Genomic DNA, 69,458 nt, shown 5'->3' on the forward strand with positions numbered 1-69,458 from the left:
GGCCATCAAAATAAGTGCAACGGCAACAAAGCAAAGTTCTCCTGCTTCGAATTTGCTCCTGCAAGAATACATGACCCCTATGATGAAAAATACTCTATTCATTAGTTGTCACTGAGAACTCATGGAACATTTATTTTAGATGTCAAATTCCAACATAATAGGTATTCTTTTCATGTACCTATCACTAATCAAGAGAATCAGAATTTTGCTAAAATATTTCAAGCATTCTCGATTTCATATAATATATATTATATCTTTATTTGAATATATGTATATTATATGATATATTCGCTTTCTTCTAATTACTTGTTATTATTATTCTGCGATAAAAAACAGTAATACTTGATCAGAGGTCTCTCATATTCAGTGATATTCATCTCTATTCATAGTACCTATTCATACATGTCATGGTATTTGCAAACGATTTATCACGACGCGACGTTGGAAAATTTTAATAACTGCTTGCTGAGATAAAGCACTACTAGTTTTTGATACATGATAAGTTATAGCAAACTTATCATATTATTACTTTCTTGGCTTATATACACTGACTCTTCAGTGCGAATATTTTCAGTAGTCGTTTTGATTGAAAAGCAACAATCTATCGTGAAAACTCTGCGAAGCTATCCAGAAAAATCATTGCATGTGAGAAAGTTGAAATATAATGTTTAAATTTTCAGAGTATTCTGATACGGAGAAACCAATGTGAGTTTGATTTTCAAAATGACAAATGTTTTGATATTGCTTCAACGTTCCTTCTATGATTAACCCTGTCAAAATAGTTGCAAAACTTGAGAGAATTTTTCTTTTTATTCCTAAAAGTTATATTAGGTTTTTTTTTTGTAACAAACTAAAAAATGTCAGCAATTAAAGTACCACTTCCATCCCGGTGGAGAGTTATTAAAAGATCGAGATATCATATTTGACACTATATCACAAGACTGGTAGTTCGATAACTTCAAGAAATGAAAATTGTGGTCACTATCGATTATATCAAATGCTATCTTGAACAGTTTTCACAAATACTCTATCTCTTCATTAAATGAATTATTTCTGATGTATTCAAAAAATTTATATAACTTCTTCTCGTTGTTAAAATTCCGGAATCATAAGAAAAACTGAAAAGTACCACAAAAGCTTCAATGATTATTTACTCTGCTGACGGCTACCTAGTTGATTCCTCGTTTGATTCATTGTTGTTGCCATCAGATTGTGTCGCCAATGTATGTCAAAAAAAAAACCGATGGCAATGGATAGTTAGATCACGTTGCATTCTTCGGAATCGTTTCAATGCGTACTTATCTCTAGGAAATCCGTCTGGGTCAATCCAACTATTGACCGACTGACTGATCGACCGTTATACAGTGAGAAACATAAATATATCGAAGAATAATGCATTGCTTCGAATGACTTTTACGATACAAATAATCTTAATGAGATGATTCCAATTATATAAAGAATATACTTGGAAATATGTGTTGTTGAAGAACACAGTGGCGTACTCAAGAGGGGAATAAGGGTGATATATCTCCCCCAGAAAGAATATCCATTATGTACAACGCTCAATGATTTAATTGTGTAAAAATTATATCAAAGTTATATCAACGGGCTCCATCTGATCTGTTTGTTATCGGCATAATCATTATGGCTATAAATGCCAAATTGATGATAAAAATTAAACAATCAGAAAATTAATTAGTTTCTGAAGTAAAAGCTCCGAACCCTTGAATTGAAAATAAATTCCACGGAGCATCTGTCAATTCAAATTCATCGGAAACGAATAATTATTATTTTTTTCTTTATCCCTCCCCCAAGGCTTATGTCTGGGTAAGGCACTGAAAGAAGATTCGCTTTAGAAGGAATAGTAGCAGTTCATTTCATAGTTGACTAGTTTGCAGCTATTCGAGGAATCTCAACATTCACGAGCCGAGTTGTGTTATATTAAGCTGAAATATTTTCAATACTTATTGAATTTTTTTTTTTTTATTGTTCCATGAACACATACAATTCTATAGATAAGTGATCAATAGATGAAGGCATTATAAGTCTTTTAAATATAGGGTTTTTTCGAAAAAGTAAAGAATTTTATGGTACACAAAATTCGATAATGACCATCTTTTCATGGAATAAGCATACTGAATTTTAAATTGAAAAGCCAATTGTTTATCTAGTTAATGAAATAATAAACGAGAAAAGCAATGACGTGAAGTCAGGAGTATTTATCATATGAAAATAATGAAGACATACTTGGAATAGAATAAGAATATTTTGCATTCAAACTCTTTGAAAATTTGGGAGACTTGGGTTCAGTGGTTACAGAAACCTTTTGGCTGTTGCTGGTTGGTATTAGGGGGCCTGCACCTGGTTAGACTCCTTTGTCTCATCGTTGCAGAATCATGAAACAAGAACATAAAAATTTTAACAATCTATCAGCAATCATAAACAACCCTTTATCAAAATGAAGCAGTAAATATCAAGACTTTAGAATTGGGGAACGACTTTCATTTAAATTTTGAAATAGAGTGTCCGATCAAACTCCAGTTTATCCAGAGTAGTGATTCAATTAACAATAATATAGGAAAAAGATCTTTTGAATATTTCTCTTGTATGTTTAAGAATAGTCAATCGATTTAAATAAGTAATATTCCTCAAAATTCCAATTAATACAATTTTGTTTTTCTTGATAATATACGGAACGTAGGATACATTTCACATCATTGATTATAACAGTTAGTAACGTGATTCAATTCAATTATTGAAATAATCCAGTAATACCATATATGAATCATTTCCGTTTATCACAGTCAATGATGAACCTTCTCTGGTTAAGATACTCATACGCTCAATAACGAAGGTACAGGGCAATCAGTATTTAAGAAAAAGTGAAGTCCTAGTTATAACTTGGAAGATCAAGCTGTGCATATTACTTTTAACTCTACGAAGTTATTATCAACTCCTTCTTTACTGAAATCTCTTAAAAAGATTGGATTACGGGCTGAATCAGCTGCTCTGAGATGATTTGTGGCTTTTTGTATTCTTGAAACCAATTCTTCTTTATAGTTTGTGTTAAAATTGAGTACATTCACACTATGTTGAGAAGTGGATTGGGATCTGTAAATCAGTAATAATCTGTAGATCAACCACTTATCCTCAAATCTAGATGAATATATATTCAAGATGGTTTCAGAAAATTAATAAAAACAAATTTATTTTCTACTGAATAATTTATGTTTGAATTTTTTTTATTTTCAAATAGTATCAAAGCTATCGAAAAACCCTATGTTGATAGTTTAATCGATCAAAATCATAGGCCTTGTGATATAACGTATGATATTATGGTGCATGAAATAATTCAGTCGAAACTGAACCCCAGCGTTATAGACCTTGTTTTTTGTACCATGGCTGGATATGATGTGCATTACTTCCAATTATGGTGTGAATTCGGCTGCTCACCTTGCCATTTACTTTCGCTGAAACCCGTATAATTGAACGAGTAACTTTCGGATTAAAAACAATCAAACGAAAGTAAAATGAATGGACCAGCAAAGAATACTCCCATGATAATAAGTTTTTGTTTATATTTGATGCTACTATAAACGAAAGTGAATCTGGGGGAAAATGATGCTGTCCAGTACCTCAGGCTAAATCAATTCACTTTCGCCTGGCTCACCTATCATATTGATATTTACTTTCAGCGTGCAGAACCGGATCTAATGCCAATGGGTTTCATGAAATATTTGTTAAGTTATTATCGCTTCATTAAAAAATGGATGAAAATTACATACATTATTCGAAAGTATTATCATGGGGCATCTAATTTTTCCAAAAAAAAAAATATTATGAGGAAAATCATGTGTGCTAATGGCATCCGAGTCGAAGACGAGGATTTTTGCTCATGCAGGAATGCTTTTTGTTGAAAAAAAATATTTATTTGCATTGTGTGCATTTTTAATAAAATGCCCAAATGGTATTTGACAACACTATTTCGTGAGGCCATAATTACTTCTTTTGAAAAATATTGTAATCTTTCATCACAATAGCTGTCAAGTTTTGCCCCGGGTAAAGTTGAAAAAACTGCCGACAGCTGCTGTTATACAGTTTTTCTATTTTTGATTCAAAATTGAGCGTTTGTGTTTGGTGGAAATTAAGACGAGAGAAATAGTCCTCTCAGAATCACTAAACCCAAAAAAAGTATATTATGAAGCAGAATGAAATTATGAAATATATTTATATGAAATATATTTATATATTTATAATTACGCATTGAATTTGTGAATTAGGTCTGACGCAATCGATTCAACATCACCAGAACTAAGACAAATTGCGAATAATGTTGCAAATCATTCCACTATATCTAAATTATATCATATTGACAATTGACGTGTGTTGAAATTTGATAGGATCGTAAGTCAGAGTGGACAACCACAAGACGAAAAATTTAACTGAAAACAATACTGTAATGAGTTCATTACAGGACTGTTTTTAGTACTGTAATGAGCTTAATACTAAACTGAAATAGAGAAATCGTCATACATAATACCATTATTGAGTTTATTCTTTCCTTTTTTTTTAATTGAAATATCGGCAACGACTGCTTGGTCATTAGCCGTTTAGTTTACAGCTTATATACATAGTTAACAAAATGAAAATATAGGTATATATCACATGTTAAAGTTAAAATAATCGTAAAGATAAAAATATTATAAAATTATTACTTGGTTATCATCCATTGTTATTTAATAAATAAGAAAATATTGGGAATATTGGACACAATTTTATTCTATTGTTTAATTTGTAACAACGCCGACGTTTCGAAACAGTTCGTTTCTTTTTCAAGGCTAAAAAATATAAATAAATATATAAGGCATACAATATGACATAACATGATAACACATTACCTAGTTACGACAAACAATATTGTACGTTTATTAAAATCATTAAGATAATCTTCAAGGAATCGAAATTCTTTTACACCGCAGATAATCAACATCAACATCCATTAAGTTATTTCCAATACGACAATGACATAAACATATGATTACGATAAAAATATTAAATGGACTTAACACTATTGACGTGGCCAGCACTCATCTTCTAATTATATTGTTATATATCGTGCTTAGGTGTTGTACATCTTCTCTATGATTAACTGTGTTATTTACTTTTATATTAATCATTTCGCTTATATTTCTTTTATAACCAACCTCTTCCCTATCAAGAATATGTACATTATCAAAATCAAATTTATGGCCCGTAGTCATTTGATGTAAAGTTAAAGCTGTTTTATTAAAATTTATAACACTCTTACTATCATATTTATGTTGTTTAATTCTATCTCGTAAATATTGTTTAGTTTGGCCAATATAACACTTGTTACAGTCAGCGCAAGGTATCTTATATACTAATCCCGATTCTAAGCTATGAGGAGTTTTATATTTTAAATAGGTGAAAAATTTTTTTGTAGTGAGTAAATTATAGAAAGCACACTTGACATTTAATTCCCTCAACAACAAATTTACTTTATGAGAAAGGCCAGGTAAGTATGGAAACTTGAAGTACGAAGTAACAACTGCGTTAGAAGGAACATCAACCATATATCCAACATTAGAAGTGTGTTTACTTATTGTTCTATTTATCAAGTATAAGGGATAGTTATTCTGCTTCAAAATGTCTCTAACCCTATCTAAGTTCTTCGTATGAAATTTTTTGTTACTTAACTCTAATGATCTTTTTATCAAATTACCCATTATATTAATTTTTTGTTGCATGCTGTGATTGCTGAAGAAATTTATGCATCTATTAGTACTTATCGGTTTGGTGTACCAATCTGTGATAATATCAGAGTTTTTTCTAATTATTAACAAATCCAAAAAAGGTAAACTATTATTTTTCTCTACTTCAAGTGTAAACTGTATTTTATGATGGTAAGAGTTGAAAACATCCAAAATGTGTTGTACTCTATCATATGGTACCAACAATAATGTATCATCTACATAGAACTTAATGAGTGGAATGCAAAAATCAAGTGTTTCGACAACATAATAAAATATTTCATTCATAACTAAATTAGCGAAAGTAGGGCTTGTTGGTGCACCCATTGCAGTACCATAAAGTTGTTTATAAAATTCCCCTTCATACACAAAGTAACCACCTTCGAAACAAAGATCAACTAATTCTAAGAACTTTTCTCTACTGAGATTTGTATGGCAGCCAATAAAGCTCCATCTTTTCTTGATGATACTAACAACAAGTTCTTTTGGGATGCTTGTAAAAAGAGAAATAACATCCAATGAGATAAGTATATACCCTGGTGGCACTTTTATATGTGTTAAAATTGTGGTCAACGAAAAAGAATCCTTTAGATTAAAAATGGAAGTAGACAAGGTAGAATTTAAAATATTATGTAAATATTTACCAATATTGTACGTGGGAGATTTGACACAACTAACTATTGGCCTCAAATTAAGTACACTCTTATGGACTAAACGTAAACAGTATAGTTTGGGTATATTGGGTATATTGGGTATATTGGTATATTGGCCAAACTAAACAATATTTACGAGATAGAATTAAACAACATAAATATGATAGTAAGAGTGTTATAAATTTTAATAAAACAGCTTTAACTTTACATCAAATGACTACGGGCCATAAATTTGATTTTGATAATGTACAGATTCTTGATAGGGAAGAGGTTGGTTATAAAAGAAATATAAGCGAAATGATTAATATAAAAGTAAATAACACAGTTAATCATAGAGAAGATGTACAACACCTAAGCACGATATATAACAATATAATTAGAAGATGAGTGCTGGCCACGTCAATAGTGTTAAGTCCATTTAATATTTTTATCGTAATCATATGTTTATGTCATTGTCGTATTGGAAATAACTTAATGGATGTTGATGTTGATTATCTGCGGTGTAAAAGAATTTCGATTCCTTGAAGATTATCTTAATGATTTTAATAAACGTACAATATTGTTTGTCGTAACTAGGTAATGTGTTATCATGTTATGTCATATTGTATGCCTTATATATTTATTTATATTTTTTAGCCTTGAAAAAGAAACGAACTGTTTCGAAACGTCGGCGTTGTTACAAATTAAACAATAGAATAAAATTGTGTCCAATATTCCCAATATTTTCTTATTTAATATTATAAAAGTAAAATAATTGTGAAGATAAAACAATTATAAAATAAAATGATTACAAAGTAGAACGCGAGGTCAAAAAACCCGAATGAAAACAAGCAGAAAATTTATTTTATTGATTGAACGATTAAAATATTTTTCCTTGTTTTGGATTGAAAAAGTTCAGTATTTTCTATGAAATTATTTCATTCGTGTGAATTTATTGACTAGATTATTGGCTGAATAACTCGTATTACTGCCAGAAAAATTATTCGTTGTCGTTTTATCGTACTGAAAATCGTCATTCTCATGATGTTGAATTCAATGAGTGATGTTTTCGAATAATATGACGCTTCGTTAGATATGTTTGTGTTTATTTTTGTCGTGTGTATTTCAAAATCGGTCTAAACAATAATTGAACAATATTAGTACCGAAATAACTTCGATCGAATAGTTAATTTGCATGGTTAAATATAAATTGGGGTCATCCAAACGATCAAGAAATTAATATTTTCCATAACATTTTGGTAGAAATGATGAAAATAACTCAACGACGAATTAAAAACCAATATCGGAAAAACAAATAAATAAACGCAATAGAAATGGTTCAATTATTTGAATATAAAATATTAGGAGAACGTGGTTTTTGATCGACTATTTCTCTCGTCTCAATTTCCACCAATTACAAACGCAAATTTTGAATTACAAATGGTTTCTCGATAGAAAAACTGCATGACAGCACCTGTTAGCAGTTTTTTCTAGTTTACCTGTGACCATGCCATAGAGTTATAAACATTGATAGAGGGAGTACACGCAAATTTTACTAATGTCCCCAACTTGGTTAGACTACGTTGTCGAATTGTGATGTATTTTCAAATTCACAATTTTACTATATCGTTATGGATGTATATTATATTGAATGAAATATATTTATTTGAGTCATTTCCGATTAAATATGCAAATTTGAATATTTGAAATCCGATATTTTTCCTAATTATCGAATTTATAATATTATTATTTTCTGTATCTACTGCTGCAATCCAAGGTTTGGCAACTTTTGTTCTTCTAATGTCATCGGTTGTTTCACGTTGTTTGGCGTGCTTGAAGTTTGCTTTCTGAATTTCTGATATATTTAGATATTTAGTTCAATATATTTTGAATTAATATGAAACATTGATTCACTATGGGACATAAGAAGTACGTTCTTTGTGGAGAAATTCGCTTATTGAGTGAAATATCGCATCACTGATATGTTTTCATTTCCGCGCGCTTCATGTCAATTTGATAGTTCATGTTGGGGACAAAATTTGCTAACTGAAAATGACATTATGCTCCCTCTATATCTATGTTTATTACTCTGAGCCTGTGACTTATATGAATAGATTCTATGCATCTTACTTATCTTCGAAAACAAGTAACTATGGTCTCGTGAAATAGCCTTGACAAAAACCATTCGGTCAATTAATTTTTCTTGTGGAAAAATGGAAAAAAACATAGTGCAAAAGTAATATTTTTTTAACGAAAATTATTGGTGCAGGGAAAAAATCCTCGTGTTCCACTCGAATTTTTGTTTTCACCAGCACTCATGCTTCTTATCCGAAATGATCCTTAGCAACGTGATTTTTTGATTTTTTTCAGGAAAATTAGATGCCCTCATAATATTACTTACGATTACTAAGGAAATGGTCTGATGAAACTAGAAATGAATTTAATTCAAAAATAACCTGGCCAATTAATTACAAATATAATTGATTATTATTTATGCGTATCTAAGTATGGCTATAGGCACCTCGATATGTATACCTGTATCTTTTTTTAATTTTCTGCCTAACAGGTAATGTGCGTTATGTTGATATACTAACTCACAAGGTAGATTTGCTGGCGTAATAGTTCTTTCTAATACAACAAGCCCAAAAAAAAACAAGAGCAGTTTGGTCACAAACTCAAAAAAACCTAACCTAAATGTTGAAATGTGACGTGAGAGAAAATGGATATGTTTTTGTTACTCCGTGACGAGGGTCCTAGGAGAAACTTCTTCAGTTTTCATGAATTTTGTTTAATTACAATGAAGTAACTGTAAAAAGTCGATACGACCCTGGAGATGAAAGGTACGATAATTTCTTTCCTTCTGTTTTCTTCCAGTTCCAATCGTACTTCCATCCTTAAGTGAATGATCTCTCCAATCGTCGACCTAGTTACCCACATCTCAGATTCATATCGATTAAATTACGGTTGACAAGGAAAATTATTGTGTTATTAACAATAATATCTCCATTCCTAGACTACAAGAAGTCGATGATTTACTGAAAAATTGCGCGTGGTAGAACTGTTGTTTTGAGTTTTACCGCAACATTCTAGTGGGGACACAACGAGATGAAGCTCGGAGAAAAGTAATTGGATGCCCATAAATTTTACGATGAATCCATTAAAATCATAGTAACCAAGATTCATGAGGATCGTGTGAAAGTTTTCGAAACCTCATAATTAATGTAACTGATGCTGTTCCGAAGAGTTTTCCAATTGATGATTCCAAACAGTGTACCTAAAATTTGTTCAAATATGGAATATATAATATTATTTTAGAAGAATTTGATAGAATCAGTTTGATAAATTTTTTCTTGAAAACTGAGAATTGAACAATACTAGAAAATTAAAAGCTATCGATTTATAATGTTATGATCTGAAATATTTAAAAGAATTCTTAAAGAAAGCGTTTCATTCTCATATACAGATTGAATCACCGCAATGGCCTATTAGAAGTTTATGAAAAACTGATGACAATTTTATACTGAAAATTTGCATGTTGGGGTTTGAATATTTCTGCAGAAAACATTTTTTTCGAAAAAGCCTTCATCATTTTCGATTCTGAAAAAACGTAATATTATAATCTATTCGCTGTTTGGACGAAAAATGTACAGGGTGTTTATCAGAAAGTAACGCAGAATGTAGAAGATAATGAACTTGGACAACTCATATTCATCGAAACTCCAGATTTTCAAATTAGAACCTATATATTTTATTATTTCAATCGATTCTACTTATAAAATGAGTTGGGGTTACTTGAGCAAAATTTATACCGAAAATGAATACTTTAAGAGTTATCGAGGAAGAATTTTAAATGAGGAGAACCCGTAATTTCGAACTGTGTGAAGTAAATTAGTTATAATTCAAAAAATGTAAAATTTAGTAAACCAATTTCACTCCTCATCCCCAGCATTTTCTTCATAAGAATCCCATTAACTCAAAAACCATTGAGCTTTTAGCCAAGGTACGGCACATTGCTGAAATTTTCATCAAAAAAGCTATGTAATGATGCAATAATATACCGGGTGTGTCATTTGAAATGAGAAAGTAGTAGAATGTTTCCGGTATAACCGGAAGTTGTATGATCTGAAAAAATTTTAGAGAGAAAGATCATTGTCTCAAACCACAACATGCAAATTTCTATCACAAAATTATGATCAGTTTTCCATGAACATCTAATAGGCCATCGTGGTGAATCACCCTGTATAAGAAATCTTTTTTTGGTTCTCCGTTCATTTTGTCGTTCAGTCAGTTTATAGTTTATAACCATGAAAAACTATATTTATCAAACAAAAAATAATTTACCTACCAGATTATTCCTATTATTAATCTATTGACCAATCATGCTATTACTCCTTTCATTGATCGTCTAAATGCTAACCTGAATCCTTTATTATCATTGTTAATAGAACCACATCAATTATGATAATTATTATAAATACCTATATTCAATAAGAAAAAATCTGACGAAATTACTGAAAGCGAATTAAATTTCAACTCAGTCTGATCTATTGGGTAATTTAGTTTTATATTCTGCTTGAATTTTTTATGCCTTTGATGATGCTATCTTAACGAAAATATTGTATTGATTCATCTACAGAAAAAAAAAAATTTTATTAAATTTTATGGGTTTATTCGATTCATACAACTATACAAGCCTTCCAAACATTTTATGTAATTTTACTATTTCCAGGGCAGTACTTATGTTATTGAGTTTTTTTCTTAAGACTTTAAAAACTATATTTTTACACATTTAAGAGGAATGTCGTATTTGGAATGCTCAGAAAAAGTATTTTGACAGGCCAATTCTGGCAATGAATGACCAATGATGAAAAAAATAAATTTTTGATACAGTTAGTCTAATTCAAGGAACATAAACTAAGTAATACTAAGTATACATATTATTAAGCTTAGGCTCGTCATTATGAAGGTGATAGCTCCACTAGAGTGATTTTTAAGGTAACTTAAGGTAACCATGAGACATGACACTTAATTTATTTATTTACTCCTTCCTTGAATATAACTGTATTAAGTTCTCTACTTGATCTTATATTTTTGCTGATATTCATTTTCTTATATCGAGAGAAAAATCTGAGGGAATATGATGGCACTCAAATTATATTCGATGATATTCGAGAAGGCAGCTTTCGATCTGAAGAAAATTTTTTGATTACAAATGTTGGTAACGACAGAACAGGAAGGTTATCTTCATTTTTAATAAGCTATACCTATGCGTTCAATTATTTTGTTCTGTTCGATTTTTCTTTACTAAATTATACTTTTCTTTGCAGTGATGGTGAACTTATTGAAGATTCATGGCTGCATTAGTTAGCCATGCGATGCGACGATATCCTTTGTCACCACCAGATGGCGTGTTCTCTTATAATTTAAGAGTGAGTATTTCTGATGTTATTAAGGCATGAAATCGTTATTTTTCCTTGCGTCATTATGTGAATTAGAATTTAAGACGTAATTATCGATGATATGCGTTGCATTGAGTGCATTCACCATATAATGTTAATGCCGGTTAAACTCTGAATATGATGCGAGAATAATATGGTTTCAACGTTCATTTATTATTGCTTACCTATATACCAGGTGTTCCATAATCGGGTTTAGATATTTCTTGGATTATATTATATTACATCATAACTAAAGTTCCTCCAAGGAAATTATTTCTGAAAATTTTTGCATCACCACTCAGTTAATGACTGTAAAAGATATATCTCTAACTTTCATGATTAAATCATGAGTTGATAAAGAATCCCAAAGATGGACTCATTTCACGTGAACAATTATTTATATTTGAAAGTTATTTCAAAGGTAACCACTCGCGAGCTATTTTCATTTAAGTTTTGAAATTAATCAAGCTTTTGAAAGTACTGGGTTTTTCACCATAATTTGACCCCCCCTTCAACTTTGTTTCTAAACAAGGTACAAAAAAATGTTCTTTACAAGAGTTTCACGAAATCGACTAGTGTTTTTTAAAATGATTTCACAAAACGAAATATATACAGAGTGGGCAACATATTGATTGCAACTTCATTTTTTCGAATGGGACACCCTATATATTTTTCTATATTTGACTAGCTCTTTCTCCCCTGATTTCGAATATATGACATATGTTTCGTCTATCTCTCTCATTCTGAATACCTCAGAGTTTCAAATTTCAAGAATCACCTGGCATACTCAGTAATCAGTTTTCAAGTGGTAGGCTGCGATAACACAATATGCCCTTTTATACTTTATGTATGACATACATTTTTCACTTTAAATTGGAATTGGATGATTTGGATGCAACTCCATATATTCCTTGTAGCTTTCCTCTTTTCATTGTTCTTCACATAGAGTGAAAATATTTAAAATTTTTCCACTTCTGTATAATGCATATTCGATCAATAGTTTCATTCAATAAGTCATATATCGTTGCCTACGAGATAACTCGAAAAAGGACATTTTTAATTATCATAGCCTTCCACTAGTTCCACTTGAACTCTGATTAGGTACTTAGCTTGCCAGGTGGTTCTTAAAATTTGAAACTCTGTGGTACTCAGTATAAGAGAGATAGGCCAAGCTTATGTTATATATTCAAAATCAGGGGAAAAAGAGCTAGTCAAATATAGAAAAATATACAGGGTGTTCCATTTGAAAAAATGAAGTTGCAATCAATATATTGCCCATTCTGTATATATTTCGTTTTGTGGAATCATTTTAAAAAACACTAGTCGATTTCGTGAAATTTTTGTAGAAAACATTTTTTTGTACCTCTTTTAGTAAAAAAGTTAAAGTGGGGGTCAAATTATGGTGGAAAACCCGGTACACACTTGTTTGAAATGCCCACGGAAAAATTAGTAGATTTTGATATGACTTGAACTGTTGAAAAATAAAGCTGTATCATGAAATGAGGTTCATCAATCAACAGAAAATGGAAATCCAACATACAGGGTGATTCACCGCGATGGTCTATTAGACGTTCATGATAAGCATAATTTTGTACTGCAAATTTTCATATTGAAGTTTGAGACACTGACCTTTCTCCCTAAAATATTTTCACTCATCTACAACTTCCGGTTATATCGGAAATAGACTACTACTTCCTCATTTCAAATGGCACACCTTGTTTATTATTGCTCCACTAGATAGCTTTTTTGACTCACATTTTTTCAATATCCCTGCAGAAATATTTTTTTTTCGATGAAACCTTTTCCATTTTCGATTCTGCAAATACGTAGTATTATAAAACTCTTTGCGGTTCGGAGCAAAAATGTACAGGGTGTTTATCAGAAGATGATGAACTTGGACAATTCAAATTCATCAAAACTCAAGATTTTCAAATAACAACCTATATGCTTCATTATTTCAGTCAATTCAACGTATCAAAAGTTGCGGTTTACTTAGCATTTACCTAAAATGAAAATTTTAAGGGTTATCGAGGAAGATCTTCAAATGAGGAAAAACCACAATTTCTGTGTGGAGTAGTCTGTGACTTCCGCAAAACACAGAAAGAAACTGAAATTTGATGTTTCTATAACTAAATTTGATATTTCATGAATTGTAATCAATCCCAACAAACAATTAAGTTATCAGTTGCGCTTTTTCCTCATTTATAGTTCTTCCTCGATAACTCTTGAAATTATTCATTTTAGCTATAGGGTGTGCTTGAATGACTCCCCTCTTTCCATACGTAGAATTAACTGAAATAATAAAAAATATAGGTTCTTATTTGAAAATCTTGGGTTTGATGAATTTGAGTTCTCTTATAATAGTACGTATTAGGACAATCGAGCCGGTTCTGGATACCAGAGAGGTAACGGCCAAGGTCCCTAGGAGGTTGTCAATTTTATTATTTTTTTATTAAGGACAATCGAAAATGAAAAAGGGTTTTTGCGAAAAAACTTTTTCTGCAAAGATAATCAAAAAAATGTGAGTCCTCGTCGCCCCATTTTATCATAAGAATCCTATCAATTCATGAACCGTTGAGTTTATATTCAAGGTATAGCACATTGCTTAAATTGTGAACAAAAAATCTATCCAATGATGCAATAATATAATGGGTGTCCTTTTTGAAATAAAGAAGAAGTAGTATGTTTTCAGTATAACAGGAAGTTGTAGAGTCTGAAAAAATATTTAAGGAGGAAAGATCATTGCCTCAAACCCCAATATGCAAATTTTCAGCACAAAATTATGATAAGTTTTCCATGAACATTTGCGGTGAATCACCCTGTATATAATAGAGCACAGTCATGTGCTTTTTCAATAAAACTAGCCAAAAAGAAAAAAGATATTCATCCTGACGTTCCAGAGAAATCCGCCTTAAGAAAAAGAAAAGGAATTACAGCAGTTCCACGTGAAGCTTTTTGAGTTCATTGACAGTAATACAATGGCAATAATCTGAAGGTTGATACAAAATATTTTAATGTGTTCTGATTCTCTATTCGGACAAATTCCTGTTCTTCAGCAGTATTTTCGAAAAAGACCTGAAGAAGTACCGAAAAAACTTTATTCGATGTGACTAAAAAAAATCAAACAGATTGGACGTGTAATATCTTTAGATTCAGAAAATTTACACACAGTAGCAGGAACAGTAATTGAAATTTAATGTGACATTGAAATTTTAATCCCCCATCAAATGATGCAGGTAGCCAATGGGATCCTCCTACTGAAGGATTGAAATTTTAATGATGCATTAAATTTGAATGAACATTCCTGCAATTGGGTGATAGAGGACAAAGAGACCAGACAACATAATATATTAGGTAGACGTCTCAAGACGACGAGCAATCCTGAACAAGACTTTAACGTTGGCACTGGTGAAGCACATTTTAGGGTAACAAAACAGAAAATTGAAAGACACATTTAACTGTATAGGTTAGAATGATGATGAAAAAGTATGGTGTTGCGAAAGTAAATAGTGCGTGGCTAGTAATGGACTCAGAAGTGGAACAAGTTACTATGAAAGAGTATCATTGGAAAACTAAATGAAGAAAAGCGAAATCATTTCCAAAACAGTGAATTACAACCTAGGAAAACTAGGACTACTCCTCTGCATCCCCAGACAGATGAAATGGTGAAACAAATTAATAAAACTTCAAAGAACCACTTGTAGTATTTTTTAATTCAGAACGATATTATTGAGACACTTACACTTTACTCAATAAGTTTTCTTGGGAAAGCCATGTGAGATCAATAGCTAAAAGTGCATCCCAAAAATTTGGTTATCTGTTTCGTGTCAGGAGCCATTTCACTCTAGGTCAGCTGCTTATAATCTATTTGGCACATAATCGATCTGTTCTGGACAACTGTTCCCTTGTTTGGAATACTGCACCTAAACATATCCTGAAACTATTGGATTCTGTCCAAAAAAGATAAATTCGTCTCGTCAGTGATGACTCTCTTACAAAATCGCTCACTTCTCTGGAACACCGTAGAAAAGTGGGGAATCTGGCTCTGTTCTATAGATATTATAAAGGACGATGCTCTTTTGAAATATCAGCAATCGATCATCCTCTGGCAATCTTTTCGTGATTGTTCAGTAGTGTTCAGTCTTCAAACTCCTTCATGGTCATTTTGGAGACCTGCAGAATATCTCTCTTCAAGGAGTCGTTCATCCAACGAATAGAGAGGATTTAGAACAAATTGCCTAGAGAAGTGATCACCGAGGTAAATAACTTCTAGAAATTTGAGAAGAACATCAATTCTTATTTTCTGTCCTTGGTTCTCTCGCTGTTCTCTGAACTTTACAGCATATTACCTTTTTTTATGTAGTGGTTCCTACATAAAGTGGTGATGGGTCTGTTATGCTTGAGACCACAAGAAGTATTTGGTACTAGATTGGAACGGGACTCCGGAGATTCTGTGTATACTACATCTGTGTATACAGATCCTATCAGATTAAAATTTTGTGTATACATATATGTATAGAATAACCAAGTTTTGTGCAAAATTTTGTTCGGCTAGCGTCATCAGAATTACAGAAATTTGAAGCATAATATCATGAAAAAGACCTGATATTTCAGTGACAACAGATCGAGTAAAAATTTTGCGTGTATATATAGAATTACATTTTCAAACTTTATGCGAAATGTTGTATGAATATGGTCGTCATATATATTTGAATATAGTTATGTGGTCTCCATAGGCACATTAACGAACGAGCTCCCAAAAACTCCGGACTTCTAGTCAATACTTTCTTTATTCTCTTTTGAAACTTCATTATTACCTTCTGAGCGCTTGTTATTTCAATCGCCAATTGCGGAAGAATAACAAAATGCCAACATTTGTAGTTGAGGCACTCAGAACAATGACTAAGACGTAGATTTCGACGATTTCCATAAAACTGTCGATATCTCGAAAACTAAGACACTTTCATTAAAATCAAATTCGGATATTCTGGTCGGGCATGACCTTAGCTATCAGCGTGCGCCTGATTGACGTCAGTTTTCGGGACATCCTGTACTCCGTACGGCCATCCAAATTGTTTAGATGCACTCTTTATTCACTTAATTCACGATAAATCAGAATATAAGGTCTAATCATTTGCATTTCAGAACGATAACACTCCCTGGTCACCAACACCAGAAGACGGAGAAAGTGCTCTATCCCGATCGATGCGTTATGCAGACCCATGGCTTTATGGCAGCGTTCGAGGAGCTCCACCTGGACCCCTTGTTCTCACGCCCGCCTTCGTCATATGTTCCTGTTCTGATTATCTCAACGGCACGAAGAGAAATGGGACGAAGAAGGGGCCTACGATATGCAAAAAGTGTAAAGGTGAGAAAACGAAATATTTCAAGTTCTGAATCGGACTTTTTATATTTTTCCTACATTCATGCAAAAAGCAAAACTTTATTGAACTATATTCAGTGGAAAAAGAAGTTCTTTATTGCACTAGTGCAATAAAGGTTTTATTGCACTCATCTGTCATTCTACTTCAACGTACTGTCATCATGACAAACAAATATTTCAGCCTGAAGGAAATAACGATGTACAGTTACCAAGTACTAGTACGTTTACAGCAGTAACAAATCAAGAAGTAGATTTAAAAAATACTTCACTACGAAATATTCATATTGAAAATTGCACCAATTTTTCATTCACTTTCAACATTGAGGGTAAAAATAAAGTTTGAGTTAAATTGTTCGTAACGTATTAGTTCCTGTTTCAATACAAATCGATATTAATGATAAAGTATTCAAATTGCGCTTTTCATGTTCCTACACCTAGTGCTGCACCTCAATAAATCATTTTTTGCTTTTTGCATGAACGTAGAAAAAATGTTGTATGCAACAAGTGCAATAAACATTCACTTTTTGCACTTGTTGCATAAATAACTATTAAACTTAAGCTCAGACTTGGCCACACTTTTGGTCTCAGAAACTTTACATATTTGCATTTATAGTCCTATCTAGTGATCATGCATCAGTCATTAAAACTGTGGAAATGAGCTTGTGTTCTTTAAACTGAGTAAATTGATTCAATGTAATTACGACCCTTTTAATTATCCATCATTGGGAAAATCAAAAGAGTACTGAGTCACTTGAGCGTTCGGAGACCACAGAATTGCATATGAGATGTTTTTCATTATGAAGACATTGGAATCGGTTTTTTCATATAAGATGAATTCTCCTCCTGCAACTGCACTTGAAGACTGGAGTGATCATTTCAGATATGTTATTATCCCCGACTTTTGCTTATCTACGAAGAAGAGAAAACTCTCCTAGATGTCGGCTTTCTTACTCTCCGCTAAGGGGACAATTCCCTCTAGTACCTGCCGCCTCTATTGGCCTGTCCATAGCCTCCTAGAAAATTTCTTACTGCCCTTGCTGCACCTGAAAGAACAGCTGTATACATTTATTATTATAATATTACATATATTATGTATATATTATTGTATATTACATATACAGTGTGGTCCGATGAAAATTTAACACCTCGATTTTCTTGCTTTAAAATGAAAATGTGAAAAATCGCTCGGACCCGTCAATTTCTGATTCGAGGGGAAACCACTTTCTCGCTCTTCGCATCCCCGTAACTGCAACCCCCTAACGGCAGTGAGTACAACCCCTTGATTTTGAATAGGGATGGGAAGTGTTGCGATACCTCACTTTGAAGATCTTATCGAGTTCTTTCTGATTCTAAAATTTTGCTTCAAAATTTCCATGGATAACGAAATGACAGGTTGAATAGTGGAGGGGTATTTACTACTAAATACATTTGAAATGTGTCGGATACGAATGATATTCTAGAGATAAAAGTCCACATGACCTAGTTCGCTTTTATCTCATTATAGATGTATACTTTGAAACGAAATTTTGGGGTCAGATACTACAAGAATGATGAAAGTGGTTAAGGTGTTTCCCCTCGAATCAGAAATTGACGAGTCAAGTGATTTTCCACACAAGTCAGAAAATCGAGGTGTTAAATTTTCGTTGGACCACCCTATATACTCACTAACTCCTAGTTCCATGATATTTCTCTTTAGATTTTACGGTACCAAACGCGTGGTTGAGATGATAGGTGGAATTATTTTTGTTAGTTATTCGCTACTGGCGCTTTATCTCAAATTTGAGGTCCATATATTTTTCTTTGTTTTTACCTCTTTTTAGCACATTTTGTTATTTGGAATTGCTACAGCAATTATTTAGTTTCGTTATCCAGGATGGTCTCCGTTCGGTACTTGTATAGCACTTTTTTGCGGTATGTATTAGTTCTTATCACTTTTTCAGTATGTATTAGTCCTAATATAGTTGCCAATTTTTGGTGGAGCATTTTTCCTACTGCATCGTGTCTCTCTTCATATTCATTTCCTTCGATCATTTGACATCCTCCCGTGATATGTTAGATTGTTTCGTTTGTTGGACATCCGTAACAACATCGAACCTTACTGATACTCGGATTCTTTATGATATGTTTGCAGTAGTTTCTCGTTGGGATCACTTGATCTTGGATGGCTAGGAGAAATTCTTCCGTTTCTGGATACATTGCACCTGATGTGAGCTAATAGTTCGAAGCTTCAATATTGATATAATCCTAGTTCAACTTCTTGGAATGTCTTCAATGCAGAGACTTATCTCCCATCTTCACAGTTTTTCTTCGACTGTCTGGTGGTGACCTCTGATGTACTTGCTTGATCTATGAAGTATGCTCGCAGGTTTTCTATCTGATCATGAGCAAGTTCCATGATGTTCATTAGACCCTTGTCTCCTTTATTCCTCGGCAGTGTTGTCCTTTCAATGCTGCTCGTTTGCTTTTGCCATCAACTTTCTCAATTTGCTTTGCAAAACAAAACTTCTTTTCGGGTGCCGTCTTAAAAGGGCTGTAACTAAGCAGGGAGGGGGCTCAAAAAAAAGTATATTACACTATTTTTTGACGAGGAATCGCCCCTACATATTTTCGCAACTATTCATATACATCCCCTATAAGGAAATTCCTCATAATATATCAACGTGTTTCAGGAACAAGGGTGACATTGGCGCAAGGAAATGGAGATACCAAGTTTGGTACCGTTCGTTGCTACTCCACAACAACTTCGAGCAATTTGAAATCCGCCAACACGAACAGTCAGATCAGGGCAGGAACAGTCCGTGTAACATCATCCTCAAGACCATCCATTTTGCCTGCCAACGCCGATCCTTATGACCTAATGAGAAGATCCAGACTGAATTCCACCACCGAAATATCTTTACCTGTTAGAGGACGTAGTGTCTCACCGACCAAAAGGAATAGTGGATTGACAGCTTCAGGTAATTTAGTTTGACTCTGTACTTTATTTTACTCTTGATAGTGACAGATTTGTTTCAAGCTCCATTTATTCAATGTTCATATACAGGGTGTCCCGGGAAGAATGCGACAATGAATGAAGATCATCATGGAGGACTTGTATCAAAAGGTTTCAATCGCCTGAGTGCCTTCGTTCGGGATATACAGGGTGATGTTCATATCATGAGTGAAATTTCACAGTTCAATAACTTTTTAACTAATCGATCGAATCATTTCAAATTTTGAAGTTTCATCACCCTTCACTATCGCCTTCCTTCAATATTTCTGAATTTGAGTAAATTAGATCCGGACTAGGAAAATTTCAGATTTTTCCTATCTACGTGAATATTGGATCACCCTGTACGTGAACATTATGATTTTTTCCGTTTTCGCATTCACAAAGAATTAATTCATAATAAATATTCTAAATCTCTACTTGGCACGGTCATACAGGGTGAACAATAAATATTTCCTTTGAAGTGATTTTTTTTAGTTCAATAACTCTTCAAATAATCCACCGAATAACTTCAAATTTTGAAGTTTTGTCACCGTTTACTATTGCCTTCCTTCAAAATTTCTGAAATCGAATTAATCAGATTCGGACTAGGGAAATTTTAGAAACTTTTTTATTTTCATGAATATTGTATCACCCTGTACGTTGATATCATGATTTTTTTTTCTTTTTCATAGCCACAAATAATTAATTCATAATAAAAATTTTAAATCTCTGCTCGGTATCGTCATGCATTTCCTTATGAAGGAAATTTCATAGTTCAAGATAACTTGAATTTATCGGTAGAATTATTTCGAGATTTGCAGTTTTACACCCTTTACGAATGCCCTCTCTGAATTTTTCTCAAATTATTCAAGGAAGCTTTCAATCCTTAAACTGGATAAAGAATAGAACATATACAGCTAATAAATTGAAAATGATGAATCAAAAACAAAATAAATGAAATATTTTCAGTTCAGCAGGAATCGTTCAAAATTGTATCCCTCCATTTCAATACATTATTGAGTACGTTGATATAGTTGTTCCACATAGTTCGGTTGAGATTTAATAATATCGCAAATATCAGTAATTCTTTATAGCAGACTGTAAGTCTGTACCGCATAATAAATAATCCAAGGGTGTCAGATGAAGGAATCGAGGAGGCAAAGCCACATTTCCACTTTGCCAATCCATCTGTTTTCAAAAGTCTCAGTCAAATATTCGCGCACTTTGCCTGGTTAGTGCGCATTAGCTCCATCATGTTGCAGCCACAATGTTTCCAATGGAATGTTTTCTAACAAACAACATTATGTTTCTAAAAATTTTCATAAATTTCTCCTATCCATCTATTTTAAAAAATATTAGGGCAAATAAAATTGTTGTGGTAGATACCGCACCAAACATTGAGCGAGAATCTAACTTGGAAATTTTTATGAATCACTGATTTTTTATCTCAAGGCGATGTAGAATTCTCTTCTGTTTTTGCCTTGCAAGCAGCTGTTCACAAGCAGACAAACGCCGTTCAACATCTCTCGGCTTCAACTCGTACGGCACCCAATTTGCTTGTTTCTGAATCATTCCCATGACTTTCAGGCGTTCGAAATTGCTTGTTGGGTCACTCCCAATTGATCATGCTAATTCTTATTGCGTTTGACACGAGTCTCGATCAAGTAATGCCTCCAATTCTGCATCTTCGAAGAGTTTCTCTCTTCCACCGCCATGCTGGTCTTCGACGTCAAAAATTACCGTTTTTGAAGCGTTGAAATCACTCTCGGCACGTTCTTTCACAATAGTGGCCTCACCATATGTATGCTATTTGAAAGCATTCGATGAGCTTCAGCCGCAGATTTCTTCATATTGAAGAAGAAAATTAAAACCTCCCGCAAATGACGAGAATTTGGTTCGTAAGCTGACATGCAATCGATAATAACTTTATAGTGCAGACACAAATCGACTAATATTTCGATGGCGTTATGTTTACAAATAACTAAGCTTATTGTATGACATCTACGAACTATTTATTTTTACTACCACTACAGTCGATAAACCACAGTGGCCACAAGCGTGGTCTCGATTTTGATAAGCTGAGCTTAAATATGGCGGCCCTTCATTTACATTCTCCATTTACCTGATTTTTGGAATTTATTCAAAATGTAAGGCTCATTTCATTTAGTCACTGTAGTATTTTTCAGTTAAATAAGTTTGTTCTATATACAATCAAATACTATGAAGCCGAAGCCCAATAATTTCGATTTTGACGTGTGTCAGTTCAGTTTAGTCAATAGTATCCGTTTTAACGACGTTTCCATTCGCCACTTTTAGGCTCAATTCGAACGAATAGTCGCCAGTATGTTTAATTAAGTCACTATAACTAACACTTACCGCTACAGCCATCTATTGCAAAACGTCGACAGCAAAGTTGTACACCTAATATTTGTTTATTAAATTTTTGAATCTGTGTGCTGTCTGAGATGCGTTATTTCGAATTTTAATTTCAATTTTGCGACAGGGTTTGGGTTATATTATTGTTTTAATGCTCATGGAAAAAGTATTTTGTTTTGCTTTGTAAGTTAGGTTGAGGAGGGTTAGATGATGAAAAAAATAGACGCTTGGTTAAGGTTTATTGTACGATACTCAATGATATTCTCTACCTAATTCATGCGAGCTTAATCTCGCTCCCGAAAGTGTAGAGATTTTAAAGCATTTAATTTTAATTTGAGGTCATCTATCTCCACTAAACCGTTGTCTCTCACGTCACCAGTCACCCTCTATAATATTTATGGACCTTAACCTCATTTCATTCGAATATGTAATCAGGAAAATATTTAGTACTAGTAGTAGTGAAATATTGCATAATTCTTTTATATATTCTTGTGGAATTTTCTATGGCTCCAGTGCGTACGTAATCGACATAAAATTGAAAAAAATTGCACGAGACTTCCAAATTTGAATTTGTCATTTTTTATAAGGTCTACCGCACGGACAGAATTAATTTGACGCAAAAAACTTGGATATTACGAATTTACTGACGAAATGATACAGCGATCGAATCAAAGACAAAGACGAGCGCACAAGAACATTTCGTCCGTATCTGTATACAGTTCTCACTGCCTCAATCTAATTCTAGAGGTCGAGAGTCGGGGTGAACTATTTCGAAACAGCTTACTAGGCGTTTTCACGCAATGACCTTTGACCGCATCCATGCCGTGGCTTTACTTCCTCAAGAAGACCCTAGAGAGGTTGATGTCCTCGGAACACAACTGGAAAATTATTTTACTATGAATTATTGAATTATGGGTGGACTTGCTATCATTCACACAGGAATTTCGAAAATTATTTGAGGAAAATTATTTGAGGAAATAATTTTAATTACTGGGTACGAAATTACGGTAAATTAATGATTAACATATATTTTGTAATTGAAATACTTTACTGTATCTCTTTGTAATGGAAACGCCTGAAATTCGTCAACATTAATAATTATTTTTTAATCATAAAACTCGGACATTTTTCTCTGAAACATAACCAATGAAGATAAAAACTTTTCCATCACAATTTGTTTTCTTTGAATTCTATAGAAACTGCAAAATAGGGTTCTCCAATCAGAGGTTCCATTTTAAATAGCTCGTTATCTGCGCAGCTGTCACTTCTGAAGTTCTCATCTTTTGACATTTGACAATTACAAACTACGCCTTCACTGAAAATGGAAGATCCACGCTCCAACAATGAATTGAAATTGTTGAAATTCACTACAAAAATGGTGAAATTTATAGTTCTTTTTGACCAACTCTAGTGGAACTGGTGAAAAAATTTGAGCTATTGGAACAAGTTAAGGCTCATTTTCATGGTGGCACTACTATTCCGATAATGCTAGCATGATAGTTACTGTTGCAGGCACTATCACCATATAAACTAATTGATATACTATCACCATATAAACTAATTGATAGTTACTATCGTGACAGTTACTATCAGGGCCGTCGTTGGGGGTAGACAGGGTAGGCGGTCGCCTAGGGCGGCAAAATTCGAGGGCGCTTGATCAGCAAAAATTACATGTGTAGAAATTCAATTGACCGAATGAGATTTAATCTAGTCAACAACAACTGGAAGGAATACCGACAAATTGCCTACCTCATGTGGGACGAAGGGTCAGAGATCACACCTGTTCCTTGCGCCTCGAGTTTATAATGGTATCCCTCAAGTTTTGAAGATTCCTAGTATAATTACTGCATTTAAGAAGAAAATAAAAAGTTGGATCCTGAGTCAGTCAAGACACTTCATAGCCAGTATAATCGACATAAGAACACCTATAACACACCGAATCAGTAGTCCTGGAGTCGTCAGTCTACTCGTGTAGCACCTTTAATCTGCCGTCTGTTGAGAATTCGTGGAAATTACGTCAAGACTTTTAAACTTGTACTTTTTTTTTTTTTGATTCTCACACAAGGTTTAATCCTCCGGGAGCTCACCTTCGAGAAAATTTGATTTCTGTTTGTTTCATGTCACGATTTTTTTTTTTTCTTTCAATATTTTCTTACATTGTAAAATGACTGTATTTTGTTTTGAATGTAGACTAATCATGAAATAAACATTATTATTATTATTTAAATAACATCAAAAACTACTAAAGGCGCCGCATTATGCATTATTCTCATAAATATCCAGATGTGGCGTGATCCCCTCATAGTGCTGTTTACGAGTTATTTACGCTAAAAAAACACAAGCACTTATCAGGCTTGTCAGCGTTCGCTTCACGTTGCCGAATTTTATTGCCACTTGGGGTTCTGGATTATTTTCTTTTCAATTCTCTAATCAGAATGTTGATTTCTCAGAATGAAATGCAAAATATAAGAAAACAATTCCATTACATCACTTCTCACTGATCCATCTTAAGAAATATAAGATGTTTCGTTATTTCATACCACATTCCATTATTTTATAATATTCTTCATTTTTATTATCAAATTAACTAGTGTTAGGCGTGGGCGCATTTGAATTCAATAATGGTTCATCCGCATCATCATTGTTTTACTTGATCATCTTAAACAAAAAAAAAACAAATTTTCAAGCTTTTTCTAAAATCGAAATCACTGGAAGAACGAATTAAATAATTTTTTTTTGATTTAAACAAATTTCTCAAATGATTTTTTTTCATGAAATTTACTAATCTTGAAAATCTTTGCATCGTGAATATCTGTGACATCTATATTCGAATTAAAAATAATAATAATTAATTTGCAAAATGGGTCATTGCCTAGGGCGGCAGTTTGGCTAGCAACGGCCTTGGTTACTATCACCGTGAAAATTAATGGTGTGAGGAATCGAAACCGTGTACGTCGCTCAATAACAACTGAGAATGTTGTATCTGGTAGTATTGTTGAAAATGCAGGCTTGTCAATCCCTCGTCAACCTCGGGAATTGATTGATAATTTTGTATGGTCGAAATTTGAAGATATTGATGTGGATGGCACACAAGCAACGAAACAATCGCAATTCTACAAGGAAAGTTTCCTAGCCATGTTATTTCTCGAAGAGGTGATCTCAATTTGCCACCGAGATCTTGTGATTTAACACCTTTAGACCTTGTCTTTGATGCCACGTAAAAGATAAGGTCTATGCTAAAGTTGCACAATCAACTAAAAACCTTAGAATTGAATTCGTGAAGTTATCGAGGACGTACAGCTACAAATATGCGAATTGGTCATGAAATTTTAATGGTAAAAATTATACATGGTAGTTCCTAATTGGATGTCAATCTTTATGGGAGTGATTGTTGGGCCCATTTCAAGAAAAAAACTTTATATGAACATATGTCCTAAACGTCTTACCTTTCGAAATACAGGGTGGTAAAATTTTCGAAAATGAATAATTTATTATTAATATCTACAATATCACTTCAGATATTTTAATGAAATTTGTCTTTGTCCTACATGTACTATGAATCAAGAGGCATTTTTAATGTATAACTATTTTTTAATTTCCACCAGTGGCGTTCGTACGTAATTTGACCTGTCTATTTTGGCAGACATTGATGGTACGCCACAGATTTTTCCTGAAATAAAAATTATTATAGGAATTCCCAATCATTTCTCACAAAAGTTGATTATCTGACTCTTTTCAATATGATGCACAGTTTTCGTTTGAAAAAATAAAAACCGTTTCTCAGCATGATCATAACAATATCGTCACATACATATGACAATATCACCATGCAGAGACATACGTAGACTTTATTTTTTCTTTATTTTGATAACTTTACCACCCTGGATCTCAGTTTTTTCTAAAAATCACCCCATAAATATTGACATTCAATTAGGAAACACCTTGTATGGTGCTGCAACCCTGCAACCATAGGTGTGGCGGCCATTTGGTTGATATCGTTTTACATCGTTAGGGCATCCTTAAAAATAACGATATAATGAAGTGAATTTCAGAGGATATAGGTATGAGGTTTCAGTATGACATGAAAAAACGATTATATTTTGAGAGAAATCAATGAATTTTATTTCCATGAAAAAAACCATTCATTGATTTCTCTAAAAATATTCTTGTTTTTTTTTTAATCATAATGAAACCTCATATATCCTCTGAAATTCACATCATCGATGAAGTGTAAAAAAAATTATATTGACTTCTAGATGAAGTTGTGCCAACAATCAATCGAATTCGAGAGAAACAGAACCTAATTATGTGAAAAATAATATCGATTGATATTATTTGAAATCACGATGAAAGATTTACATTTTCGGCATTTTCGCTTAAACTGAACGCCCACAGTCCAAATTATTCTTTGATATAGAACTTTATATTCAATTTCCATCAAATATATTCTTTTATTATCATTTGAAAACATCATGAGGCGCCTAGAAAAAAAGGCCAAAGAAACTTGTAGCATTGAAATTTTTATCAGGGTAATTTCAAATTAGCCTTGCGAGTATTTTAATTGCCTATGCCTATTTTGAGAGAAATACGAGAATCCTGTACCATTCGACACCGCACCGAGTATTTTATGTTATATCTTCGAATTAGGTTTCATTATCGGAAAACATATCGCTTTTAAATACCTGCTAATTAGCGTTGGCTTTCCGATGAGGAAATCATTCTGCCATTGTCGGTATCCATTTCTTTGTTAGTTCGCCATTATCACATTTCTTCGGTGATAATCACCTCTTCGTAAGTCTGTTGTAAGAAGCCAATTATGAAATAATTAAAATGGAGATAAACTATTCTACGCTCGACTACCTACAATTTTAATCCATAGTCACGCGAAAAGTGAAGCAGCAATGCTTTTCCGCTGACCAATAATTGCTCGTTAATTTTTAGGGAGGCGTTCAATCCTGGAATGCAACATCAACCCTTACGAACTGATGTCCACGGAAGCAGAACAGCCGGCACAGGACAGCAGTATAACTTTTGTCAATGGTCAGAGAATAAGAATAAGGCCACCGGCTCCAGAACCGGATTACGAGGACGTGGAAGAAAACCCGTCTCCAGAAAAGTATCCAGCCGATTATACAACAAATGATCCGGTCGACAATGCCTCTAAACTGTCCAGACCTAAACCCAATCGAATTGCACCTGATCCACCACCAGTCTCTCCTCTAGGAAAAGAGTTTGATAGAGGCAGCCCCTTCAAGTCGATTCTGAAGAAGTCGTCACGTTCTAGTGAATCAAAAATGCTTACATATTCTGGACGAACGAAGGCAGGTTCACATTTTTATCTCCCCTTGCCCAATTCGACAAGGAAAAAGGTGCAGTTTCTTGTTGAGCATTCAGATTATGGTGAAAATTCGAATGAAGTTGTCGACGATAAACCTTCAAGCCTTGAAGTTCAAGAATCTCAAGAAACTAAAGAGATAGAACGTTTCGAGGAAGAGAACGAAGAGTTTTCGAATTCGGATGGTGAGTTTGAATCTTGATATTCGTACTTGTTTAAATTATTTTAAGTTTCATTTTGAATGGCTCATATTTTGTACTGATTTCCATCTACAAGATTTTCATCGAAATAGCCGAAAAAGTTCAATGTTTCAGGAATAAAGATTATTCTAACAAATTACCAAAAATTTGACATAGGGTGGAAATATTGAAAAAACTTCCCCTCAATAGAAATATAATAATATACAATCATTATAATGAAATACTATGATGGAATTTGCTCTTTGATTTCGAAAGATTTCTTTCTAAAATAAATATATTTGCGAACCCATCGATTAAATGGAATAAAGCATGGATAAACAAATCAAAGAAAGAAGTATTAAATACTATAATCGAACATGAAAGTCGTTTTCAATTTTCAATGTTTTTTATGTTAAAATTTCTATTCAATATTTTCGAGTACATACATAAAAGGGTAGCTTCTATTCTGCTTTTTATGTAATCTATTTATTCAGTAACATTATTGAAGTAACGTTTGCCCCAAATGTTTGGACAAAATTTTCAACTATATGAAAAAATTTTGAAAATTCTTGTTGTCGAGTCGACTTAGAAAAGAACAGTCAATCAATAATTTTTAAATTTAAATTACAGTTTACGAAGTCTATCGTGTCGTAATGACTTATACCTAAATTGAAGCTTAGAAAAAGTCTTTATAATTCATTTGGGCAGATGACTTGAGCTCAAATTTTTTGACTTTTTGCGAATCTATTTATTTTGCGGTGTAGGATATATAGTACAATAGCAGAATGTGAGAAAGGTTTACCATACCTAAATATTTCGAAGAGTTGAAAATCTTGACTGTCATCTGGACTTGGAGCAAATCAATTAATCTAATGCCAAAAAAAATTGGCTTTAGAAAAGTCTCACGGCGTTAGAGTTTCAGTTTCAGTTTACTTTGAGATTTTTTAAGGCAATGACAAATTACGCACTGAAAATATCAGAGTGTCCGGACAATGTGAAATTTAAGCAAACATCCAGATTTTTCAGTTTGATGCGTGATATCAAATGAAGAGACTTTTCATGACTTGTATGGCACGAATAAGAGGTGAAGCAGTAGACACTCAAAGAAATGTTCACAACTAAGTAACAAAATTGTTAAATTTTATTCACTAGAATCATGCATAGGTAGATATGACATTTTAGGCGGACTTTTTATTATGCATGTGTCACTCAAAATTAGTTGAATTCTGACAACATACCTTTAATGCTATAACAAATTTAATTGGAAATGAAAATTTTGTTGTTTGTTAAACTTTTAATTACACCAGTTCTGAAAAATTGACTTTAGTCATGTTTCCTTCATCGTTTTGATAAGTACATTTTATCAATAACTTTTCAACGAAATTCAGAGGTGAAAGTTAAATAATAACTATTTTTCGTACACACCATCAATGAGTCAATTATATTCTTCTATAAAGGGTGAGTTTTAAACTTGTACATATATTTCAACCGAAAACTTCTGAAGTCAAATGAAACACTTTTTTCCTTTACTATTTTTTTCCAATTCGATATTTTTTCTCACTTTGTATAGACGGGCATTATGGAGTTGACCGGACTTCGACGGAATCTTATATTCGGATAAGATTCACTACAGAATAATAAACTATATTCCGAAAAACTTTTCCTTCAATTTCATTCCATTTGCGAGATATAACTAAAATTAAATTTTGTCATGAATTTTCAACAGCCTGTATCTTTTCAATATAGTCGAATCGGAAAAAATGGCAAAGACAAAAGTGTTTCCTTTGACATCAGGAATATTCGGTTGTATATTTGTACAAGTCAAAGACTCACCCTGTAAGTTGATCATCAAGGTAATTTTCATAATTGTCCAATTGAATTAGGAGCTCCACTATCATTAATTGTTTTATGTATATTAAAATTGAATGATATCTGATGTTTTTCCACAGATAACGAGCACAAAGTTTGTACTTTGCGCCGGAGTACCAGCGAAAGATTCAAGGTAGAACCTAAAAAGGTAGTTTTCCTCGACACAATGGCTATCCGAGTGAAGCCATCACGTGGAGATTCACGTGAAACCTTCAACAATTGTGATCTGCAAAAACTAGATGGTTTGGTACCTAAGCGAAAATTGAGCCCAAGACCCAAAGAGCCACCTCCTCTTCCTCCACCATTAGAACAAGATGCTGGTTCGATTGAAAACTCTCCTAGTATGGTCAAGGCGACGACACCTGAAGAAATTAAAAGTAATGAATTGCTACAACCTCTAACTCCTCCTAAGAGAGAACCAAAACGAACTATACAAAGAAAAGTTTCTGAAGAAAACACCGAAATGATACCAGAAAAAAGAGCTGAAATTATGAAGGAGCAAGAAAAAATACTTCCTGAAGAGAATTGTGAAACAGAAAAATTAGACAATCACAATTCTAATTCATCCAACAGTGAATGTTTTGAGGATTCACTCCTCAAGAAAAATTCTACCAGTCTTCAATCACCAATATCTGAAAATATTGAATTGCCTTCTGGATCTGAAAAACCTATACTCCAGCAAAAAGCCAAATCTGAGCGCATTTTGATGCAGGATAACTCAATTCTGAAATCAGATATCAAAGAAATCAGAGAAAAATTTGAAAGCCCAAAAAAAATTGAAAAAATACCTCAAGCTCCTCCTCGTAAACGAAGTAACAATAAACAACCAGCAATGAATATTCAGATCGTAACTGAAATGCCCAAAATAAAAGACGATGTCAAGCAAAATGAAAATATTCAGAAAAGAGATGATGATGATAATGTATTCTTGGAGGAAACTATTGCATTTTCATCACATAAGGAAAATTTAAATCCTTTTATTTCTGAACAAGTAACTGCAGAAATTCTTAGCAATAATAAGGGGGAATTAGAATATAACCAACAACTTAAAAAAGAAGATGAAGATAAATCTCAGGCTATTAGTAGGAAAGATGAAATTTCTGGATCAGTATCTCCAATAGCGGATTATAATAATAAAACTGTAGTTCAAATCACACCTTCTTCTTCACCGGTACACAGAATTCAGATCAGGAATGAATTTCCAGAAATTTCTAATGTACAAACCATCACAATATCAGAGAATACACAAAGAAAAACTTCCATAATGATCAATGGAGATGACTGTTACTCCACAGTCAACGTGAACGATGACGTCCCGATTTATCAGTCATCGGTAGTTGTGACAGGGCACTGCTTAACAGAACACAGTCCTATGAATAATAGAAGGAGTAGTTCTGTTTATATTACAGGAACATTCGAAGAAGAAAATTCTTCGAAAGCGAAACATTTCTGCTTAACTGAAGCAGAGAACAACTCTAAAAACGAATCCTATAATTGTACATGTAGAAATAGTTCCATTGAAAACACCAAAGAAAAAGAGGAAAATCAAGTTGTGGCGAATGTATTCGATTCCATAAACGACGTAAGGCCTGATGATAAAACTGAGAAAAAAGTTGACTGTTGTATTAGACCTTCAACACCAGATATGTTGAGAGAGATTCTCAGAGATCCTGTTGAAGCAGTTAAGCGCAACCTAGTCCCTCATATCTGTGGAAAATCAGATCTGCAAAGGAGACCACGCGACTTAAAATTGAAGAACTACTACCCGATGATATCGCTGAAAGAATCAGAAACAATATGTCTCAAAGAAAATCCGTCCAAAGATGAGAGATCCCCACTTCGACCTTGGAATTTCGACTCTCTCATGGAAGACGATAAGGATGCCTGCTCTGAGCACAGTTCCTCAACTCAATATGAGTTCGTAGACCCCGGTTCTGACTGCTACACTGACCACAGCAATAGGAGTTCCGTGACTGAAGAAGAGCTGTCAAACAGAACAAAATTTTATGAGCTTCTCGCTGATTCAGCACTACTGGAAGTTTCGGAAAATGAGGATCATCATTACGAATGCATCAACAGAAATGATAACGATCCGATTTATGAAGAAATTGAAATTCCACCTCCTCTTCCATCTAACCCTCCACCTATAAATTTATTGGATGATCTGAAGTTGGATAAAGAGTTCACTACTAGGTAAGTTGTATTCTGTTCTTCAGTTTTCAAAGGCATTCATTGAGATTAATTAATACGCATATTTTCAGGTCTATTTTCGAAGGTGCCTCGAAATACGACATACTCAGTTATTTAGTCGATGCCAAAGAGAGGGGTTTAGTTCTAGAGGATTCCTACACCTTCTCCAGTATAGCTGATGATTCGAAGGAATCTAGTCCCAAAATATGTCATATAAATAGCGCTAGCGATCTCAGTGAAGACAACTCATTAGTTATCTCAGGATCTCTCGATGAAAAAAATCAATTCTCCAAATCTTCAGAAGTTGAAAGGAATGACTCGGGAGTAGGTTCAGAAACAAGCAAGAGCTCTCTGAGTAAATACAGGTTGAAACCAATAGCTTCTTCACTATGTGAAGATTGTGAAACACGCCTTGAGAATTTAGATGAAGATGACCAAATGCTCTGCCGAAAATGTTCCAAAAAGAGGAGTGAAAGGAAGGAGATAATTATGGAAATCGTTGAAACTGAAGAGAAATATAGTAAGGACCTTCAAATTATTTTGGAGGAATTCTACCAACCAATGCTCGTTGCTGGTTTACTCACGCCTGAGCAATTGTCTACTATATTCTTGAACGCTGAGGAACTTTTAGAAAACAGCCAGTCTTTAGCTGAAAGGCTACGAGATGCTGTGGAAATAGCGGTAGAACAGGGCGATGAGGATTTATTGACTGTCAATATTGGAAAATTGTTCCTAGAAGCTGCTCCCATGCTTCATGCCTTCGAGACGTATTGCGTGAGGCAGGGTCCAGCAAGCCTACTCCTTGCAAGTCTCGAAAAAGAGAAAGAACTGTTGAGAATATTTCTACGTGTTTCTCAAATGGAAAACACATTACTGCGAAGAATGAACTTGAATTCGTTCCTTATGGTACCAGTGCAGAGAGTTACTAAGTATCCCCTTTTACTTGCCAGACTATACAAGGTCACTCCTAATCATAACGAAGTCAGGGAACAACTCAAAGAAGCACAACATAAAATAGAACTCCATTTGAATCACATGAATTCGCAAACGAAGGATGTACCGAGTAAGTTATGGAGAAGAATTGGAAGTAGTTCAGGAAGAAGGCCAAGTACCGAGATGGATTTGGTGAATATAAAATTGAGAAAAATTGCTGTTGACGTATTAGAATGGAACCATGAGGAAGCCAAGTTTGCGTTGGAGGGAAAATTGTGGTTTACACAACCAACAGACAACAATTGGAGGAAGGGCAGAACTATAAAATTATCTCCTGTAAATGCATTGCTGGTTATCAACGGAAAGGTCTGTTTATTTTTGATAATCAATATTTTGTCGGTCTCTGTTCAATTGTGAGTTGTTTCAACAATAACAACATTTTCCATTCAAATTTTTTTGTAATAAATCTTTTTTTATGTTAATTCACTACTTCATAATATTCTTTGATATCATTTTTGACTTATAAGCGCTCGTTCTCCAAACCGATCATTTTATCAGTTTGTCTCAAAGTTCGTAATTGTCTTTGAGCCGAAAACTTTTTCAAACTATAAGATTTGGTACACGGTTATGAAACCAGATCAGAGTCATAAAAAATCAATAAGAATATCAAATCAAAAGAACGAGGAAAGCACTGACCTTTACTCAGGAGCATTTGAACGCCCATTCATTTATGTGCCAATAACAACCTTGAACACCCCAGAACTGTATATAGATTTATATGATCTCTAAATTGACTCGAAGCCCTCGAAGGCTTCTGACTTTACGTCACTGCTTTGTGGATTTTTTTTAAATCCTATTGTCAGTATTTCGGAGACATTGAGTTTTGGGATGTAGCATAATGAGCCTTTTGAGTTCTATATCTCTCATAAAAATCGTTTAGAAAAAAATACATTTCTTGAAAACTCTCAATGCCCACATTTTTTACAATATTGGAATAAATCATTGAAAATTTTCAAAGAAATCGATAATTTTATGTTTAGATTTACCAATTTGATGTAATACACTGATGTTAATTCTCGTTTTCAGTTAGCAAATACCAGTAAATCAGAACGAGAAGAAAATGCCCTGATATTTCCTAAACATTCTCCGACCAGAGAAGCAGCTCTTCTTCTTGTTAGAGACAAGAATGGTCGCTATTCTCTACTAAGAGACCCATTATATCTTGACCGTTGTGTCATTGCTTCAGATCCTGCCTGGCAAAGTTATTTTGAGGTGCAGGAATTGCTCGGGAAAGATACATTCATTTTCAAGGTATAGGAGTTTTGTTTATAAGTTAATACATTATTTTCGTTATTCTAGCTCATTTATTGGTATTCACAGCAATCAAACTCTCTGATCACTTTTTGGAAATTGAAATATCAAAATTTTTCACATAATATTTTCAATAGGAATTGCTCGAAAAATCATATAAAAACTTTCTGTGATCTAAATATGAACATTTTCTTAGATTGCGAACGGATAAGTTGAAACTGAAATAATGCTTCAATCGTCAAAATTCTAGATTAAATATTTGATATTGGACTGGACCAAATCATTTCTCAGTTTTATTTTTTTGAAATAATCATCTCTGAAATATAAAATCTGATGTCCCAAAGAATATCATCTAATTATATTGCTTTTTAGGCTGAAGATGAGGAGCAGACGAAGATATGGTACCAGCAGCTGCAATTCCATGCCCAGGGTATGGGTTCTTGGAGAAAACGACGAAACGCACTTGCCAATATAATGATGAACGGAATGGGTCTCAGACTGTGAAAATATAAAGAAAAATATATAATTTATTTTTACTTGTTCGAATAGTATCCAATACAAAGCTTTAATTCGACTTGTAAGACGATGAACTTCAATTGATCCCATCCATGTTATTTCAAACACTGATAATAATAGTAATTTAGCTGTGATATTTTCTGGAAATGGGTTTATGGGCGTATATATATATATATATAAATAAATAAATAAATAATTTTAATATTATCTTTTTAGCTTTTTATAACTATTTAATGTATTTTATTGCAGTAACTATGTATACTTGTATAGTACCTATTTGAAATAAATATCCAAGAAATATTTCACTTCATTCAGACATTTTCTTCGAATTTTATGAGAAGGAATATTCTTGAGTATTATTTTTTCAACAGAAAAAGATATAATTATATTATCATAACAATTATTATGAGTTTCAAATTTTCGACACCTATAATCATTATATTAAATTTAAGTTGTATATGTATTTCTTGAGAAAGTTTTATTCAATATTTTTCAACGTTTGAAATCCGTCTTTGAATTCGATTTTCAGGGTTGGTTCAGATGTACGGCAGTTGAGTTCATATGGGAGGTCGAAAGTTTATTTTACTGATCATTTTTGATCGAAATGTTGTATTTAGATGAGAGATAACAATTTTAAACTTCATGCAGAATTCCATATTGATTATTGCGTCACCAAAAACAGAACAAATTCAATAACAATATCGAAAAATACCAAATATTTCAATCCGCGACTACACAACGAAATACCCAAATTTTCGGTGATATTTTCCATCGGATCGAGATTTAATAATAATAATATAACTTTATTTCCCGTCTGAAAGCGTTGTCTGAATATTCAAACAGAAAATCGAAAAAATGCCTAATATGGTTATATGTCAATGTCAACTGATCCGGCCGAGATTAAATTTTGCGCTTATTTTCATTAGAATTCGTGGTCAAGAGAGCTATGGAAAAATTAGAATGGATTTTCTGTGATTACGAGTAGCGCTCAGCTTGAACCATATCATTAACAATTGTTCACATCGAATCTGGGAATTATATATGGTAGGTAGGTACAAGCTAAGCGCTTCTTGTAATCACAGAAAATCAACTCTTATTTCTCCACAGCACTCTTGACCACGAATAAATAAACGCACTTTATAACAATTTTAAGCTTGATGCAACATTTTTTTTTTCAAGAAGGTTGGAAATTGGTTGCATTGTAAAGTTGGTATATTATAAAAACCGTTTCAGGTTGAACGGGAAACAAATTCAAAATCTAATCAAGTAGGAATCTCATACTTGATGAACTTACTGCCATCTATAAGAGTTTGCTGACATTTCACAGTACTGATGCTTACTGTAAGATGCCGCCACGCAACCGCTCGTCGATGTTCTTGAATTATCATTTTTTTCCTACAATCCTACTCATAATGGTTTTCAAGTTATACTACTCTTATCCTTAAACCTGCACGAAATTAGCATAATGAAAAAATTGGAGATGATCTGAAGTCACGATCAAAATCATTTAATAATCTTTGATTAGGCGTCATGATTTCTCCTAAAACGCAAACTATGAACTCATTGAAAAATTCGACAATTTACACCTAAATTACCCTCTGAGCAATAGTGGCGGAGTCTAATGACAGTATAAGATGGTGATGCAGATCAGAAAAAAAAAATTATTATTGTAGTATACTTATGTATTTTGAGTTTACGGACAAAGTTTATTTGATGAACTTCTATTTGTCAGTTGCATAATAACTGTTATAAAAAATGTTATTACCACTAATTGATGATAATATGAATAATATCCTGTAAGGGTTGAGAAAACTTTGACCTGTTGGATTGACTACACGCATTTCTTAAAAACAAATTGAATACGTGTGTATAGCAATCGCTTGTAGTGCTACTAATTTGATTTGTGCCTCTAATTTTGAATGCAAGTCAAATTTTCTGAATTTGGCAGATAAAAATTGAAATGAATCTTCAGCAGAACGCCCAGAACTTACATCATAAAATCACATGAATCGTTCAACAAGTTGGTCATTTAATAGATGATGGAAAATTGTACATGGCAGCTTATGTCAGGTGTTTCATTAAACTTTCAGGAAAAAATGATTTTAAAATTTCTTCTTCCATGTTTTCATTCACAACAAAAGCAACCGAATGTGCAAGAAAAACTCATCTACTGTCAATGTCATAAAAACGATAACTAACAGGATTTTCCGCTTCCCGATTAATCCGAATAGTACAGAATAATTGCAGTTGTAATATACTATTTCCAAGACTAGAATAGAATAAGACGACGCTAAATTAAAATTGAACCCCAATATGTAATAATTGTATCACTGGATGTAGAAAAATGATTCTGTAACACATCGTTCCGTAAGCATTTTCCAGTCCATCAATTGATATTGTGAAAATATAGAGAATGTAATACTATCTGTGATCCGAATGGATTGTCATAATTTTCTGTATTTATCAGAAACGTCATTTTCATTCTCGAATAGTTTCTGTTGTTCCTAAGTGAAAATAAATGAATTTTTCATTATTTTCTTATTGAACTATGGATAAAATACCGCCTGGAGCACTGGATCATCACGTGATCACAGCCATTAAACAGGTAATATATGCTTAATGTAATTTTTGTAAAATAAACTAGGTATATTCATTCTATCAGTAATAGAAGTGTTTTCGAAGTGAGATCTTCCGGATTCTTGTAGTGTATATAAAACTAAAGCTCTGAAATGACCCAAAAACTTCAGTTCATACGGTAGATATTCATTCAATTGTGAAGATTGTTTTGGCTTTGTCTCATTTCTGTTCCGGAGTAATAAATGAATTGTTAAATTTTTTAATATTTATTATTTTCTTATTCGTTATGTAGAAGGCTTGAAACTATCATTTCACATTCCAATCAGTGGCGTCTCATCGTATGAAACAACTGAGTCCAGGCCTGAATTTAAAAATTAATAAAAAGTGAAATTTTTTTACACATTATTCATTCGAATATCAATCGATTTTAACTAAATTTCAGTCACCAATATAAATCATCAAAACATCGAATTACCATCAAAGTTCGAACTATATACAAATTCAATTCTGAACTCTCAAACCGTTGCCCGACCGCATAATAAGAAAATTGTAATCGCAGATATTTGAGCGGCGGGAATAATACGGGAATTTTTAAATCTACTACGCACTTTTTCTTGGTTTCTGTTCAAGATATTAGAAAAGCCTTAAAAAGTTTTTTCAATAATTTTTATAGTTTATACGATAATCGTAAAAGGTCATAATATAGAAATTGATTAATATAGGAATTAATCATCGTTTTAGAGATGAAGAGATTTGGTGTTTCTTAAATGGGACACCTCATATTTTTCAACGCAGTTTTCTAGCCACAGATTTGTCGAAAAGCATCCCGTTAATGTTTTTTCGAAAATGTCATCCTTTTCAAAGATTGAGTTTTCCGACTTTATTCTTGAAATAGGACACCTTTTATATAAATGTTTTCTTTATTTCATGATTTGATACATTTCTTGTCCATTGTATAATTATAATCATGTAATATACAGGATGTCCTATTCAAAAAACATCAACCTCTATATTTCTAGAACAATAATCAATTTTTAATTAAATGTATTAGATGACTTGATTACAATTACTTGAGTAAAATATGGATCCTCTATGTTGGTGTATATTTCATGCATATTGAAGTGGTTTGAGTAGTTCTTGTGGGTTCAAAAATTGTCTGTTTCAGGTTATAGGTGGAGAAGTAATTCAGAAGTTCAGATCTTCGGTCATCACTTTACGGTCATTCAAAATTATTTTGTGAATGTTTTGAATTTTTCGTCGGTGACAGACTCTTTTGGTCGTCCACTGCGTTCGTCATCTTGGGTGCTCATTTCACCACGTTTAAACTTAGCAAACCATTCAATGACGGTTGATTTTCCTAGTGCTGACCCCAGAAACTCTTCATTAAGCCAAGATTTTGCTTCGACTGTATATTTTCCCTTCAAAAAGAAATATTTAATCAGCTCACGAAATTCCTTTTTTTCCATCTTCTTTTAAATAACAAAAGTAGCTACATTCATAAGGCAATATCTCACAAACTAATTGTCGGACTGCTGTTAAATTTTGACATGTATCGTTTGAAGGTTGGTAATAACTAAAAATCATATGGATTTAATATTAGCACCGCCATCTGGGCATCAGACCGACAAACCTGAGGTGTCTAAACACAAAGGTGTCATTAAATTTGATTCCTTCTTCGAGCCTTACTTGTTTTGAAAACCAGGAGCCGATTCAAATTCACAATTTCATTTCAAAATTCAGCTTTTTATGTACCTTGTAGTACTTATTCCTATTCCTTAAAATTAGTGGTTAATAACGCTGCATCTTTCATGGAAACTAAGATCAATTAAATCATACGTTTGAAATATTATACAATAAGATTTCCTCAGCGGGTTAGCTTATCTCTCCAGTGAATCTGAACTGGCGGTATCATTGGAAATTAAAGAACTTTTAAGCAAATTTGCCAGAATGGAAGCTCAGAAAGTTACTCTCTAAAGAATTTTTGTGGTAAATATTTCTAGATTCGATGTATTTACTGATTCGATTATCTACTGTAGGTCCTTCAATTTTTCTGTCCTATTATTATTATTATGTGTTTCTATCTATTCATTTACTCCTCATGTGTAACAGGATCTCCAGACCTTAAGACACATTTTACAGTTTGGCTAGCTACAGCCCTGGGTTTTCCTATATTACGTTTTGTTGATGGATTTGGTCACCAGTGTGTTAGTTCATTCGATCATCTGGTGTTATCTTGACGAGACACACATCCTACCCACAGTCAATGTAATGCAGTATTATGTCTACGACTTTCGTCTTTTGTTAGATATCATAATTCATTATAGTATCTCTGAAACTCACCTCAACCTTTTATTGTTCATTGCTCTCTGTATTACCCTTAGTTGGATCGCGGACGTATTCGTGATTGCCATTGTTCTGAGAAATTTGTCGCCTCCGGCAATATACAGGTGTCGAAGACTCTTATCTTCAGATTTATGGGTTTACCGTTATTTTCGAAAACCGCCTATATCACTCTTAATCGTTGGGTCAGCTCCGCTGTTTGATTCTCTCACTAAGGTATCCTTATTGAAGATGAACCTACTCCTTCATTCATTCGAACTTGACTTGACATCCTGTAGAGTGTATATGTTACGGGCAATGTAATTATTTAGGTCAGTATTCATAATGCTTGGTTATTATGAATAATGACCATTAAAATTGGGCAATTTGATAAATTTCAATTACTTTACGATAACTTCTCACATTGCCCGGTCATTATGAATACTGCTATTATTTATTTAGGCACTTTGATTAATTGACAGCAATGGGACAACCACGTGCGTGTGATGTGATTTTGGCTGGCCAATCAGCATTCATTCTTTGTCGCTCGCCGCCTGTGTCCGTACCTGTGGCTTGCGTCGCATTATTTACGTTTTCTCGTTGCCTTTGGATGTTATTTAGCTTATGTGCGACAAATGCTTATTGATATATCTCTTAAATTCTGTCTATTTAGTGTTAGTGATTTTTCTATAAAATAAAATGCAGGAACAGTCAATAACTGATGTCAGTGACATGAAGCATCGTTTTAATGAACGTCTGGATGAATTATGTTCCTCAGAAGCTCAGAATACACAAATTCTCACAGAGCCTCAATATTTGGATTTAATAGAAAAGGTTAAAACATCTAGAAGCAAAGTGGTAAATAAAAAACCTGAGGATTATCAGCGTTTACGTAGGTTTGATGTAATGACTATTGGAGAGAAGGAAAAGTTAATAGTTCCTGTAGAGGAAGGTAAAGAGCAGATAAGATTTTACGTACATCGGGAAGAGATATTTCAACTCTTACATGATGCACATATAGCAATTGGGCACGGTGGTCGAAACCGTATGGAAAAAGAGGTAAATTCAAAGTATAAAAACATTACAAGGGAAATGATTGTCACATATCTAAATTTATGTATGACCTGCGAAAAAAAACACAGTGTGCCAAAAAAAGGTTTAGTTGTTAGACCGATACTAAGTAAGAGTATGAATTCAAGATGTCAAGTCGATTTAATTGACATGCAGTCACAAGCTGATGACCAATATAAATTCATACTTGTATACCAAGACCATCTTACTAAATTTATTCAACTTCGACCTCTTAAAAGCAAAAGAGCAGAAGAAGTAGCTTATGTGCTTTTGGATATTTTTGCAATTTTTGGTGCGCCCAGTATTTTGCAAAGTGATAATGGGAGAGAATTTGCTAACAGTACTATTAGCGAACTATGTAGCATGTGGCCCGAGTTGAAGATGGTGCATGGGAAGCCCAGACACTCTCAAAGTCAGGGTTCCGTAGAACGTGCGAATCAGGACGTGGAAAATATGCTTTGTTCGTGGCTAGAAGACAATAGCACCAGGAAATGGTCACAAGGTTTACGTTTTGTACAGCTAATGAAGAACAGAGCTCATCATAGTGGCATCAACTGTACTCCGTATGAGGCCATGTTTGGGACAAAGTTGAAAGTTGGTCTAAAAAGTTTTCGACCCACAGATGTTCTGAATAATATAAATTGTGAAGAGGACTTAGAAGTTTTAGTAAGAGATCAAAATAATGTACAGTCTGTAGAAGAAGGTCCTCTGCAAAATAAAACTGAGTCACATGTGTTAGCGGAGCTCCCAGGTCCAAGTCAACATGATGAGGAGGAACTACTTTCTCTTGATAGTTATGTTCAAACTGATTTACATAATAAAGAATTTCAAGAACCTTTCGGACATGAAGATTCTCCGGAAGAACCCTATGTGAAAAAAAGGAAAGCCGACATATTAAAAATTAGGCAGATTTCAGCAAGAAATCTAAAAAAACAAGCTGAAAAAATGATTCAAGCTTCTACCTCAAAATTCCCTGATGCTAAAAAAGGTGACACAGTTAGAGTTCGAGTCCCAGATGTCGACAGAGGTCGCGCCGATGGAAGAAATATTTTGGCATTTGTTCTTGAAGTAACAGATGCTAATATGTATAAATTAGGCACGAAACACGGAATTCTAAATCAACTTTATGCCAGGAACCAATTTACAATATGTAATGAGAAGTTTATATATGATGAAGATATTCCACAGAGAGAGATTTCACTAAGAGAATGTGCAAGATTGTCATCCAAGACAGGGGGCCAAGGCTATAGGCGATGTAGCTGTAAAGGTGGCTGTAAATCCGACAAGTGCAAGTGTCGTAAAGAAAAAAAGTTATGTAACTCAAAATGTCACCAAAGTGGTAGCTGCTCTAATAAATAGATATTATTATTGACATTTTGTGTAAATATAAATTTGTAAGTACGTACATATCTAATACTTTATTTTTATTTGGACTTAACTTCTGTTGGTACTTATTTCATCGCCACCGGTTTGTTTGTCAGCATTGGAAATTTTATTTGTTATTTTTGTTTCTTACTTTGTCAGTTAGATATGTAGAAATTTGTTATTTTTTATAAGAAATATGAATAAAAATTATTCTTAAATTGCCCACTTGACTTTTAGCATTATCCAAAATGACCGGGCAATGTGATATTTGCAGCATAATTTATCATTTTGTCATATCCTTTTGGGCACTTTTTAAATTGCCCGGGCATTATAAACAATGCCCAATTATTTACATTGCCCGTAACATATATATCGGGTGTCCCAAACTCGATGGCCTATTAGACGTTTCTGGAAAACTAATCATAATTTTGAGCTGAAAATTTGCATATTGGGGTTTGAGACAATGATCTTTCTCCCTAAAATATTTTCAGACCTCTACAACTTCCGGTTATACCGGCAACAGACTACTACTTCCTTATTTCAAATGTCACACCCAGTATATTATTGCATCATTAGATAGCTTTTTTGATGGCAATTTCGGCAATATGCCATACCTTGGGTAGAAATTCAACGGTTCATGAGTTATTGGGATTCTTATGAAAAAAAAGGTGGCGATGAGGACTAACATTTTTTTGAATATTTCAGCAGAAAAAGCCTTTTTCGAAAAAAATTTGTTTTGTTCCGTTTACGCAAATACGTAGTTTTATAAGACTGTTTTCGGCTTGGACCAAAAATGTACAGGGTGTTTATAGGAGGATCAAGAACTTGGACAACTCAAATTCCTCAAAACTCAAGATTTTCAAATTAGAACCTATATTTTTTATTATTTCAGTCGATTCTACGTACAAAAGTAGTGGGGGTTACTTCAGCAAACCATATACCTAAAATGAATACTTCAAGAGTTATCGGGGAAGAACTTCAAATGAGGAAACACCGCTATTTATAACTGTGGGAATAACTGTCTGTTACTTCCGTAAAACACAGAAAGTAAATAAAATTCAATGTTTGGATAACTCAATTTTACATTTCATGAATTTCAATTAATTTTTCGTTGGTATTGTTGAGAAATCCATAAACCAATACAATTTTTAATTACGAATAATTCATTACAATTCTTGATATGTCAAATTTAGTTATGGAAACATCGAATTTTATTTGCTCTCTGTGTTTTACGGAAGTAACAGACAGTTATTCCCACAGTTATAAATAGCGGTGTTTCCTCATTTGAAGTTCTTCCCCGATAACTCTTGAAGTATTCATTTTAGGTATATGGTTTGCTGAAGTAACCCCCACTATTTTTGTACGTAGAATCGACTGAAATAATAAAAAATATAGGTTCTAATTTGAAAATCTTGAGTTTTGAGGAATTTGAGTTGTCCAAGTTCTTGATCCTCCTATAAACACCCTGTACATTTTTGGTCCAAGCCGAAAACAGTCTTATAAAACTACGTATTTGCGTAAACGGAACAAAACAAATTTTTTTCGAAAAAGGCTTTTTCTGCTGAAATATTCAAAGAAATGTTAGTCCTCATCGCCACCTTTTTTTTTCATAAGAATCCCAATAACTCATGAACCGTTGAATTTCTACCCAAGGTATGGCATATTGCCGAAATTGCCATCAAAAAAGCTATCTAATGATGCAATAATATACTGGGTGTGACATTTGAAATAAGGAGGTATTAGTCTGTTTCCAGTATAACCGGAAGTTGTAGAGGTCTGAAAATATTTTAGGGAGAAAGATCATTGTGTCAAACCCCAATATGCAAATTTTCAGCTCAAAATTATGATTAGTTTTCCAGAAACGTCTAATAGGCCATCGAGTTTGGGACACCCGATATATGTCTTCAAAGAATTGATTTTGTTCTTTAGGATATGCATGTTTAGACCAACTTCCAAGCATCGAACTAAAATCTTAATAATAGATTATGGCGTCGAAATGAAAGATTTATGAACTCTTTTCAACACTATTACTAATTCAAATACTGAATGCTCCTCATGATTTAGAGAATCGGAACACTAGCGCTTTGGTATTGGCCAATATCAATTCATCAAAGGGAATAACAGTGATTCTACGATAAGATACGAGCATGATTATTACGGCAACTGAAGTGTTATCAGATCTTTCCAAGGCGCATCGAATTTACAGAACTCATACACAATCAACAGAAGGTATTATTATTCTGTCGTCGCTGTATCAGTTATACCAGGGAATATCCAATTATAACTTTCCCAGAAATTAGTATGAAATCCTTGCTAGTAGGTTCATACAGATATGCAATGTTTGAATGGAACAATTTCTATAAGAAATTTACAACGAATATTGATGAGAATCAATATATCAGACTGCGTCAGTCAACAATTACGCGTTTTTCACACAGTGCGATATCATTAGTATTTGCTGACATTGAAGTGCACATATTCCCAAATGAATTCAAAACATCCCTCAGTCGGTTTTGATTAATTTTACCCATTATTGTTCTTTTGCTTCTTAAAACAAGGATTTCCCAGGTAGACGAGTTTACTGAATAATAAGGTTAATAAATATATCAGGATGGCATTAATATTGTCGATGTGGATTGAATTTGCTAATTTTAATTTTATTTTTTCTAACTCTTTTCTTACCCCGTGAGACTTCTCGGAAGTTAACAGCCTGTACTGGTCAGAACTTTGTTACTACATATATCTTATCGCCAATTCAGGCATACAACATTGTTGATTATTTATCGCACATAGTAGGCATGAATAAACGAACATCTGCATTCAGCAATCAAGAAATTTTGTTCAGAATCACAAGCTGAAGGATTCAAGGTACTAATCTAAACTCTTGTTCGATAAGTCCCGATTTGAAAACATCAACAACCTGTATAACCATAGAAGATGCATTCTTTTGACACTTTTTCATTCCGTTATGAAGAAACATAACATAGATCTCATCATTATGAATTTTGTCAATTCGCAGTTAAAAAGTAGGAGATTCATCGTGAGAAATTTTCAACGATTTCCATTTTCAATAATGCATCCAGCATATGGATTCCATATAATTAGTGGCTAACCGATGAATCTGATGTCCTGATGAGAAGAACGGTAATTTCAGTTCAATATTTCCATGGGTGCTGAAGATACGAGTACCTACGGTCTTTGATCTCTGAATAGTCCGATCGGTGTAATGAATAATTTTGTGAATCGCCTCGCTTCGATTATTTGGTAAATTATCTTTTAACATCGAAAAATCATTTATGCTCCTATCTTTATCTATAATAGAAGTGCTTCTGATTATTCGAAGCTAACTTGTAGGTGTAGACGAAGATATGTAGCTGCGACTGCGATAAGTTCATCTTATCAAATATTGGGTTCGTAGCAGACAGTAGGTAGCATGAAGGGAATGTACTTGTTGAATTTGTCTTTGGAAAAATTTAAAAGCTCTGAATTTACGTCGATAGTTTTTGAGCACTCTTTTATATTGCTTCCATTGCTTTTTTGAGACCTAATAATTGCCTATACTATTGGTGTTAAGGGGTATTTATATATTACTATATGTTTTATATGATGTAATATATTATGTTGTCGGATAGTTAGTTTATCTAGATATTCTAGATGATGCGTTCAGATATATCGGGTGTCCCAAACTCGATGGCCTATTAGACGTTTCTGGAAAACTAATCATAATTTTGAGCTGAAAATTTGCATATTGGGGTTTGAGACAATGATCTTTCTCCCTAAAATATTTTCAGACCTCTATAACTTCCGGTTATACGGAAAACAGACTACTACTTCCTTATTTCAAATGGCACACTCAGTATATTATTGCATCATTAGATAGCTTTTTTGATGGCAATTTCGGCAATATGCCATACCTTGGGTAAAAATTCAACGGTTCATGAGTTATTGGGATTCTTATGAAAAAAAAGGTGGCGATGAGGACTCGCATCTTTTTGAATATTTCAGCAGAAAAAGCCTTTCTCGAAAAAAATTTGTTTTATTTCGTTTACGCAAATACGTAGTATTATAAGACTGTTTTCGGTTTGGACCAAAAATGTACAGAGTGTTTATAAGAGGATCATGAACTTGGACAACTCAAATTCATCAAAACTCAAAATTTTCAAATTAGAACCTATATTTTTTAATATTTCAGTCGATTCTACTCACAAAAATAGTGGAGGTTGCTTCAGCAAACCCTATATACCTAAAATGAATACTTCAAGAGTTATCGGGGAAGAACTTCAAATGAGGAAAAACCGCTATTTATAACTGTGGGAATAACTGTCTGTTACTTCCGTAAAACATAGAAAGAAAATAAAATTCGATGTTTCCATAACTAAATTTAACATATCAAGAATTGTAATGAATTATTCGTAATTGAAAATTGTATTGGTTTATGGATTTCTCAACAATACCAACGAAAAATAATTAAAATTCATGAAATAGAAAATTTAGTTATCCAAACATCGAATTTTATTTTCTTTCTGTGTTTTACGGAAGTAACAGACAGTTATTCCCACAGTTACAAATAGCGGTTTTTCCTCATTTGAAGTTCTTCCCTGATATTTTTTGAAGTATTCATTTTAGGTATAGGGTTTGCTGAAGTAACCCCCACTATTTTTGTACGTAGAATCGACTGAAATAATAAAAAATATAGGTTTTAATTTGAAAATCTTGAGTTTTGATGAATTTGAGTTGTCCAAGTTCATGATCCTCTTATAAACACTCTGTACATTTTTGGTCCAAGCCGAAAACAGTCTTATAATACTACGTATTTGCGTAAACGAAACAAAACAAATTTTTTTCGAAAAAGGCTTTTTCTGCTGAAATATTCAAAAAGATGTGAGTCCTCATCGCCACCTTTTTTTTCATAAGAATCCCAATAACTCATGAACCGTTGAATTTTTACCCAAGGTATGGCATATTGCCGAAATTTCCATCAAAAAAACTATCTAATGATGCAATAATATACTGAGTGTGCCATTTGAAATAAGGAAGTAGTAGTCTATTTCCGGTATAACCGGAAGTTGTAGAGATCTGAAAATATTTTAGGGAGAAAGATCATTGTCTCAAACCCCAATATGCAAATTTTCAGCTCAAAATTATGATTAGTTTTCCAGAAACGTCTAATAGGCCATCGAGTTTGGGACACCCGATATATGGAATGAACATTGTTATGAATTATATATTTATTTATCGTAAGACACATCAAAATAAGATCTTATAATACAGGGTGTTTCATTGGTAAACGGAAAAACTTGAACAGTGAATAGAGGGTGCCATTTATTGGGTCTGACCAATGAAACACCCTGTACCTATAACATAAAATACACCCCGGTATAATATACAATATAAATAAATATTTGATTGATTCGGTCTTCACTTGATGGAAATTCATTTTAAATAAATAATAATACACTGCTGATTTCCACAAAATTTATTGATGTTAAATGACGACAATTGTTTCGCTACACTGTAGCTTTTTCAAGTCGGATACTGAACTGAGCATTCCCAAAGTATAACATTCATTTAAATAGGTATTGACAACATAGTTGAGGAGAAAAATGTGATTTAAATGAGGTAATTAACATTATATTGGAGAATGCCGCTGGTTATTCCAGGATTGTATAAAGATGTTAAGTAGCGGTGATCTATTTACATCTGTTTGTTCATTCAGAAGGACCTTCTTGGAATTGTACCTGTTTATTTCTAGAGATTCTAAGAGTGTGAGTCTAGAACTCTTGTTTTCTGTATGGAGGATCTGGTAATTATTGTTGAACTCATGTCCGCATTCTTTTAGGTGGTTGGCGTATGTAGAATGGGTGGTGTTAGATGTGAAACTCTTCTGATGTTCATGGATTCTCTTTTTGAAGGATCTTCCGGTTTGGCCTATATAAACCATGTGACAATCCCCACATTTTAATTTGTAGACTCCAGAAATTAAAATGAATGTTATACTTTGGGAATGCTCAGTTCAGTATCCGACTTGAAAAAGCTACAGTGTAGCGAAACAATTGTCGTCATTTAACATCAATAAATTTTGTGGAAATCAGCAGTGTATTATTATTTATTCAATATAAATAATATAGATAGAGTACAATACAGAACAAGCGGCCAGATAATCCTAGGATCCCCATTCCATAAAACGCATTTTACATTCGTATGAATATTAATCATAAACAAACTAATTAATGTTGACCTACTCGGATCTATTGTTATGAAAATATTGGTTCATTTGATATAGTGTTTGAATTTTCCGTGATTCTTACTGACGTGATCCCCATGAAATTTAGTATTGAAATTGCTACACGCAAAATTTCATTAAGGGGGGATCTAATCTCACCGAAATTTCAGGTTTTTTCCGCTATTCAGCCTGAATTATATATCGATTTGGGAATTGAATCGTGAATAAATTTTGCACGAATCTTGGAATTATTGTTTCAGATAGAAAAGGTGGTAGTGAGGAAGTGCAACAAACTTCAAGGAGTGATTCTGCATGAAAAAATAATGACAGTTCGCTATATAACTTTTGTTCCCAAGTGCTTCGTAATCCGATATACCGGGATGTTGAAGATTTTCTTTTAATTATCTCTAGCCAAATTACACAAGGTGATTTTGTAGGCAATTCGCAACATAACGTTTTCTATAGGGTCCAATTATCTCTCGATTTGAAGTTATAAAGTGAAGCGTTCTGGTGACGCGGTATTTTGAATGAAAATTGAAATTCTATATCTTGATGCAAAATTATATCTTGATAGAATTTATGGTTTTGAAGTTATAAGGAAAACAATAAACATATTGAATGGCTTCCAGTCTAATTTTCCTCGTTGAATTAAATGCTACTCTGAAAATTTCATGTTTCCGGGTAATTCCGTTTGAGAGTTATATAGTGATGATAACGATTTTTTCCACATTGAATTCGAAATATTAAGGTTGCGATCAAATGGATTGACATGTATTGTTGAATGGAAGGAAATAACGTGAAGTTTGCAATATTTTCAGTAATGTAGCAATAATTGAATGAATCGTCAAAACTATTAATTAATATTGTAAAATAACAATTGTTTTTATATACAGGGTATCCAGAAAATATAGTGCTCAATTGAAATAGAAGATTTGCCTTGAAAAATAAATGAGACTTTCCTAATATATATTCCTTTTCTCAAACATCGTTTGTTCAAGATATACAGGTTATTGAATATAAAAATGGTAATTTTTATTTATAAATAACTTGCACAACATTTTTCAATTGAATTCGAAAGAATGTTGTTGCGCAATACGTGCTTCATTTAAAAAAATCATTTTCTGTTTCCACCAGTGGCGTACACTGGATAAATCAGAAAACTTCCTTTTTTTTTCATTTCACATTCAATTTTGAGTAAAAAATATTCACCCGTTTAAATCCGTAGCGACTAAGCGTTTCCAAGATAGGTAATTGAGCTTTTATAAATACAAACATAGGCACTAGTAATGAAAAATTTTTTATCACAAATCAATTTCACAATGCCAATTGCAGGTTCAAATAACAATTGGATATTCAACCAAAAAAACATAATGACACTTTTACATGCATTTTTTCACCAACCTGTTTTCTTGCAAAGTTGCAGAGATACAGGATGTATAAATGAAAATGTTCTAAGAATCTAAGAAAACTCTAATTCAATTTCCTCAAAAGGGTTAGAGCTTTTTTTTTTGGTAAAAAATAAATATAAACACTTACTAATTTCCACAGATTTTCATTATTTCCGACCATTGTTTCGCCGTCTAAGCGGCTTCACTTTGCAATGTAACCTTGATGAATCCGCTTAGACGGCGAAACAATTGTCGGAAGTAATAAAAATTTGTGGAAATTAGTAAGTGTTCATATTTATTTTTTTCAATATGAATTTCCACCAAGTAAGGACTGAATCCATTAAATACGGGTTAGAGCTTGCTACCAAAACAATGGCGGACACGTCGGACAGTTTATGACAAAATTTTTTCGAAGAAATTGTTCAATGAATAACTTCTGGAGTCTTCTATTCTTATTTTTAAAATTGCCATGACACTTTTATGCCAGTGTTGCACTGATTTTGTAGGTACCTCTGCAAGAAAGCAGTTTTTGTGAAAAAATGCACGTGAAATTGTCATTGTTTTTTGGTTGAATATCCAGTTGTTATTTGCAACGGTATTTGGGATTGTAAAATGAATATCTGTCAGACAAATTTTTCATTACTGATTGGTATGTTCGTATTCATGAAAGCGAAATCAGTTAGTTTTCCGGATTTTAGAATAGTTATTTATAATAAAAGTGCGGAAGGCATTGATATTCTTCCACGAGTTCAAAATTCAAAAACGAGCCACGAAGTGGCGAGTTTTGGAATGAACGAGTGGTAGAATGAGCCTTCTGTACGAGTATTATACATTATTTTCTCTAATTCATTGCATTTTCATTGAAATTAATGAAATATTTCCATAAATATAATTTAGTGATTTTTGCATTGAAAAATGTTGGTTGGCAGAAATGATTTATTTAAGGCAATTTGATGAATTGACAGATAAAGCCGTAGCGGAAAGTTCGGAGTGCCAACATAGAATAATAAAATATAACCATGAAAACTGTGCGTTTCTGATATATTCTCGCACGATTTTGTTCTACAAGATGTGGAAGAATGAACGGAATAACCACAGAATTAGAGAAAGTATATATTCTACTCAAAATTGTATGGGGAATATGAAAAATGCATAAAATCTCTGATTTCATCAGTGACGTGAAAATAGAGGTGAAAAAGGACTATGATGCCCTTCTTGAACACCACTGATGGCAACTGAAAATGTGATTTTTTTTCGAAATAAAGGACCTATTAAACACGAACATTCTTTAAAATTTAATTGAGAAATTTTAGAAATTGTGTAATTTATAAATTATATAGTTACTTTCAATTTTTTCATATTCAAGAAATAAAAGGAGTCAGTTTTTTATTTTTCAAGGTGTATCTTCTGTTTCAATTTGGCACTATAGTTCCGTGATACCCTGTATGTACTTAGAAAGTTTGGAGATTCTCGAGAGTAATCTCAATGAATTGCTGTGAAATATGAAACGGAAGTCCAACAAATTCATTAATTTTTGTAGCCCATATTAATGATGCTGCGCCAACAAAAAATCGATATCTACGATCTGTGATTAGTGAGATTATACGACTTGCTACGACTGTTGATATGCAGTAATAACTTGATTAACAGCATCTTCGATAATGTGTTGATCACATTCATTCCTATGGGGAATAATATTCTTAATGAGCTATAAAGAGTTCATCAACATTGATTCTCTGCCATCTTATGAATCTATGAGAAAGTTCGATTCTTCTTTCGAATTGACTTTTGAACTTTCCTTGGCCAAGGACGGATCAGTCGTGATATTATTCATTATATTATAGTCATTGACAAAATATAAAAACCTTAGCGTTCTTTGAATAATTTCAAAAATGAGAACAAAATTTATTTCGGAGCTGGAATTAAAGTACCGATTGGTTCAGAATTATGGGATATGTTTTCAAATGAGATTTTTCAGCATTTATCAGTAGGGGTTCAAGTGTAAAGGATGTCCCAAAATCGATGCTCATTGAAAGCATCTTGAGAACTATAAACATCCGATCTCTTTTTTCGAAATAATAAGATATCAAAAACCAGGTCGTAAATATTTTATTTCGTTCTCGAGTTACAGGGTGTTTTAGAGAATGTTTCAAATATATGCTAAATCTTGGTTTCTATTCGAGATATTCGAAAAATTCTAGAATGATTTTTTAGTATTTTTTTTTTTTTGGTTTATATGATTATCATAACAGATCATGGAAATTAATTACCTTTTCAGAGATATGGGGGATAGTTATATATTTTTTCTCAACTCGCAGCTATATCGGAAAGCTTTCCGTTTTTGATTTTTCAAAAATTCATAACATTTCATAGATATAGAGATTTTGGATTTCATTTTTTTGATGGGACCCTTCTATATAATTATCTTTCATTCATTTCGAGATTAATTATTTTGTATCCATTGTATAATTGTAATGAAGTCTTATATAGGGTGTCCCATTCAATGAACACCGCTCTATATCTCTAAAACAATAATCAATTTCCAATTCAATGAGACACTTTATATGTATATGACTTGATGTTGATTTCAACCATACATTGAACACAAAATGAATTTTATCTCGAAATGAATGAAAAATATTTATATATGAAGTATTCCATCAAAAATAAATTCGAAGAACTCAAAAACTTTGAAGGGTGACATTTTTGGAAAACTGATTACGGGATGCTTTTCGACATGTGGTTAAAACTTTGCTTTGAAAATTATAGCGTGTCCCATTTAAGAAATATCAACTCTCCTTGAAAACGAAACTATAATTAATTTCTGTGATCTGTTATGAGTATCACATGAACTATCAAAAATTACTGCAATGAAGTTTTAGAACTCCAACTCCAGAATTACAGGTTCGATCAAAATGAAATATTGAATATATGTGAAATGACTATTTCAAGCTCAATGGAAAATTTCGCGTGGATCCCGTTGAAAGAACCAGAGAAAATCCTTACAGTAAAAAATACTAAATATTTACGTAGCAACATATATGCGACTAGCTTGAATTTCAGTGATCATGTATGCATCATTTCTGCATGAAAAACAAGGCTTCAATTGATATTTGATTTAATTAATTAATATGATAATATGATCTGTTTGATAACTTATTGTAATTTTGATTGTAGGGTCATTATGCATGCCTCTCTCATAGAAGCCCTCGTCCCTATTGGCAAAAATTTAGTCAAAAGATTTTCACAAGCCTCTGTTGAAGCGAATTTTTACCAGCAAAATTCTTCGCCATGAACAGGAACATATGATAGTGACTTGGTGCGAGGTACGGACTATAAGGAGGATGCATAAGAACCTCCCAACCAAGCTCCCGGAGCTTCTGGTGAGTCATTATCGATATGTGTGGCCTGGCGTTGTCCTTATAGAACACAATTCTTCTCCTATTTGCCAAAGCTGGGCGATTGCTGTTTTCAGACGGTACAATTGTTGACAGTAGAGTTCCAAGTTAATAGTTGTGCAGTCGGGGAACAGCTCATAGTAGATTATTCCCTGCTGATCCCGCCAAACACACAGTAAAACCTTCCTGGCCGTCAATTCTAGCTTGGCCACCATTTCCACCTGCTTACTGCATTCAGACCACGACCGTTTTCGCTTGATGTTGTAGTAAGTGATTCACTTTTCATCCCAAGTCACCAACCTTTCAAAAATAGATCGATTGTGATGAAATGCAGAAGCGTTTCGCAAAAGGAAATTCGGTGCATGAGGTTTTTTGCATTTACTCGTGTGGTACCAATACATCCAGCTTCTTCTTGAGACTAGCCTTATGCAAATCGTTCCAAACGGCTTTTTGTGCAATATTTAGCTGTTAGTACACCATAATATTAATGATTTTATCGACATTTCAGACCATTGGCCTTCCAGTGCGTGGTGCGTCTTTGATACCGAAATCACCAGAACGGAATTGACGATATTAAAATTGCGCGAAATTGGCTGTTACGGTATCAGGACCATAAACACATTTTCAGTAGCCTGACTTCGCCTTTATCAAAGAAAAACTGTAAAATATAGCGTATTTTCTCTTTTCTAGTTTCCATCTTTGACGCGCGCTCAAACTAAACTGAATCGACTTATCACAAAACTTTCAGAAAAGATTTTGTAGTACAATATCTCATCTTTCTTATGGAATCTAGTGGAACCCAATCGAACTTATAAAATGCGAGATACAGATAACAAGAGCCATCTATAGGGAAAATAATGGATTTTTTTTACTACACCTAATATGAGATGAAGAAACACTCGAATGCTCGTGCCGAATTTCAATATTATCGTATCATTAGAACCCTTCATTAGAATGAATTAACCGACCATAATGACAATCATCATAATAAATCACGTTTTATATGCCTATGAATATGTATATAATTGTATGGTCATCAAAGGCACATGGATTAACGAGCGCTCAAAAGCTCCCGACGACAAAGTAGTACTCTCCTCTAATTTTCGTTAAATTATTCTTTAGAACGGATGCAGCAAAATACCTTAACGTATTAAAGTTATTGGTATAATGTGCCGTAGCTTTTGAATTCGAGTTTGTGGCTCCATAAGTTGAAATTATATTTGACAATTCTTGATTTGTGTAGATTTTTTCCTTTGAGGTTGAACATTCGGTTGTTGTTGCAGAATTAGTTCCCTTGAAGTGCGATCGATTCATCTTGAAGATACAATTCGAGAAATAATGACTTAATGAGTGAGGTAAGAGTGAAGATTATATGACATAAGTCATACGTTAACGAATTAATTTTTATCGGTCCTATTTTCATTTAACTCACGTTAATTGTCTGATATGGGAAAGTAGGTAGATACACATATATACCCCCAAGCGTGTGTATGCACCTTGAACATCAAAGCCTAGACCGAATGTGTGCATTATTCATGATGTACCAATTCCGAAATTTCATTTCATATTCAGGCATGTCGATAATAATGAAATGTTCAATCAATAAATTATAGTCTGCATTCGTGGAACCACATTCAATATCTTCTTTATTGTATTCAAATATACACTCGAGATACTCCAATCGTGAATACCTACATATACTGTCTGAAAAAATTGATCACCCAGTCATGCTCATCGAATTATAAATTTTTGTCATACCTGTAAGTGCATCTTTGTGAATAATTAGAATTTTGGCTTCACTATGCAACATTTGATATTGATGTAACAAAACTGTTGTCAACAGAAAATATTTACACATTCCTATATAACATGAAATACTGTTGATAACAAGATTTTTCCGTCAGAAATATACAATTCAATTCAATTCATCCAATATTTTATACGTAAATATATCAAATATACAGAATCAGCAATACATCCTCTTAAATTAAATTAAAATACCCACTTTTGCGAAAAAGAGAACTGAACAACTCGAAGAAAAAATCAAACAAAAAACTATATCGAGAAAATCATCAAAATAATCTACTATTTACGCTTTGAGTCGTTTTTCATGCATTTTACTTCTCAAGTTGAATCCAACCCTAATATCAACCGGAAGTAGATTATATAATTCGGAACCATTATATGACTGAATATGTTGTGAACTTGTCTTACAGAGAAACTGAACCAGCAAATGTTCATTTCTGACTTGTCTAGTGGAATAACAATGCTGTATCTCCGTTTGTTTTCTTTTTCAGTTGGTTTATTATTATTTAATACATATAAAGTTGTTTCATGTTGAGATATTGCCTCTCCACAAACAGTTTGTTAGAATTATACATTTTTCCTACTTCAAAATAATTTGTGTTATTGATTTTTGAACTATGTCAACCTTTTTCCAAACGAGTTACACACATACCTCTCCACATAAGTCCAATCTAAGAATCGACAACATCAACGAATAATACACTCGAAAACTCAATCATGAACACAATATTTTACTGACTCTGCCCTCTCTAATGTTGGACATGTACAGATTCCTTGTCCACATCCACTTCTGTGTATTGCTAATCTTTGGAATCTCAGCTGTGCACTAGCAGTGAGAGAGAAAGTAATAAACTTTTTTTTGGGTTTTGAGTTAATCCTCACAATGAAAGTATCATGAAACGCCTTAAAACGTATTCAGCTCTATACTGTATACATATCAATCAGATGATCGGATTTTTTCAAATGATTTAGGAGCTGCTAAATCAGTATTTATGAGTCATAAGTCCCAATCGGTGATCTAAGTTAGTATTAGGTAGTTGTTCTTAAATCCAAGGCCAATTACTCATTTCGTATTTCAGCTTTATTACTTCACCACATTTCAAATTTCAGTATAGTCTCCATTTATCGAGAAACCACATTATTCAACTCATTGATTTAACCCTCTCGAATTCAGAAGCTGGAAAACCGGACGAACCTAAAGCTGTAAGAGTTTATAGTCACCTTCTACCACTCATCCCCATCATTCTCTGCTTGTGATTGATTGATTCTTGGTACAAGGGATTACACTGCTCCCGATACCCAAACTGCATAAAAAATATTAAAATCAGATCTGTAATCACCATTTTTTGTCTCTCAGTGTAGGTATTTTGCCATCAACAAGCAATAAAGAAATCCATACCGATTTCTCACTCGAACAGCGTCGAAAAGACGAGACTGCTCATAAAAATAGTAGCCAATGATAATTATCTATGATAATTAATGTTATTGAGTTTTTAAATGAAATGAAAAATCTGCGATGTAAGGTGACGAAATACAGATTGCAAAAGGAATGACATTATGTTGTTGTATACCTTAAATAGTAAATCAATCCCTCTCCGTTTGAACCTTCCCTAATATGGATACAAATAATTCCTTTCATTTCATATTTAATGTCGCATATTGTCAAGTCTTTTAATTAGTTATTGTTGATATTATTACCTTGAATGATATTCGAAGACTGAAAATATTAAAAAAAAACAATGACGTAATGTTAAGAGTGTTTGCTCGATTGTAAAGTGATTTTTCAATATGCAAAAGCCAAAGGTTCCTAGTGTCCGGAATTCTAAAACAAAATTCTCCTTGAATATTTAAATTCGTTTCACTTTTTGTAAGAAATTTCTCAATTGCAGTTCGATTGGATGGATAATTCTTCAATAATCGAGTAAAGAATATTTGATAATGCTGCAAATACTAAACCGTCAACCTATTTTGCCTATGAAACTGATTTCAATTTCCATCGAGTTATGCGGACATTGAACTTTTTGTGAAAATTTCAAATCTACATCACCTTCTAGAGTTATAGAATCGGTTTTGGGTACGAATCCATAATATCACTGAGTCGGACTCAAAAGCAACTTCCAGCTCAAAATTCGATGATTACCGATATTTGGGTGAAATGATAGCTCGGAATTATATATTTTTATTGAATTTATCCACTTTTATGAAATGCGCACATGCGATTGAAAATAAAAGTAATTAGGGATTTCCGAAAATATCATACTTATTTGTTTTTCTCCAACATCCTTTATGGGATTTAATCGAGATAAGGCGAAAGGTATGTATAGGAGTCAATATCAGAATTCATTAGTTTAAGTGCTTTCTATTTTTAAATTTCGATTGAGCATTACTTCTTGCTATTTGAATAAATGAATCATTGATCATTCAATAGTCTATTATATTTACTTTTGCTTCTTCCATTCATCTACAACTAATATATTCGTATCAAATAAGTGCAAACATTCTTCAGAATTTCATTCACTCAATTCAAGTATTTCGTAGCAGTAATTCGAATAATCGCTCTAGATTCTAGAAGTGCTATACATAGATATGTTCACAAATGGCTCTAGTGCCAATTCATTCTTCGGAAATTAATTGCTCATCACTTATTGTGAAATTGTAAATTTCAAGATCATAAACTGATTCACCAGTTTATAAATACTCTATGATAGAATAGTTCAGTAGAGCACAATAGATATCATGTTGAATACTTGGACACCAGTACAGTATAATTAACTGTTCAAATATTTTATGTAGGATTTATGAATGATGATGCCTAGCGCAAACTTTTGATTTCTTCCACGTTATAAATATCAACAGTAATATTTAATTGTCGCGGGAAACTGTATTCATGTAATTTTCAGGAAGTGGATTTGTATTTACATGAATTTAATTGTTCGGTACAATATTGACTGTGAATGCGAAATTTTCGTACATTTCGGAAAAACCGGTGATACTCTCTCTTAGAACAAGCACACAGTAGTTATTTGGTTTACTAGACAGCAAAGTAGTAGATTGATTGAGCGGCTGATAGAAATTGAGTTCTTTTTTATTAATATTTTATATTATAACATTACAATGAAAAAAACATTTTCTCTAATTCTGTGGTTATTCCGTTCATTCTTCCATATCTTGTAGAACAAAATCGTGCGAGAATATATCAGAAACGCACAGTTTTCATGGTTATATTTTATTATTCTATATTGGTACTCCGAACTTTCCGCCACGGCTTTATCTGTCAATTCATCAATCTGCCAACCAACATTTTTCAATGCAAAAATCACTAAAATATATTTATGGAAATATTTCATTAATTTCAATGAAAATGCAATGAATTAGAGAAAATAATGTATAATACTCGTACAGAAGGCTCATTCTACCACTCGTTCATTCCAAAACTCGCCACTTCGTGGCTCGTTTTTGAATTTTGAACTCGTGGAAGAATATCAATGCCTTCTGCACTTATTATAAATAACTATTCCAGAAATAAAATAAAATACAAAATTCTGATTTTGGCAATCTCTCCCTCATCCCATGGGTGAGACGACGCATTGGGTTTGGAGAGATTGCTCAAGAGGCTTAACATAACATGCTTACTTTTCGGCAATAGTTTTATTCCCACAGGGCATACAGTAGTTTTTAAAGTGCACGTGTCATAAAGCCACCTGCGTCACTCCACGTATACTGAATCCATTCCACTGTAGATTTGGTATTTTCGTAGCGCTCCAAGCAACCTAAGCATTTATTTTCGTCAAAAGTTTCGCCGTGTATGGAATCGTTTTCCATCGCACATTTCCTTCAGAGGAAGAACTCATCAAACGACGTTTTACACGTTTTATTCTGGCAAGGTTGTTTGTCATCAACTTCTTGGGTATGTTTCTTCTGATGTCTTTTGTGATGTTTTTCTTATTATTTTTTGTGACTTTTATTCTTCTTACAGTTTCCTACTTTTTCCCTCTTCCAAACCCATGGGATAGATGACGCACCAGTTAAGTTACAAAAAATTTCGAAAGATAGAGTTAACTTAGTGAATATACCTTTTATAATAACCCAACTTCAAACTAAATTCGTCATAACGTCGACTTCTAGCGGATTTCTAATTAAAAGTGGATCAAACTAAACACCTTGCATTCTTTTTAGGTACTTACCAACTATATATCACCAAATATATTGTAAGTATATCTCACTTTCAACATGATATTTTTCGAATAGCAGGAGTTAACCGTCTGTATGCACCTGTCTTGGGCAACCGGCGCTGCGTGTACCAAAAACGCCGCGTCATGTCTCCCTGTTTTCCCCTATAGTTTACCTTCGAATAAAATACAAAAAATACCAAATGATCGTAAATTGAAAAAAAACTAGAATTTTATAATTGGTAGATCATCTGGGGTTTCAGCATAAAATTGTGGATCTTGGGTCTCAATTGGTTTGCTACCCGTGATATATCTGCCAAATCTGTATCTCTTTACAACATTTCTTGTTTTCTAATAAGATCACAAATTAAAGTCAAAACACATAATAAGGAATGATGAAGTGAAAGTGATAAGATTGAAAGATTCGAAAAACAACTCGCATAGACTTCATTTCCCCCGATAACGAATCTGGAAATATGGATGCTTTTTCACGATAACTATCCTATAATACCTAAAACTTTTGGAAATAAGTTAACCTAGACGTTCATCGTTGATACTGCAGAACGAGTAGGAAGTTTGAGCTCTTGTATGGTTTCCAATAATTAATCGAACATTGTAATCTCATTCAGGGGGCTCAAAAGTATTATGTGGCCAGTATTTGGGGAAATTGCGTCATTATTTCTTCCGCTCTGAGCCTTATCTTTATCTATTCGATTTTCCCCATGATGCTTTCGTAGCTCAGAACGTGATTAAGTTAACCCGATGCGGTGGATTTGATAATTGGAAATAACCTTTCTTTCCGTTTATCGGTCTTCTGGAAATTCTGTTCATCGCTGCAATGAACCCAATATATGATTGTTGACAATTCTTTAATTTTTCCACGTTACTTGATTATTCAGATGGGTTCAGATTATTATTTCAAATGAATTCATTATTAGAAATTTATAATGAAAATAATAATATTTATTGATCATATGAGACATTATATGTATAGGACAAGTCAATCTATGTAAACACATTCACAAAAGAGATTTATCATCAGAGTATTCTCTAACACTTTAGTATGCTCTACAAAGCATTACTGACTTAATTTTCCTTTTGAATTTCAATTTATCCAAAATTTCGATAAAATCTCGTAAATTATTTTAAAGTTTCATAATTTGGTATAATGGAGATGACTCAAATTTTGTAGATCTATGAATAGCCATGGATAACGTTTCTAACGTTTCCGAGCCTCTTGTAGAGTAGCTGTGAAAACTAGACAACTTGACAAATAGTGATTCATTTTCTTTAACATATTGCAAAGACTTAAGAATGACGATACAAGGTAGGTACTGTCAGAAAACCATTTGCAATAAATATAGATCTGCAGTGATCACGATAACCCAGCCTGAACATCATCCTAACTATCCTCTTTTGCGATATAAAAACTCGGTTGAATTCAACAGAATTACCCCATACCAAAATATTATAGGCTATATGGCTGCAACATAAACTATAATATGCATTTAAAATTGCATCAAAGGGAAGTGATAGTCCGGGAGCCAATAACAGATATGCATGACCAAGTTCCTCTCAAACGGTAATTAGTAGAATGCATCAGATAATAGTAATAAAAAGCCTCATGAATGTCAGCTACGACTCTGCTGGGGGGAGAACGGCGGCAGCCCCCCAAACACGAAGAAAAAAAAATACATTCAGTCATTTCCTCCCAACTGAAAATTTGTCAAATTGTAGCTAACCCAATATCTAGACGAAAAAATACAATCAGCTGGCTATAGCATGGTGGATTATACGTCAGCTGGTGCCTCAAACATGAAAAAAAAAAATATTTTCAATAATTTCCTCTCAAACAAAAATTTACCGGATGATAGCTTATATGCAACTATGGATAAATATGTATGTCAGCTGGCTGTATCTTGGTGGAAAAACCGTCAGCTCCTACTTTTGAAGTTATTACGTAGAAGTTAAGCGGATCTATTGCCCATTTAAATGCATCAGCTGACCAGGTTTCCCTCGACTTACTGCTAGCTGATTTTTTTTATTTATCATAGCAGTATATAAACTATCAGCTGAAAAGTTTTCATGTGGAAGTAAATGTATCTTTAATTATTTTCATTATTTCTGAAGATCGAAGCATCGCACGCCAGTGTTACATAGAAAATAGTAAGGTATGGTTGATTCATTATAAGAGTCGCTGTCAGAGCTGCCATTGAAAATAAAATTTTTTTCTTTCATGTTTGAGGCACCAGCTGACGTATAATCCACCATGCTATAGCCAGCTGATTGTATTTTTTCGTCTAGATATTGGGTTAGCTACAATTTGACAAATTTTCAGTTGGGAGGAAATGACTGAATATATATTTTTTTTTTAGTGTTTGGGGGGCTGCCACCGCTTCCCCCCCCAAACCGAGTCGTAGCTGACGTTCACGAGGCTTTTTATTACACCAAGTATCTTTCGAGAGGAAATAATCAACCAAATTTACACTTGGTTCCCAACTATGAGTCTTTAATGCGTCTAATAGCGTGAAATGATGAGCTCAATTTCCCGCAAACATGATCCACGTGTTCACACCATCTCAAGTTCTTATCAACGTATAAACACAAAAACTTTATTGAATCTCTTGATTTCTACACTATATTCTGATATTGTTGCCGAAGTGGTTCTGCCAGAGAATTCCTTATTTCGAATATGACTGATTCTGTCTTAGACATATTGACAATCAGAGCATTAGTTTGACACCAATGTATGAAGGTCGCAACTATAATTTCACAGCGATTCAGAAGCTCAACCCGGCCTTCATGCACTCAAGCACTCATCAAAAATGTTACAAGGCAAGTCATTAATGAAGAGAATGGACAGTATAGCGGTCCCAGAAGAGAACCCCGAGGAACTCCTAACTCAGTTTCATATTTGTCTGAAAATGTCTCAAAAATTTTCACAGACATGGTTCGAATCGATAATAGTTATTTATACAACAAGTGCAAAAAGTGAATGTTTATTGCACTCGACGTGAAATTGTCGGACGAGGCCGTTAGGCCGAGTTGTACAACACAACTTTTTGCACGAGTTGCATACAACATTTTTTCTACGTTCATGCAAAAAGCAAAAAATGATTTATTGAGGTGCGGCACTAGGTGTAGGAAAATGAAAAGCGCAACTTGAATACTTTATTATTAATATCTATTTGCATTGAAACAGGAACTAATACGTTACGAACAATTTAACTCAAACTTTATTTTTACCCTCAATGTTGAAAGTGAATGAACAATTGGTGCAATTTTCAATATGAATATTTCGTAGTGAAGTACTTTTTAAATCCACTTCTTGATTTGTTACTGCTGTAAACGTACTAGTACTTGGTAACTGTACATCGTTATTTCCTTCAGGCTGAAATATTTGTTTGTCATGATGACGCACGTTGAAGTAGAATGACAGATGAGTGCAATAAAAACTTTATTGCACTAGTGCAATAAAGAACTTCTTTTTCCACTAAATATAGTTCAATGAAGTTTGGCTTTTTGCATGAATGTAGAAAAAAGATTTAAATCCAATCCAAAAAATTCCCCGTGTAACCCAGATTGTACAATTTACCGATGATAAACTGTGGCGCAATACAATCAAGAGCTCCTGTGAGGTCATACCATATACGCAAAGTCCCCCATCCAAAGAATGATAAATGTGATCAAAAAAGTAAAAAGCAGCAGTTAGAGTGGATCTCTTAGCTCTAAAACCGTGCTGACAATTAGAAAATAAATTGTATTTGTTCAGGTGATCAGTCATACGATTCATTACCACTATAATTTTTCCTATTGCAAGAAAATTTTCGAAAGAACAAACAAATTATCTGTATATGATTTTTATAATCTCCAGGTCTGATTCGAAAACTCCAAGGCTACTTTAAGGCCTCTGGGAAGTGATTTTGAATGTGAATTTAGTTTTCATATTATTAAACAGCCTTAATTTCTGTAGACCCTCAACGATCGGAAATCGCAGAGTCCTATAACTTCTTCAAGATTGGCGCATTCTTGTGAAACTACATTGTTGAATAGTTGTGACAAGTGGATGGGGGAAATTGACAGTGGTAAGATGATATTGGTAGTGTTTTTGGACTTTCAAAGAGCATTTGAGACAATTGATAGGAAATTACTGTTACTTAAAATAAAAAAACTAGGGTTATCTGGGAAAGTTTTTCAGTGGTTTGAGTCATATTTGACAGGAAGGACGCAAAAAGTAAAATTCGGAAATTTTGTGTCATCAATTGGAAAAAATGAATTTGGGGTACCTCAGGGTACGAATTTGGGAACAATTTTATTTCTATTGTATATAAATGATGTAGTGAAATATGTATCTAATTGTAAGATAACTTTGTTTGCGGATGATACTATGATATATGTTTCTGGATATGTTGAAATTTTCTTCAAATTAGTTAACGAGGATTTGGATAGGTTGTTCATTTGGCTTTGCGACAATAACTTGAAAGTCAATATAAAAAAATCGAAGTATATGTTAATAGGTAGTGAATATAGGACACGTAGTACCGACATAAGTAATTTAAGAATTAATATTGATAAAGATGAAATAGAGAGGGTTACTAAAATGAAATACTTAGGATTGATTTTAGACGAGAATTTAAAGTTTCAATTTCCCTTCGATTATATCGCAAATAAAATGTCCAAAAAGGTTGGTTTCATATCTAGAATAAAGGGTAAAATTGGTATGAATACGTCACTGATGTTGTTTAGATCATTGGTACTTCCTCATGTGGATTATTGCTCGTCAGTTATGTTTAATTTAAATAAAGGTAGCATAGATAGGTTACAAAAAGTGCAAAATAGAGGTATGAGAATTATTTTGAAATGTAATAAAAGAACTCCCATAAGAAATATGTTAAATTGTTTGAAATTGATGAGTGTCAATCAAAGGATTATTTATAGAACATTATATTTAATATTCAAAACAAGGAATAAAATGCTACCTGAATATTTGAGTGAAAACCTAAAATTTGCTAAGGAGATACATAATTATAAAACACGACGTCGAGATGATTTTTACATAGAAAAAGTTAATACTACATTAATGAATAAATCCACATTTAGCAGGGGATTAGTTATCTTCAATAAACTACCTGAAAAGATCAAATATTGTAATAATTATAGAGAATTCAAAAAATGTTTAATGAGTTATATTTATGAAGAATTTAATTAAGTTAGTGGATTATATTTGTCTTGTTTTCAATAGCCGAGTGCTAAATAAAGTTTTTATATATTATATATTATATTATATTATATTATATTATAAAACGCAAACTCATTACAAAATATTTCCATAGAAATTTGCAACTGGGCCATCGAAAATCCACATCTGGCAAGGACATCCAACTTTTAACACCCCTTATTCAGCCTAAACTTATGGTCTGGGATCCTGAATAGAGAGCTTATTGAACTTTTCGAATTACCGTCCAGGTTAGATGGAGACGCTTTTTTGATTTTTTTAGAAAATCATAATAATGAATTATTAGAAGATTTGAGTCATGACAAAAAATGATTTTTTCAGAACGACAGAGCTCCTTGCCGCTACTTTAACCTCATCGACTATTCATTTGGGGATTTCATAAATTGCTGGTGTACGTGTGATAAAAAAATATGAAAAAATAGACGAAGAGCGAATTTTGACAGTTGAGATATAACTTTTTAAGTTGTCGACTATATATCCAAGTTCCGAAATTTGTTGTGATAAAGAATAATTTTACATTAATGTGTGTCTTTTTTTTGCTATCATACAAATTAACTGACGCCTTATTCCGTTGAATTTCAAATTTCAAAACAGTCAATTTGCGTCTATTTGAATGCCTATGAATTATTTCATAAAGTTTGTCATATAGGAACTACAAAAATAATATTTTTAGTCACTTTTATTTATTTATTTATTTGATATATCAAATAATGGCTCGTTAAGTACCATGTTTTGGATAGCATACGTTTCTAAATGCAACCAGAACCTATGAAAACTCGAACTTATCTCACTAATAACTTGAATTCTTAATTTCGATATTTTTTGAGTAATTTGGAGGAATGTGAATATATTCGTCAAGTATGAAAGTAATATTCAAAACACAAAAAATAAACTGCAAAATAGCTACGTCTGAAAAAAAGGTATTTGGACTATTTGGAACATCTATACTTTGAAAAATGTGTACAAAACTTTTTCAGATGCGTTTTCTTAGCCTTTTACAAATTTTTAGGAACGTCTATTGGTTTTCAAAATATAAGTCGATAATGTTTTTGTTAGACCATTAATATGCTTTACACCTATTCCTTTGTTTATGTTCGAAATTGAGGAGATGCTCCTTCTTGATCGTTATTCACAAATGGAACATTGAAAAGTTGAAAGGCAATGTGAAAATTTCCAAACCTATTTTCAGCTTAAATTCTTCGAGCTACATTTTATATTGAATAGCAGAGTAGATGAGGCTGGTGTATGTTGACATTAGCGAATATACTTTCGTTTCGTCTGGAAAAAAAACATAAAACTTCTATTATTAGATTATTTTAAATGAGCATAAACCAGTTGAACATTTTTCAGCTGTTTTTATGAAGTTAAAGTGATCTCCGCTGCAAGTTCAAAATATTTGAATGTTTTTTTGGCGGATATCCATTATTTCTGATTTATGAATGGTGTCATTCACCACAATTGAAATTTCATTTATGTGAAAAAAACAGTCGATAACAATAACATTGCGAATTTTATACGAACGTTTTGTCATTTATCATATCCTCCTGTTTATTTCGTTTTTCCTTTCCATACACTTCTTGGAATCGAAACACAAGCCTTCTCAAATTTCATTTTATGTTTGAGTTCTATGCAAGAAATCTGCATCACCATTGGGACTTTATTTGTCAGATTCCTGGAGGACTTGTTTTATGGGTTCTTGTTGTTTATGAATATGAATGAATATTTTATGTATTATTGTATTATATCAGGACCAAATAGATTGGTAGGATTTGCATGAAGCTGCAATTGCCCAACACATATACTAATTACTAACTGACAAAGAAACTGCACCACCCAGTTGAAATTTATTTTTTTTTTGGTAAAACATAGATAGTATAACAAGGAGTAAATGATTGAATTTGGAGAAAAAAATCGTGAAGGTTTTTCCATGCAAACAATTTTTGTTACTTAAATGTAGGCGTTCTTTCCAAGTTTTTTATATTTTACAACAAACCAGGTGTTCGAGCCGATCCAAAGTTGATGTTTGGTTATTGTTGAAATGCCTTGAGTACGTGTACGCGAAATTATCGCCAGCTAAGTGTCAAAAGAGGTCAAATTATTGGTCTATGTCATTTCAAGAAATCGCTAATCGTACGAACAGAAATCCAACTACTGTTATGAGATGTTGTCAAGCGTGGTTTGATAATGCCCAAAATCGAACAGGACTACGCACCAGACGTCGAAGGGGCACAAATGAAGTTCAAGATCGACGTCTGAGACTCATGTCCATTAGAGACCGATTTGGGACAACTCGATCTTTGGCTGATGAGTTGTTAGGAGAACAATGCCATCCTGTAACTGTCCGAATGGTTAACCGCCGGATTTGGTCAATTATAAAGTGTCTCCTAGCTACTTACAATTTTTTTAGTTACATTATTAGTCAATGGTTACAAATCTCTTAGTGATTTACATTAAAAAATATTCATGAAGTACTAATTGCACCCTTAGCGAGCACATAAATGTATATAAGCATCCATAATGAGAGCTCAATGAATAACATCTCAAACTTTTCTACATATTCTGTGGTCCACGGTTTCCAAGAGCGCAATAATTGACCTATGAACTCGAACATGAACGATCACTCAAATTCTTCCGATTTCACATCAGTGCTGAGGCTGAATAAGAAAAAATGATTTCGTCTATATTTTATTTGTTTCTATAATATTTCTGCATTTCAGATGTACCGGGTTTTTCACCATAATTTGACCCCCCTTCAACTTTGTTACTAAAAGAGATACAAAAAAATATTTTCTAAAAAAGTTTCACGAAATCGACTAGTGTTTTTCAGAATGATTTCGCAAAACGTAATATATACAGAGTGGGCAACATATTGTTTGCAACTTCATTTTTTCTAATGAAACACCCTGTATATTTTTTTATATTCGACTAGCTCTTTTTCCCCTAATTTCGAATATATAACATATGTTTGGCAAATCTCTCTTATTCTGAGTACCACAGAGTTTCAAATTTTAAGAACCACCAGGCAAGCTAAGTACCTAATCAGTTTTCAAGTGGAAGGCTACGATAATTCAAAATGCCCTTTTTTGAGTTATCTCATTGACAACGATATGACATACGTTTTTCACTATAAATTGGGATTTGATGATTTGGATACAACTCCATATATTCTCTCCTTGTAGCTTTCTTATTTTTATTGTTCTCACATAAAGTTGAAATATTTCAAATTTTTCCGTTTCTGCGTAGTGCATATTCGATGAATAGTTTCATTCAATTACAACGTATGTCATAAATCGTTGCCAACGAGATAACTCAAAAAAGGGCATTTTGAATTATCGCAGCCTTCCACTTGAAAACTGATTATTTAGCTTAAAATTTGAAACTCTGTGGTACTCAGAATAAGAGAGATATGCCAAACATATGTTATATATTCGAAAAAGAGCTAGTCAAATATAAAGAAATATACAGGGTGTTCCATTTGAAAAAATGAAGTTGCAATCAATATGTTGCTCACTTTGTATATATTACGTTCTGCGAAATCATTTTGAAAAACACTAGTCGATTTCGTGAAACTTTTGTAGACAACATTTTTCTGTACCTCTTTTAGTAACAAAGTTAAAGGGGGGGTCAATTTATGGTGAAAAACCCGGTACATATACAGGCCCGCCACCTAAAACTTCTCAGGCCCATAGCTTGGTGAATTTTTGTCAAATTGTAGATCTTCATGAAGTCTTTTGAAACAATTGAGTTCGATTTTTCCAAAATGGCGTTGAAAAATGATACTCATTCGAAAATTGGTATTCAGGGAGCTTGATTTTGGGACACCCTGTACCAAAACAAATATCATCCGTCTGTAGGGAATTTTAATAGCTTTAATCCGACATATGACACAAAGGGATTAATGACTTGGTTGGCACGTGATACCAGTACTGAATGTCTTTCGTGATTACTAGGCGGCATCGTAAATTACATCGGACACAATGAATTCAATGCAGGTACCCTTTAACAATGTATTAATAAGACATTATGGAGTAAATAAAACTTGAATATGAAAAAGTGGACAATATACTTAAATAATTGAAATCTAATTGAGTGCTTTTTTTAAACACTCCACCAAAAAAATTATCCTCTAGTACGAAATTTGATTAGATTTCATCAGATAAATAAAATAGTATTAGTTTTCATTGAAAAAGGTGGCATGAATTATTCAGTACATTATATGCGAAAATGGCTTAGCATGAGCAGCCTTCGGCAAACTGAGTTTCATCTCTAAGGAGAAAAATATTCTTCTACACTTAAAACGCAAAACCTAGGAGAGCTGTATATCACCAGTGGCAATTTATGTTCTAAAACCTATGGCAATAACGAAAAAAGTGGCAGAACAACTGAGAGTAACTCAAAGGGCCATGTAAAGGATTATGCTGGGTATAAGCTTGAGGGACAGAATTCCGAAAACCGAAATATAAAAAAAAAACAGGCTAACTGACAGCATGAGTAGAATAGCGAAATTTGAGTGGCAATGGGTGGCACACGTTACATGGCAGAGTGTGGAGAGATGGTCACACAAAGTGACGTTTTGGAGACCTCGAAAGACAAAAAGAAGCATAGGAAGACCGAGAAAAAGATGAATAGACGACATAGTCGATGTAGCCGGCAAGCAATGGATGAGAATAGCAAAAGACAGAGAAGCATAGAAAAAACTGGAAGAGGCCTTTGTCCGACACTGGATGAGAGAGGGCTGAAGAAGAAGATGCTTTGAAGCTATCAAAATACGTCAGGTCTGGTGACCCTTTTTTTTTCAATGGAGGGAAATCCACCCTATATGGACCCATTACACCCAACAAGTCTCGACGAGTGTAAAACACCTATCGGCACCTGCTGGGTAGTGTGAGGCTCTCCTGAAGGACATACTCACTAAAAACCTCCAATACACCTCCGCCGAACCCGAGAGAAAGGTTCCAAGGATGCCAACCTTCCTCTTAAGCGTTCAACCTCAATGCGGCCG

General features: G+C 33.3%; 2 protein-coding genes across 2 annotated transcripts; both read left to right on the forward strand.

Moving 5' to 3' along the window:
- The first annotated feature begins 684 nt into the window (after nucleotides 1-684).
- On the forward strand, nucleotides 685-35,212 carry LOC123672000. The gene is made up of 9 exons (XM_045605939.1): nucleotides 685-705; nucleotides 11,731-11,832; nucleotides 16,987-17,209; nucleotides 19,894-20,181; nucleotides 27,513-28,091; nucleotides 30,035-32,147; nucleotides 32,216-33,443; nucleotides 34,164-34,388; nucleotides 34,761-35,212. The coding sequence occupies exons 2-9, from the start codon at nucleotides 11,755-11,757 to the stop codon at nucleotides 34,890-34,892; spliced, it is 4,866 nt and encodes a 1,621-aa protein (XP_045461895.1). The 5' UTR covers nucleotides 685-705; nucleotides 11,731-11,754; the 3' UTR covers nucleotides 34,893-35,212.
- Nucleotides 35,213-40,499: 5,287 nt separating this feature from the next.
- Nucleotides 40,500-42,230, forward strand: LOC123673259 (KRAB-A domain-containing protein 2-like). The gene has a single exon (XM_045607733.1). The coding sequence runs from the start codon at nucleotides 40,500-40,502 to the stop codon at nucleotides 42,228-42,230; it is 1,731 nt and encodes a 576-aa protein (XP_045463689.1).
- The last annotated feature ends 27,228 nt before the right edge of the window (nucleotides 42,231-69,458 follow it).

Source organism: Harmonia axyridis, chromosome 2, assembly GCF_914767665.1.
Source record: "Harmonia axyridis chromosome 2, icHarAxyr1.1, whole genome shotgun sequence".
Classification (NCBI taxonomy): Eukaryota; Metazoa; Arthropoda; class Insecta; order Coleoptera; family Coccinellidae; genus Harmonia; species Harmonia axyridis.

What these genes read in the sequence shown, in the direction of transcription:
- LOC123672000 (XM_045605939.1), top strand. Translation starts at nt 11,755, where the DNA reads ATGGCTGCATTAGTTAGCCATGCGATGCGACGATATCCTTTGTCACCA. An exon ending in TGCTGGTTATCAACGGAAAG is followed by an intron (nt 33,444 to 34,163) that starts GTCTGTTTATTT and finishes TCTCGTTTTCAG; the next exon opens with TTAGCAAATACCAGTAAATC. An exon ending in AAGATACATTCATTTTCAAG is followed by an intron (nt 34,389 to 34,760) that starts GTATAGGAGTTT and finishes ATTGCTTTTTAG; the next exon opens with GCTGAAGATGAGGAGCAGAC.
- LOC123673259 (XM_045607733.1), top strand. Translation starts at nt 40,500, where the DNA reads ATGCAGGAACAGTCAATAACTGATGTCAGTGACATGAAGCATCGTTTT.